This window comes from Rutidosis leptorrhynchoides, chromosome 8 (assembly GCF_046630445.1).
Source record: "Rutidosis leptorrhynchoides isolate AG116_Rl617_1_P2 chromosome 8, CSIRO_AGI_Rlap_v1, whole genome shotgun sequence".
Taxonomy (NCBI): domain Eukaryota; kingdom Viridiplantae; phylum Streptophyta; class Magnoliopsida; order Asterales; family Asteraceae; genus Rutidosis; species Rutidosis leptorrhynchoides.
Genome location: NC_092340.1, coordinates 57,467,057 through 57,539,145, shown reverse-complemented (window position 1 = coordinate 57,539,145; position 72,089 = coordinate 57,467,057). Strand labels below are relative to the sequence as shown.

Here is a 72,089-nt window from a genome sequence, read left to right as displayed (position 1 = left end):
AACGAGAAAATATTTTGATCAAAATTATAAACCGATTTGTTTTCTGAAAACCCTATTTTTAATGCGTTCATTACCATTGAACGTAAAATCCTAGGAATTCACCTGGAATTCATTAGGTCACCTGAACTAAATCGGGTGTCAACTGTAAGAACGGTGGTTGCATAGTGGTCAAAGACAGGACCTTGTGCTAGACCGAAAAATTATAAGGGTGAGCTTTACTATTGCTCCTACCAAGGATAGTAATTGCGTCCGACACGTTATAGACCATAATCAAAAGCATGTCACGGGACATTGCCTTAACAGTTGCTTGTTCAACGCTTTCCTTTACAACCGGACGGTAGTTTGCCGAAAGGTAATATACGGAACAAGTAAACTGGACGTGTTGCTTTCCTAATACAAGGTTAGCAAGTGGGTGACACAAAACCGCAAGTTTGAGCTAAAATTTTCAAATCTGAAACCCACCAAACCCACAAAAATATTTTGCAAACACCGGTAAAGGGTTATTCCGGAAAACTTATCTAGGGTAAAAACTAGATTTAATTTTCAAAAGATCAAATGTTTTCATAAAGATCCAATTTCCTTAATGGATCTAAATTTTTATAGTCATGTGGGACTGTAAACCATATCATTACTACCATTGTTTATACCACCGTATAGAAATCACTGATGTACAAAGTGTGAAGAATAAAGAAGTGATTCAAGTGTTTCAAGACTGTATTGCTTGAGGACAAGCAACGCTCAAGTGTGGGGATATTGATAAGGCTAAAAAGGAACATATATTTTATAGCATTATTCCCCAAGAAAGACAAGATTTTAGTTGGTATTGTTCGATTTACAAGCAATATTCGTTTAAATATTAATCATTGTAAGTTATGTTCAACCTTTTTACATTAATGTCTCGTAGCTAAGTTATTATTATGCTTATTTAAAACGAAGTAATCATGATGTTGGGCTAATTACTAAGTTATGATTACTTCGTTTTAAATAAGCATAATAATAACTTAGCTACGAGACATTAATGTAAAAAGGTTGAACATAACTTACAATGATTAATATTTAAACGAATATTGCTTGTAAATCGAACAATACCAACTAAAATCTTGTCTTTCTTGGGGAATAATGCTATAAAATATATGTTCCTTTTTAACCTTATCAATATCCCCACACTTGAGCGTTGCTTGTCCTCAAGCAATACAGTCTTGAAACACTTGAATCACTTCTTTATTCTTCACACTTTGTACATCAGTGATTTCTATACGGTGGTATAAACAATGGTAGTAACGATATGGTTTACAGTCCCACATGACTATAAAAATTTAGATCCATTAAGGAAATTGGATCTTTATGAAAACATTTGATCTTTTGAAAATTAAATCTAGTTTTTACCCTAGATAAGTTTTCCGGAATAACCCTTTACCGGTGTTTGCAAAATATTTTTGTGGGTTTGGTGGGTTTCAGATTTGAAAATTTTAGCTCAAACTTGCGGTTTTGTGTCACCCACTTGCTAACCTTGTATTAGGAAAGCAACACGTCCAGTTTACTTGTTCCGTATATTACCTTTCGGCAAACTACCGTCCGGTTGTAAAGGAAAGCGTTGAACAAGCAACTGTTAAGGCAATGTCCCGTGACATGCTTTTGATTATGGTCTATAACGTGTCGGACGCAATTACTATCCTTGGTAGGAGCAATAGTAAAGCTCACCCTTATAATTTTTCGGTCTGGCACAAGGTCCTGTCTTTGACCACTATGCAACCACCGTTCTTACAGTTGACACCCGATTTAGTTCAGGTGACCTAATGAATTCCAGGTGAATTCCTAGGATTTTACGTTCAATGGTAATGAACGCATTGAAAATAGGGTTTTCAGAAAACAAATCGGTTTATAATTTTGATCAAAATATTTTCTCGTTTAAGCTCGAGCTTAGATATCATCGAATTCCATGAGTTTGTAATTCTCAATCTTTAAGGTCAATCTCTAGGATTGAGTAATATCAGTCTTAAAAGCTGATTTTTAATCTTTAAGGAGATTATCCTTTCTGGGGATCTGATTCATTAGTCTTATCCAGCTAATTTGCATGGTGCCCCTCCATTGTACGAGATAAATCCTTCTCATGGTTAGGATAAATCTGACCACTTGGCGACCCTGTTTAATGCTGAGGTCCGTGGATTTCCTGCTGATTTTAGTGATGACTTTTCTAGATTTTTCGTCAACCTACAGCTGGTCTGGACGACAACTTCATGACCTAAATCAAGAAGCGCGTTTCTTTTTCGGAAGACTTTACTTCCTTTTAATGATGGAATTGATTCATCGTGTAGATCCATCTCTTCTTTTCTTTCATCGGGTAAAACAATTTAGTTTAGTCCAAAGCAAAAGTATTTTCAGTTATTTGTTACAAATATATGTGACATATGTTTAAGATAACTTGGTAAATTTTCCCACACTTGGCTTTTATTTTCCTTTTTATCGTCCTCTATTCCATTTTAAATGAATTTTAACATTTTAGTTTCTTTCTCAATTTATGTCCTTTCCGAGGTAACAATAATTTCGGTGTTAAAACCTAGTTTTATCGTTCATAAATATGTATAAACATGATTTGAATTCATTTAATTGAAAATTTTAAAAAATTTTACTAGAATTGGGTAGTTAGTATATAAGACTAGGGCTGTTCCTTGTTATCGGAGAGCACTAGATTCTAACACAACTACTGCGTTACTAGCATTTTTAATGGTAACCAAGTGTTTAAATCAAAATCTGAAAGAATTTAACCCCTTCCCACACTTAAGATCTTGCAATGCCCTCATTTGCAAGAAATCAGTAACAATTTAAATTATTGAGGGTGATTTGTGTGAAAATGATTAAATTTTTACCAAAGTTTCCAAATATATTGGCGTTTGTTTGAATGATAAATGGTGCACGTCATTTGTTCATTCCGTCTTGTTGTTATTTCACATATATTTTGCATCATTGTCGTCAAAATTACTTGCTTTTGCTGAACTTAATGCCAGTCTTTGAAAACGCGTTGTTTTACCCTGTTGTGTACATAAAATACATACAATACAAATATAATCATACATGTAATTTGAAATGGAACTTTGGCATCCCACTTTCAAATTGTAAGAAAAATATTAGTACACAATAATAATAGAAATATCAAACATTACATAAATGTAATTAAAATGTTAAGTGTTTAAAATAATAAAAATATAAATTACCAACTTATCTCTACTGATCAGGAGGTGGGTTAGGAGGAAAATTAGGATATGGATCCCAATTCATGTTCGCGTCCGGGTTCCATGGCTGATTATAGGTGAACTGGTATGCTGCGTCATAATCATATGAATCATAGGGTGGTCTCATTTCTGGCTGATGTGCGGGATAGTATGCGGGTCGGGTCGGATAATACATCTCGCCAGGCTGCAACTGGCTTATAATTTGGCGCTGATGATAATCCCATCGGCCATGCTCTCGTTGCCGGGAATGCTCGTAGTCATTCCGACGTTGCCATGCCTCGTACTGCATATGCCTATCATAGTTCGTCATGTATTCATCCTCCATACGAACGCCTAAATCAAGAGCAGTCTCCCGAACAACTCCTATAATGTTGTTCGCCTCTTCCATTTCGTCATCCGAACCTCTTTCTACCTGTCGCTGAGGTCCCTCGTATCGATATACCCGACCACGTCTCATCAATAATACCCTTGCACCGTGATAAAGGTTTGAACTTATAGTTTCACCTTCGTCCTCTATTTCGTTCATTGGACCCCCTTGGTGCTTATCTACACCTAAATACTCTCCAATGAGAGTAATGAAAATACCACCACCTATAATACTCCCCGATTTCATCCCCGAAACTACATTAGCGAGATAATAACCAACACAATAGGGAATGTTAACGAAACTCCTCGGGTCTCTAATACACTTGAGGTAGAACAAATCGTTTACGGTCAATTTCTCCTTATTCTTACCCCTTTGTGTAATTGTGTTTGCTAAGAATCTATGAATCACCCGGAGTTCAGCTCTATCTATATCTAAGTATGTATGATTTCCACTGGCGTGAAATTCATTAAAGTGGGACATACGCCTCCAGACGGCGTTAATATCAAATTCCCTATCTATCCTTTCTCCTTGGGCAATCAGGCTATTACAGTCGGGGCTCAAAAGTTCAGCAGGGGTGTAAATCTGTAAGGCCCTGGCTAAATCTATCATGGACATTCTGTACATGCGTCCACCTAACAGAAATCTAATAAAGCTTCTATCATCTATCCTCCTCACATCACTGTTTAACTTAATAGTACTAAGTAATTCTATACACCATTCCCTATATATGGTTCTACGAATTGAAAATAGGCGCATCCAATCGTTAAACTGAGAATTACCATACCTTTGCACCAATAATTCCCGAATCGGTTCGGCAAGGTCAACTGTTTCCAAAGGTACCCAGTCAATTGCCCTTGGCATTTCAACAACCTTAAAGTAGAGAATGTGCATGTTCTTTTGATAATCTGGATACTCTATCCAACATCGATCAAATCTCAGATTTGGGTGTAACTGATCTTCATTAATGTCTAAGCTCAGAATCATTTGATGTGGAGCGAATTGACGAAACTGATTCATGAATAATTGATCTTGATCGTGATATGGAATATGTTGATCCTCATGTTGTTCTTCTTCTTGTTGCATATGTTGTTCTTGTTCATAAAACATTTCTGGTTCGGGCTCTGGTTGTCTGGACGATGATGCACCGTCCGTATCTGTATTTCTCTGCAAAACACATTAAACACAAAATTTGTGCATCCAAATATGCATTAGTGTTAGCAAAATAATAACTTGAAACAATTATGATGACATGTTCAATTCATAACACATTTTATACACATTTTCTTAACAATAACAATTCTACACTTTTGCATACGAAAATGTGTACAATGTTTTATCACATTTAAACTCTTAAACATGTCAACAATAATCATTATAGCAATTAAACACTTGTTACATGGCATTCAAATCAAACTAGTGCTCATTTTCATATTTTTGTCAAGTCTACACTTTGTCAAATAAGCATATACGAAAAATGTACATCAATTTCATAAGCATTTATCTCAAATAACATGCCAAAATAATCACTACTAGCAATTAAACAAGTTTAAAATGGCCTTTACATTAAATTATCCAAGTTCATGAATTTTTTAGACTTAAAAAGTCTACTTTAATTCTCAAAAACATGTTTAGGCTTAAAGTTTGGATCATTTAACTACCTAAACATGTTACACTACTTAATTTAGCAACAATTTATGACAAAAATCGGCCATAACCTGTTTATATCAAAAAGCCCCAAATTGCTCAAGAACACAAACCCTAGATTCTTAAAAATTTGAAGTTTTTAGCTTCAATTCATGTTAAATAGCTTCTATCTAGGATATACATGCATAATATAACAACAATTTAGCTCTAATTACACCTAAATTTAACAAAATCAAAATATAAAATTTCTAGCTCAAGAACACAAAAATTCGAATTTAAAGAGATTAGGGGTGAAATCTTTACCTTTCTCCTGAAGGGGTTGAGACTACTGAATCTAGGCATGATTATTGTGAAATTTTTGCAAGAAATTTGGTGAAAATTGGTGAAAAATTGAGAGAGTTTGGGAGGTTTTCGTATGTGTTTGTGTGTGTATTGTGAGAGACAGAAGCAGATTCGCTGGATAAATAATCCTGGCCAGTTTTTATTAGCCATGCGAGTCGCATGGTATAAGCCTTTCCCCCATGCGAGTCGCATGGGGGTATTTTCCAGGTATTTTTTTTTTTTTTTTTATTATAAAAACCTTATACTTTTAAAACATAAAATTTAATAAAATTTTAAAAATTTTGTTTCTTTTTAAGACGAGGTCGTTTCGGGACGATGCCCTAGTCCGTCCCTCGACAAAATTTTAAAATTTGTCAATTTCAAGCAATTGTTTTAAAAGCTTAGATTTTTGGATTTTTTAATTTTTTTTTTTTTTTTTTTTGCATACTTTAAATCAATAAGATTAAAAATAATGATAATAAAAGTTCTCGTCCCTCCCTCGGGTAAAGCAATTTCGGTTCAAAGACCTAGTCTTCAACTTACGACGAATTTTAAAAATCATATTCTTAACTTAATGAGATAAAGTAAATTTTTGTTTTTAAATTCACACAACTTAAATATAAAATTCAAAATTAATATTAAAAATTCACACCAAACTTAAAATTTGAAATGCATAAAATTAAAAATTCATATTTTTAAAAATTAAAAATTCACACCAAACTTAATTTAAAAATTTATAAATTCATATCAAACTTATATTAATTTTTCAAATATTTATAATTTTAAAAATATTGTTTTTACAAAGTTTACAATATTAATTTAATATTTATATTAATTTTAAAAACATGGTAAAAATAAAATTAAAAATCTTTTTGTCTTTTTTATCCCACTTTAATCAATCAAATATTATCAAAAATATGCGCCCCTCTTTTCGGTAAAGTAATTTCGGTTCCAAGACCTAATTTAACTCATGACGAATTTTTGAAATATTTTGGGTTGATTGATTAAAGATATTTATACCTTAAGAATAAACGTTAAATTTCGCAGTGATGTAATAAATTTTTGAATGATATCAATAATTTCGGTCGCCAAACCTAATTTTATTCAATACCAATTTAATACTTTTTAGCGAACAAATTAGCGTTTATTATCAAAAGGTTAAAAATAAAAAAAATAAAAATAAAAACTGTACAGACATACCTGTGAAATAGATTTCTTAGTTATATGATCTATCCCATTCATAAGATAGTCGGTTTAATTGGTTTTCCATGGCTACATAAGCGTAACCTCGAGCATTCAGTGTCTTTTCTTCTAAACATATGAACGGTCCGTCTCTGCATAAAGTAACAAATTCGGTATTTGAATAGGTTTGATTATTTGAACATTTACCTCCATGTGACCATTTTCCGCATTTGTGACATCGTTCTAGGTGTCGTGCTCTTCTTTTCGCTGCGGATTTTGATTTTCCTTTACCAAATTGTAACTTATTATCTTCGCATCTGGATCCTTTTCTAACTCCGTCCATTCTTTCTCTGATTACTGATACTAATTCGCTCGGTAGTATGTCATTATTACGTTTAGTGATCAAAGCGTGTAGCATTAGACCATGGTTTAGTTCACAGGCAGTCTTCATTTTGTAAAAACCTAAAAAAAATAAAAATTCAGAATGGGGGGAGAAGACTAGTTCTTTAGGGTCTGCTAGGGAAAGACCATACGTGTTCCATTTTCGAGAACTACACGAAAACAGACAATCTAACTCTAACAGAAATACATATTATCCTTTAAAGACTTGATTCTCCCCACACTTAGTTAGCTGTGGTGTCGAAATTGTGATTAACTTCGTTGTCGACTTCCATCGGACCATGTATGTAATGTTTAACTCTGTGACCATTAACTTTAAATTCAATCCCATTTGAATTTATCAATTCTATCGTTCCGTATGGGAAAACTCTTTTGACTATGAATGGTCCAGACCATCTTGATTTCAATTTTCCAGGAAATAGCTTGAATCGTGAATTGAAAAGGAGAACTCTGTCGCCTTCTTTAAATTCTTTTGAACTTCTGATTCTTTTATCATGCCATTTCTTCGTTCTTTCTTTATAGATTAACGAATTTTCGTATGCTTCATGTCTTAATTCTTCTAATTCGTTTAGTTGACTTAATCGTAGACGTCCGACTTCATGTAAATCAAGATTACATGTCTTCAAAGCCCAAAATGCTTTGTGTTCGATTTCTACTGGAAGATGACATGCTTTTCCATAAACAAGTCTAAAAGGCGTGGTTCCAATTGGAGTTTTGTAGGCTGTTCTAAAAGCCCAGAGTGCATCCTCCAATTTAATGGACCATTCCTTCGAATTTGATCCTACGGTTTTCTCTAGAATACGTTTTAAAGCTCGGTTGGTATTTTCAACTTGTCCACTTGTTTGTGGATGATATGCGGTGGAGATTTTATGAGTTACTCCATATCTTTTAAGAACTTTCTCAAGTTGATTATTACAGAAATGAGTACCCCGATCACTTATTAAAGCTTTCGGTGTTCCAAACCTTGCAAAAAGACGTTTTAAAAAGTTGACTACAACTCGTGCATCGTTAGTTGGGAGAGCTTGTGCTTCCGCCCATTTAGATACATAATCAATGGCGACGAGTATATATAAATTATTATGAGATTTTGGAAATGGACCCATAAAGTCAATACCCCAAATGTCAAATACTTCACATACTTGGATGACATTTTGTGGCATTTCATCACGTTGACTTATTTTTCCGGCCCTTTGACATGCATCACAGGATTTGCAAAGAAGGTGTGCGTCTTTGTAAATTGTAGGCCAATAGAATCCAACTTCATAAACTTTTCTTGCTGTTAGTTGAGGCCCATAATGCCCTCCTGTTGGTCCTGTGTGACAATGGTTTAATATTTTACTAGCTTCATCTCCAAATACACATCGGCGTATTATTCCATCGGGACAACTTTTAAACAGATGTGGATCTTCCCAGAAATAGTGTTTTATATCACTGAAGAATTTCTTTCGTCTTTGGTACGATAATCCTTTTTCAAGGAATCCACAAACTAAGTAGTTTGCATAGTCTGCAAACCATGGGATTTCTTTATAATCTATCTTCAATAGATATTCATCAGGAAAGTTGTCTTGTATGGCCGATTCATTCAGAACTTCTAATTCGGGATTTTCAAGACGAGAAAGATGATCAGCGGCGAGATTTTCTGCTCCTCTTTTATCTCGGATTTCAATATCAAACTCTTGTAAGAGTAAGATCCAACGGATTAATCTTGGTTTAGCATCTTGTTTTGAAAATAGGTATCTAAGAGCAGAATGGTCGGTATAGACCACCGTTTTTGCTAGAACGAGATATGATCGAAATTTGTCAAAAGCAAAGACAATAGCAAGGAGTTCTTTTTCAGTAGTTGTATAGTTCGTTTGTGCTCCTTGTAACGTCTTACTAGCATAATATATAGGTTGAAATCGTTTTTCAATCCTTTGTCCTAAAACGGCTCCCATTGCAAAATCACTTGCATCGCACATTAGTTCAAATGGTAGATTCCAATTTGGTGTTATCATGATTGGTGCATTAGTGAGTTTTTCTTTAAGAATATTAAAATATTTGATACATTCATCTGAAAAGATGAATGGCGCATCCTTTTCTAGGAGTTTATTCATAGGAGTGGCAATTTTAGAAAAATCTTTTATAAAACGTCGGTAAAAACCGGCATGCCCTAGAAAACTCCTAACTCCTCTAACATTGGTGGGATGTGGAAGTTTAGCAATTACATCTACTTTAGCTCTATCCACTTCAATTCCTTCTTTTGAAATTTTATGTCCAAGAACGATGCCTTCTTTAACCATGAAATGGCATTTCTCCCAATTAAGTACTAGATTTGATTTTTCGCATCTAATTAGCATTCGTTCCAGATTAACTAGACATGATTTAAATGTATCACCGAAGACTGAAAAGTCATCCATGAATACTTCCATGCATTCTTCTATCATGTCGTGAAAAATCGCCATCATACACCTTTGAAAGGTTGCAGGGGCGTTGCAAAGTCCAAATGGCATTCTTTTGTAAGCAAAAGTACCATAAGGGCACGTGAATGTGGTTTTCTCTTGATCTTCGGGTGCTATTGGAATTTGAAAATATCCGGAAAATCCATCTAGAAAATAATAGTAACTATTTCCGGCTAATCTTTCCAACATTTGATCTATGAAAGGTAAGGGAAAGTGATCTTTTCTGGTGGCGTCATTTAATTTTCTATAATCAATACATACACGCCATCCTGTTACAGTCCTAGTAGGAATAAGCTCATTTTTCTCATTTGTAATGACAGTCATGCCACCCTTCTTAGGCACGCATTGAACTGGGCTTACCCATGGACTATCAGAGATTGGATATATCAAACCTGCATCTAGCAGTTTAATAATCTCTTTCTTAACTACATCTTGCATATTAGGATTTAGTCTTCGTTGGCGTTGCACATACGTTTTATGACCTTCTTCCATAAGGATTTTATGTGTGCAATACGAAGGACTTATTCCTTTAATATCATGAATCTTCCATGCAATGGCTGGTTTATGAGCTTTCAACACAGAAATGAGTTGTGATTTTTCATTTTCAGTAAGAGAAGACGATATTATTACAGGCAATTCAGATTCACCATGTAAATAAGCGTATTCCAAATGGTTTGGAAGTGGCTTTAACTCTAATTTTGGAGGTTCTTCTATCGATGATTTATATTGATATCTGTCTTCTTCTTTTAGCATTTGAATTTCTTCTGTTGTTGGTTCATATCCATTAGCTATAAGTGTAGCTAACATTTCAGCTTCATCAATTGGTTCATTACCTTCTCCTAAAGAACATTCTCCTGTTCCTTGTAATTCTGGAAATTCTTCTAATAATTCTGCATGTGTATCTATAGTTTGAATATAATAACATGTATCATCTGCAGATTGTGGTTGTTGCATTGCTCTATCAACTGAAAAGGTAACACTCTCATCCTCTATACTTAGGGTCAGTTTCTTACCGAACACGTCTATCATTGCTTTAGTCGTGTTTAAGAATGGTCTTCCTAATATGAGAGGAACTTGAGAATCTTCTTCCATGTCCAAAACAACAAAATCTACTGGAAATACTAAAGTACCAACTTTAACTAGCATGTTCTCCATTATCCCTCTAGGATATTTTATTGATCTATCGGCTAGTTGTATGCTTATTCTGGTTGGTTTCAATTCTCCAAGGTCTAGTTTAGCGTATAGTGAATACGGCATTAGATTTATACTAGCACCTAAGTCTGCCAATGCTTCTATTGAACTAAGACTACCCAGAAAACATGGAATTGTGAAACTTCCTGGATCAGATAGTTTTTCTGGTATCTTATTCAACAGTACTGCTGAACAATTAGCATTCATAGTAACAGCCGAGAGTTCTTCCATTTTCTTTCTATTTGAGATTAGATCTTTCAAGAATTTAGCATATCTAGGCATTCCTGAAATCACATCAATGAAAGGAAGATTTACATTTATCTGTTTAAACATATCCAAGAATTTGGATTGCTCGGCTTCAAGTTTCTCTTTCTTCATTTTACTCGGATAAGGAAGTGGTGGTTGGTATGGTTTAACATAAGGTTTATCCTTAACTGTGTTATCTTCATTAACCTTTTCAACTACCGGTTCTTTTTCCTTATTTTGATCAGGTTGTGGTTCTTGTGGAGTAGGAATGGTTTCATCAGAAGTTACAGGTATTTCAGGTGGTTTAAGTGTTGTACCACTTCTTGTGGTAATGGCCTTAGCTGTTTCATTCCGGGGGTTAGCATTTGTATCACTAGGTAGACTTCCCGGTTTTCTTTCACCTATTAACCTTGCTAGGTTACTTACTTCTTGTTCCAGATTTTGAATAGAAGCTTGTTGATTTCTAAATGCTTGAGCATTTTGTTCATTGGTTTGTTTTTGAGATGTGAAAAACTGCGTTTGAGTTTCAACTAGCTTCGTCATCATATCTTCTAAATTCGGCTTTTTATCATCGGTTTGTTGTGGTGGTTTGTTTTGAAAATTAGGTCTTTGCTGATTATAATTATTATTGGGTACTTGTTGATTGCTAGGACCTTGTTGGTTGTTGTATGGAATATTTCGGTTATAATTCTGGTTTTGATTGTAAATCGGTCTTGGCGGTTGATAATTATTCTGATAATTATTTCCAGGCCTTTGGTTTATGTATGAAATATTCTCTCTTTGTTCCATTGTTAATTCAATACTGAGACAATCTTTTGTCAAATGTGGTCCTCCACACTGCTCACAACTAATTCGTATAGCATGAATATCTTTAGTCATCTTTTCCATTCGTCTCTCGAAAGCATCTATCTTTGCGGAAATGGAATCTAAGTCATGGCTAGAATCGGCTCTAGCTGCTTTAGATGATCTAATGATATCTTTTTCTTGGTGCCACTCATGTGAGTGGGAAGCAGTATTATCAATAATTTTGTAAGCATCAGTTTCGGTTTTCTTCATAATAGAACCACCAGCTGCTATATCTATGTCTTTTCTTGTAGTGATGTCGCATCCTCGGTAGAATATTTGTACTATTTGACAGGTGTCTAAACCATGTTGCGGACATCCTCTTAATAACTTTCCATATCTTGTCCACGCCTCATATAGAGTTTCATTTGGCTTTTGTGTAAACGTAACAATTTCTGCTTGAAGTCTTACGGCTTTAGATGCAGGAAAGAATTGTTTAAGAAATTTGTCAACTAAAACGTCCCATGTATCGATCGCCCCTTCAGGTAACGATTCCAACCAATCTTTGGCTTCTCCCTTTAAAGTCCAGGGAAATAACATGAGATATATCTGTTCATCCTCCACTTCTCTTATTTTAAATAGTGTGCAGATTCTATTAAAGGTACGTAGATGTTCATTTGGATCTTCCTTCGGCGCACCACTAAATTGGCATTGATTAGTCACCATGTGTAGAATTTGTCCTTTGATTTCATAATCCGGCGCATTAATGTCTGGATGAGTAATTGCGTGACCTTGGCCAGTGCGTTTAGCTCTCATTCGGTCTTCCATACTTAAAGGTTCCAGATTCTCCATAATTGAATTTGTTGAATCGGTATCACTAGATGATTCTGATTTAATAGTTCGTTCCTCAACAATCTCTGTTTGAATGATTGGTGGTCCCGGAGGAAAGTTTAGTGGTTCAGGATCTACGAACCGTTCCTGAATATTCTCTGGATTCTCAATTGTGAGGTTGGGTTCAAAAAATGGATTATCGGAAATTTGAACTGAAGTACTTGGTTGACTGGATGACGATTCTAAAGAAAAATCAACGGCGGTTATATTTGTTAAACGATGTCTTGATCGAGTTACAGGTGGTGAACGTACAAAAGGTGATGAACGTCTTGCTCGGTGCATTCACTGAATATCCTATTAGTTTTTAAATGGAAAGAAAAATTATAATAAGTTATCTAATTAATAGACTTTTATGATTTTGCCCACGTTTCGAATAGCCAAAAGATGCAGCAGAGGGGCAGGATTCGTTTGGTCTCAATATAATTGAGGACTGTTTGGCTCCAATAACCCGGTCCACGTACAAATCCAACTATTACTACGAACCAGAAAATTTTGATGTCTATTAATTTAACCACTTAAAATAAATTTTCGTTATTTTAAGAAATTTAGATAAGAAGTAGAAAAAATTCTAAGTCCTAAAAACTAGAATGGCGAGAAATAAGAGAGAAAAAGAGTTCGTCGCAAAAGGTCGAAAAAGAAAAAAAAATGGTTGAAAAATAAAAGGTGACGGGAAAATAAAAGAAACTTGTAAAAACTTAAAAATACTTGACTAACCTAACCTTATTACTACAACTAACTTAAAATTATAATCGCAAATTGAGATTACTAATTGGAATGATAATTAATACATAGTAAAAGGTCTAAAAATATTAAAACTTACAAGGAAAAACTAAATCCCAAATGGAAATAACTTAAAAAGAAACTAAAACTCAAAAAGGCGTCGCAAAATTCTAAAGTACCTAAATCTTAGTCTAAAGAAAAAGCACTTAAGGAATTCTACGGCAAAGCCTAAAAATCTAGGAGTAAAAATAACTATAGCAAAAACTAAGTTTAAAATTAAATATGAGCTAAAAAATACAAATATTACGCTACAACGATTAAAAAGGGACAAAATATTAAAAGAAATAAAAAGTGATAAAAAAAATACAATTTTTATTAAAATATTATTTTTATATTAATTATATTAAAGTATTAAGTTTTAAATATAATAAAACTAATTAAAAGTAGTTAAAAATAATTAAACTAAAAACTTAATTAATAATAATAAAATCAAACTAGGTTTTATAATAATAATATATTATACTCCGCATTAAATGCAGAATTAGGGCAAATTGGTGGCCTGGTCAAACTCCTTATGCGAGTCGCATGAAATAAGCCGGTGGGTCATGCGAGTCGCATGACTGAACTGGACTGGTTCAATTGACAGGTTCAATTTGACAGGTCACGTGATTTTTAAAATTTATTTTATATTTTCAGTTTTATAATATAAGATATAAATATATAATTTAACTAAAAACTTAATAAAATACTAAAATAAAATACAAATACTTTAATATTTTGTAAATAATAAAGAAAAACTTAAAATACACTTTAAAATATATATTTTTTTTTTCGATTTTAAAAGTTTTTTTTTTATATTTTTAATTTTTAAACAAAAATATAAATTTTATAAAAACTAATTATAACTTAAAAATTAAAAATATGGCGTTTCGCTTCGGCGAGATCCCCGGCAGCGGCGCCAAAAATACTTGATGTGCAGCGGGGTAGTATACAAAATAGTTTATATTTTACTAGGAAAAACTATTAAATACGATACAATTTTACACAAGATATTTATTTATTTATAGAATGGATATACTTAAACCTTGCTACAACACTTATAGGCAGTGTACCTAATCGTACAGTAGTGTAGTTTTTAGTAAGTCCGGTTCGTTCCACAGGGAAATCTTTAAACAAAGCTCAACGCTATATTAGTTTACTTTTATAAAAATACAAACATATATATAAGTAATATTATTATTATAAAGGGGGGTTTTTACCGTTTAATGACCGGTTTGTCGATTTTAAAACTTTAGTCGCAGTTAAAACCTAATGTAAAATATAAAATAAATAAAAGACGTAATTTAAAGCGTAAAGTAAATAACGATAATGAAATTGCGAATAATAAAAGTGCGATAAAATAAACTTGCGATAATTAAAAAGTACGATAATTAAAAGTGCGATAATTAGAAGTGCAATTAAATATAAAATAAAGGAAATTAAATATGAAATAAAAGAATTATGCTTATTTAAACTTCCGTAATCATGATGTTTGACGTGTTGATTTTAGTTTTATGCCCATGGGTTAATTGTCCTTTGTCCTGGATTATTCAATATGTCCGTCTGGTTTTTGTCCATAACAGTCCATCAGTCATAAATATAAAGTGCGAGTGTCCTCGTCAAATTATTATTATACCCGAAGTTAAATATTCCAACTAATTGGGGATTCGAATTGTAACAAGGTTTTAATACTTTGTTTAATGAATACACCAGGTTATCGACTGCGTGTAAACCAAGGTTTTACTACTTTGTTAACAATTACACCAATTACCCTTGAATGTAATTTCACTCCTGTTTTAATTATTCTAGTGGCTATTAATCCATTCCCGTGTCCGGTTAAATGAACGATTATTCGTACATATAAATACCCCGCCCATCGTGTCCGATCGAGTTTATATGGTAATTTATAGGGACGCCCAATTGTAAATCTTTATATTAACATTAACAAACTTTCATTTAGTTAAACAAATATAAAGCCCATTAATAGCCCATAGTCTAATTTCCACAAGTGTCGTTCTTTTGTCCAAACCCCAATTATGGTACAAAGCCCAATTACCCAATTTTAGTAATTAGCCCAACATCATGATTACTTCGTTTTAAATAAGCATAATAATAACTTAGCTACGAGACATTAATGTAAAAAGGTTGAACATAACTTACAATGATTAAAAATAGCGTAGCGTTACACGGACAGAATTTCGACTTACACCCTTACAACATTCGCTAACATACCCTTATTATTAGGATTTAAAATTAAAATTAAAATTAAAATATAAATTATATATATATATATATTACGTATATATTGAGAGAGAGATAGATATTATGTGTTTAAAACTCGGCAGAAAACTGGCTTTATATAGGACCTGACCAGCATTTTCACTCCATGCGACTCGCATGGATTTTGTGCCTCTGGCCATGCGAGTCACATGGCCACCCTGGATCCAGCCAAATTGCTTTGTTTTCTTCTTGCCGACGTAATATAATAATAATATATAATATATAATTATATATAATTATATATATATTATATTATATTCTTGTGCATAGTAGACTAGATATTTTTGGTCCGTTGCGTCGGGCGTTTCTTCTAGGCTCAGGTCCCGGTTCCGGATTTTCGGACGTCTTCGCGTATTATTTTATATCGTGTACTTTGCGTCTTGTAACTTGTACTCTTGTCATTTTGAGACGTTCCTCATCAATATTTTGAACCTTTTTAGTTGTATCTTGTACTTTTTAGCTCTTTGGACCTTTTTGTCTTCAATTTGTCGAATCTGCCTTTTGTCTTCACTTTTTAATATTTAAACGAATATTGCTTGTAAATCGAACAATACCAACTAAAATCTTGTCTTTCTTGGGGAATAATGCTATAAAATATATGTTCCTTTTTAGCCTTATCATATATATATATATACATATATATTTATATATATATATATATATTTATAAGTTATGATTAATCTTTTGATAAATATAATAATAATATCTTTTATATTTTATCTAATAGTAATACAAGTATAATGATAATAGTATTACTAATAATAATAGTAATAATTATTATGAAATATAGAACTATAATGTCATTAAAAAAATGATACTAATTTTATTAACAATAGTAACAATAAATAGCAATGATACTAATAAGATACTAATAATCACATTAATGTTAATTAATAAGTTTAATAATAAGAATGATAACAATAATAATCATAATATTTATAACTCTTAATAATATTTACATTAACAATAATTATAATACTAATATTTAATAACAACAATTATAATAACTGATAATACATAAATTACAATTATAATATTTCAATAAACTCTAGTAATTTATAATGTAAGTTATTCTATTCACTATATTCTTAACTTGTATTTACATTTAATATATACAACTTATTTACGTTATATCTTATTGTACTTATTTAATTTTAATGTTTAAATTATATTCTATAATTCCTATTTATTATATATATATACTCACATTTATATATATACATCTTTATTTACAAACAATTGTTCGTGAATCGTCGGGATTAGCCAAAGGTCAAATGTATACCTGAACACAGTTCAAAGTTTTTGTAATTCAGTTTAACAGACTTTGCTTATTGTGTCGAAATCACATGAAGGTTAAAGTTTAAATTTGGTCGGAAATTCCCGGGTCGTCACAAGCTTTACTATTGCTCCTACCAAGGATAGTAATTGCATCCGACACGTTATAGACCATAATTAAAAGCATGTCAGGGGACATTGCCTTAAAAGTTGCTTGTTCAACGCTTTCCTTTACAACCGGACGGTAGTTTACCGAAAGGTAATATACGGAGCAAGTATACTGGACGTGTTGCTTTCTCAATACAAGGATAGCAAGTGGGTGACACAAAACCACAAGTTTTGAGCTAAAATTTTCAAATCTGAAACCCACCAAACCCACAAAAACAATTTGCAAACACCGGTGAAGGGTTATTCCGGAAAACTTATCTAGGGTAAAAGCTAGATTTAATTTTCAAAAGATCAAATATTTTCATAAAGATCCAATTTCCTTAATGGATCTAAATTTTCAGAGTCATGTATGACTGTAAACCACATCATTACTACCATTGTTTATACCGCCGTATAGAAATCACTGATGTACAAAGTGTGAAGAATAAAGAAGTGATTCTAGTATTTTTATTTCAAGACTATATTGCTTGACGACAAGCAACGCTCAAGTGTGGGAATATTTGATAATGCTAAAAACGAACATATATTTCATAGCATTATCCCTCAAGAAAGACAAGCTTTTAGTTGCAACTGTTCTATTTACAAGTGATATTCGTTTAAATAATAAAAGGTGAAGACAAAAGACAGATTCGACGAATTGAAGACGCAAACGACCAAAAAGCTCAAAAGTACAAAGTACAATCAAAGAGGTTCCAATTATTGATAAGAAACGTCTCAAAATTACAAGAGTACAAGACGCGAAACACAAAATACAAGATATTAAATTGTACGCAAGGACGTTCGAAAAACCGGAACCGGGACCAAAGTCAACTCTCAACGCTCGACGCAACGGACTAAAAATTATGAGTCAACTATGCACAAGAATATAATATAATATTTAAATAATTATATAAATTATTTATATATTATATTATATATTATAAACGTCGACAAACAAGAAAACAAAGAATTTTGAGCTGATACCTACCACCATGCGATCGCATGGCCTGGAGGCACAAAAGCCATGCGATCGCATGGCCCTGAAATCCAGCCCACAGGCCTATAAATTCGCAGCTTTGGTTCATTATATATCAATCCATCTCTCTATCTACAAACGTAAATATATATATATATATATATATATATATATATATATATATATATATTTATATTATAATTTTAATTTTAATTTTAAATTCTAATAATAAGGGTACGTTAGCGAATGTTGTAAGGGTGTAAGTCAAAATTCTGTCCGTGTAACGCTACGCTATTTTTAATCACTGTAATTTATGGTTAATGTTATTTTTAATTTAATGTCTCGTAGCTAAATTATTATTATGCTTATTTAAGACGAAGTAATCATGATGTTGGGCTAAATTATTAAGATTGGGTAATTGGGCTTTGTACCATAAATGGGGTTTGGACAAAAGAACGACACTTGTAGAAATTAGACTATGGGCTATTAATGAGCTTTTTATTTTTTTAACTAAATGATAGTTAATTTAATATAAAGATTTACAATTAGATGTACCTATAAATAACCATATACACTCGATCGGACACGATGGGCGGGATATTTATATGTACGAATAATCGTTCATTTAACCGGACACGGGAATGGATTAATAGTTAATAGATTTATTAAAACAGGGGTGAAATTATGTACAAGGACACTTGGCGTAATTGTTAACAAAGTATTAAAACCTTGGGTTATACGTAGTAGATATCCTGGTGTAATTATTAAACAAAGTATTAAGACCTTGTTACAGTTTAAGTCCCCAATTAGTTGGAATATTTGACTTTGGATATAAGGATAATTTGACGAGGACACTCGCACTTTATATTTATGAATGATGGACTGTTATGGACAAAAACCAGACGGACATATTAAATAATCCAGGACAAAGGACAATTAACCCGTGGGAATAAACTAAAAATCAACACGTCAAACATCATGATTACGGAAGTTTAAATAAGCATAATTCTTTTATTTCATATTTAATTGCACTTTTAATTTATCCCACTTTTATTTATTGTCATTATATTTAATTGCACTTTTAATTATCGTACTCTTTAATTATCGCAATTTTATTTTATCGCACTTTTATCGCAATTTCATTATCGTTATTTACTTTACGCTTAAAATTAAGTTATATTTATATATTTTACATTAGATTTTAACTGCGACTAAAGTTTTAAAATCGACAAACCGGTCATTAAACGGTAAAAACCTCCTTTTATAATAATAATATTACTTATATATATTTGTATTTTTATAAATTTAAAACTAATATAGCGTTAAGCTTGTTTAATTTTCCCTGTGGAACGAACCGGACTTACTAAAAACTACACTGCTGTATGATTAGGTACACTGCCTATAAGTGTTGTAGCAAGATTTAGGTATATCCATTCTATAAATAAATAAATATCTTGTGTAAAATTGTATCGTATTTAATAGTATTTCATTGTAAAAATAATACTATTTCCTAGTACACCTCGCACACATCACATGTCTAATAAGCTAGGTCGGGTTATAGTGTATCACCATCCTAATGCTCAAGATCGACATGCAAAAGTTAACAAAAGTCATCTCAAAAGTCAACCTGACCCAATATGATCTTTAATTCTATACATGTTTATTAACATAATATAAGTCTTGATAATTGAACGAATTTATAGTTTATCAAACTCAAAATATTATTTATTTCAGGAGCTATATTATATTTGAATTATCATGGCAATCGAACATATTTTATTATTTCACATAGTTTTCCAATACTTGTAAAATCAGATTATAGTGTTTATAAAGCTTTAAAACATGATAAGACAGTCAACTTTGACAATTGATCCACAAAACAAAACGTGCCTTATATAGAAATTCATTTACTCTATTAGTAATATCTAAAAATCAAATTTATCAATCTCATAGACAAGTTGTTTAAATATTAATTTACAGTTTCAAACACAATTTCAATTAACGTTAACCATAATTCAGTTGACCATATCTTTTAATCCGTTCATCGAAATCATGCGATTTCTAAATGAAAAGTTATTAATTTTTCGATAGCTTTCCAACGACATGCATATCATATACTTTATATCAGTAGCATATGTATCAAATTCGTGATTCATCATAAACTATCTAACGACAAAATTAAAGCATACAAGCATGCATAAACATATATACTGGAGCACTAGACATGGATACACTATTAATATATAAAAGATAAGATACGAATGCTCACGTATCAATATTGTGATTCAATATTGCAGAAAAGTACGTAGACGCAACGGAGATGATAAACATTAATTTGATCTCACGAGCAATACCCCCGAACTATACCCATCACCTCCTTAGCTATAACCCATAATTTACTTAGCTTTGACTCACTCGAAAACCATTTTTGAAATCGTTTGAACATGACCTTGTCGTAGTATTTTATGTATAATACTAATTAAAATAATATTAATACTACTGATAATAATAATAATAAGATTAATAGTATTATTAATCTTAATAATAATAAGATTAATAATAATTATATATATATATATATATATATATATATATATATATATATATATATATATATATATATATATAATATAGAGCAGAAGAAGAAATGAGAAGAGAAGTGAATGAATTCGGAGCAAAAACTGCGAGCTTTATAGATGTGGCCTGGAACTGAACCCCATGCGATCGCATGGGTTCCATGCCCATTTGCCATGCGATCGCATGGCCAGCTGGTACGCACCCACTTCGTTTTGTTTTCTTGTTTGTCGACATATTTTTATAATATATATATAATATATATAATTTATATTAATTAATTATATATTATAATATATTCTCGTGCCTAGTTAACTTATAATTTTGGTTACGATGTCTTGTACGTTTACGTTCAACTTATGTCCCGGTTCTGGTTTTTCGAACGTCATTTCGTACACTTAGAAAACCTGTACTTTACGTTTCGCGACGTGTACATTTATCAATAATTAGACTTAATCAATGATAAACTATATTACCCGAAGTATAACTTAATCATTTGAGTGTTTTGATCATTTGCGTTTATAAATTAACGTCTTAATATATAATAATATTATTTTAAATCAAAACGTTTTATATCTAAGTTAATATTATATTTTATAACATTTATAAAATTGAAACAACCCCAATCCGATAAACCAAAAACGGAGTACATTTTTTTTTTTAAGTTAAGTCCCAATAGCATCTAAGTACACAACCATTTCAAAATAGTTTCCGTATACAATTTATCATAATAACACGTTAACGTTTTATCTCGACTCTTGGTTTACAATTGACATCATACATCCTTACGAGAATGTATTTCACATACAAGGTTTGACTCGACATAACCAAAAAATACGACCTCGAAACATTTATTCAACACCACGGTTAAGACACAATAGCCCAACCCGATACCAAGAGCATAATCCCGAGGATCTACCAAATCCCCAATCCACATCCATATCTGAAAGCTACCCCATCGAGCCCAAGCGCTCCTACGCATCTAGTCTAACGACTAACTAGCTTCACAATTACAATACATGTAAAAAGGTAAACAACGAGAGGGGTAAGCTTGAAGCTTAGTGAATGCAATAATTATACACGTACATATGTAATCTACTTACTTGCAAACACTTACACAAATACCCATACATGCTAGCAATTCAAATATCATACCATCGCAAAGTATAACACTAAATCTCCATTACCACAAGATAGTGCAAACAATAGCATATATAACTGAACAATATATTATGCTACACTACAACACATAACCATGGTTAACCAATCGTACAAGGGATAGTACTCAAATTTCCCATCGGTGTTCATAACAACCATTAGAGTACTTAACACGTCGTACACTAATCCCACGGGTGGCATCTTAACACGTCGATGCTTCACCCCAGGTGGTGTCTTAACACGTCAACACTTCACCCCGAGTGGTGTCTTAACACGTCGACACTTCACTCATTACATCTCTTGGAGTGGCATCTTAACACGTCGATGCTTCACTCCTGAGTGGTGTCTTAACACATCGACACTTCACTCGCCACGTGAGAAGTGGTGTCTTAACACGTCGACACTTCACAACCCATGCCCCACAAATAAATACATTATATATGTACACATATAATTATTCCACTCACCTCGTGAACTCGAGCATTACAAACCATGCGCGAAATCTCCACCACACGCAACCGAACAAACCTTTACCTATAATACACATATAGGTATACACATAATCAACATACATTCTCTACAAGAGAATTCGATGCCAACACCCTTAACTAAGGGTTTATACCTACCTCCACAATCCGCCCATTTAGACACCTAAAGTGGACTTCACCAATTACCACTATGGGTGGTAATTCCGACCAACACAACAAAGTACAATTTAATCCAAATTATACTTTACACCAATTAGATCAAACTTAGATCCTAACACTAAATTACTACTTAGGTAGTAATCATTTCAAACGCCAATTACACCAAAAACCCCAATACGTGCAATATTGACCCATATTGCTTTTGACCACGTTTGACTTTTGTTAAAATGTCATTTTAACCCAAAAACACTTCCCGCGATTACTTTCATTCAAAAATGCCATTTAACACTTAACAAAAGTGTTTAACATCCCTTTGACCAAAACTAGTGTCATCATCAAGTTTGACCCAATTCAATTTACCATTTTGACCAAAGTCATAAAAATGCCCAAACTAACCATTAATCACTAACACAAGTGAAAATGACCATAATACACCAATTAAACCAAATCACAAGTGTTAAACCCTTAACTTACCCAATTTAACACATAAACCCTAATTTTAACCCAATTCAAAATTAGTCAACCCAAATACACCCAAAAGGGAGCCAACACTTCCAAAATTACTAAACTAAGTGATTACACCCAAAACCAAAGCCTAATTGTGGCCAAAACGTCAATCAACCCAAAACCAGCCATGTATCAAAAATAACTAGTTTCCATAAACCCACTTCATCATCTAAATGGGTTTTACAACTAAAAAGCTCAAAACCCTAACTTGAATATCAAATCATAAAGATGAAATTCAGAGTTAGAACTTACCATCACTACCACAACGTAGCCGTGAACAAGGAGAACAACTTTAACTCTTGTGACCCGACCCAAAACACTCTTCTTCTTCCCCGATTCGAGCTTTCTCTCTCTAAACCCTTTACTCTCTCTCTAGGGTTTGGTGTGTGAGTGGGAGGGAAAGAGAATGAAGAAAATGAGGTTTGGATAAGATTAAGATCAGTTTTATGGCCAAAAACCCGTCCACATGTGAAATACCAACTTTGCCCTTCATTTAACTCATTAAAAGGCTGAACAGCACCAGATCGTGCCTATTGTCGCGCCGCGGAGTAAACCCTCCGCGCCGTGGCCCAAAGGGTGATTTTAGATCACATTTTCAAGCTTTCTGACCCTTAAAATAGGCATTTGTCGCGCCGTGGCCATTCTGGTCGCGCCGTGACAATGGCCTATTTCATCCGAACTTCAACAACTTGTTTTGGCCCTAACTTTTTGACCGTAACTCCGTTTTCGATGAATCAAATATCGTTGGAAAAGTAATAAGATTTCCTTTCTAATGGCAGGGTTTTGAAATATCAACTCAAACTTCATTTGGGGTCAAAAAGGTACGTACACACCTTGTAACTCAAACAACGTCCAGTTTTCTTCGACATTCAAACAAGCAACACGTACATGCTTGGTACCCTTCATACACGCATCATAAAATCATCTTTATACAATTATACAACCAAGTATAAACATTATAAAGATCAATTGCCTTCCTCGAACATGTATGATGAAAAACGGGATGTTACAAAAATATACATACATTTTCATTTTGAAATAGTGTTTTACTGTAGCAAAATGATTTTTACTGTAGCAAATAGTGGTTTTCGAAAACACTGTAGCTTTTCGGGTACTGTAGCAATTTAGTGTTTTACTTGTTTATCTTAAACGTTTTAGTTAACTTATCTAAATATCAATCGAATCAACAAACGAATGTTACTATCGTTTACTAGATAACTTGAAATTATATATATGTATATATCTTTATTTAATATACATAAATTAGTTTTTAAATACACATTGCAAGTTATTATAATAAATTTTAATAATTAATATTCCAACTTATTATATATATATATATATATATATATATATATATATATATATATATATATATATATATATATATATATATATATATATATATATATATATATATATATATATATATATATATATATATATATATATATATATATAGATGTTCGTGAAACGTCGGTTAATATTCAAAGGTTAACTGAATATATAACATTAGTTCAAAAATTTTGAGAATCGGTATTACAGACTTTGCTTATCGTGTCGGAAACATATAAAGATTAAGTTTAAATTTGGTCGGAAATTTCCGGGTTGTCACACTTTTGGATTTATTTCTTGAAAGCGACTTGACACCAACTAAATGAGTAAGACTTTTATACTTGGCATTCCATCATGTTAACCAAAAGAGTTATGTGCATATTTTGTCTTAATATAAGTCAAGGCAGCGGCTATTTAACAAAACACAAATGGCTTTGAAGTTTTCAACAAAATACCAAAGAGGGAGATATCTGTTCATGGTTTTCTATTGTCATAAGCTTACTCACTCGAAGTGGTAACTGGATGTCATTATTCTTTGACAAATAGCAACCTTCCAAAATTCTTTTTGTAAGACTTACATACATGTGTCAACATTTAATCTTAGAAGCATGCATGTGATTATTTGACTCAAGAAAATATGTTTAATTAAGCTTAAATAATCCAAGTATCAATATTAGCATGTCATGCCTTTGAGATCAAATATGATGCATTAGTTAACCATTGAAGTATAATGTCATCAATAGATAAATAAGCATATGTGAACATTTATTTCATCTCAAGAAAACAATCATTCATCATATTAAAGTTTCCAAATCATGCTAGATAATTAATGACCTTTTATAGATATTATAAAGCACACTTTGTCACACAAGTCATTTAAATAAACTGAGCATAACGTACACTCAATATTCTGACATATGTATTAGGGAGGAGCATCTCCTAATGGGACTTGGTGACCATCCTAAATATGTCTAAATATATTTTAAGAACACATGTTTTCATGTCACACTTATGTGTTATCCTTAATCAAGGTTAAATTATCATTAAGGTGTCATTAGGTGTGATTAACCAAGAATAGCGTTCTAGTGACCAAAGCTCCTTTGGATATGAATGAGGAAACTATTCTAAGCATGTTTAAACGAATTTCATAAATTATAGATGCCCCGAAGTGGTTAAACTAAATTTTTAGAAAATTCAGTCAGAACCTTCTGCGATCGACCCACGGTTGACCGTGGAGTCGACCGTGCACTCCTGATTTCACAAACCAGTGTGCAGGCACGTTCTGACCCGCGGTCGACTGTAGACCGAACTGTGAAGCTTATGCTCTCATTTTAAGTTTTGTTTGGTATTGGTCTTTTGCTAGAGTAAGTGTGAATTAGTGAACTTGTATATTTATGTCAAGATGTCTACCTTCACCTCTAGTTATGTGCATGTGTCATCATCAAAACACTTATCGTTATGGGTTAAGATTAATATAATCGTTGAGCATAAACCCACATTCTCCCCCAACAAGACGCATACCTAGGGAAGACAACTAGGTGTGATGGATCGTTTAAGACTAGTGGATCATTTAAGCTTAGTGGGCCTAATGGGCTTACTAATATCCTTAAGGATAATAATTCATTGAGTCCAAAAATAACTGCTACTAATAAATATGGGTCAAATTTGAGTGAACTGAAAACTAGGCCAGATAAAAGGAATGGAAACAGGCCAAATCTATCTAGTGGAACTAGAAAAAAATATGACCCCGTAACACTACCAAAAATTAAAAAGCCAGAACCTATTATTTCTTGCCATAACAGCTATTCCATATTAAATGATGAAGTGTCTCAATCTGAAGCAAAAATAGTCTTGGAAAATTTTAAAACTAAGTCATGGATACTTGATTGTGGGGCAACGGGTACTATGACTTTTGATAAAAACGATATTATTTTTAAAACTAAACCTAAAAGGGACAAAATCCAAACTGCTAATGGTGAAATTATTCAAGTCAAAAGTGGTGGAACTATTGAGATTTCACCAATGATTAAATTACCTAACTATCTATATATACCAGCTTTGTCTCATTAGCTATTATCGGTAAGCCATGTAACAAAAGAATTAAATTGTAAAGTCCTAATGTATCCAGCATTCTGCATCTTGCAGGATATCCGAGCAGGACTGGTGATTGGACGTGGCACTGAAAAAAGGGGACTATATTATATTGACGAGGTTTCCAACGGGGTACCGTGTTTCTTGCTCATGGAACACGTACGAGGGAAGCCTGATTATGGCATCAGAGATTGGGACACCCTTCGGTCAGCTATCTATGACTTTTATTTCCTACTTTATTTCCTTCTACTATTACGTTGTGTTGTGAAACTTGTATTTTGGCAAAAAGCCACATGAGTACTTTTAAACCTTCTAATATTCGGAAGAATGTACCTTTTGCTTTAATTCATTCTGATGTTTAGGGACCAGCTCCGATTAATGGGGGGGGGGGGGACTTCACATATTTCGTTATTTTCATTGATGATTGTACTCAGATGACCTGGATCTATTTCTTAACAAACAAATCAAAAGTATTTGAAAAATTTTGCCACTTTTATAAAATGGTTCAAACCCAATATAACAAAAATATACAAATTTTAGGATCAGATAATGAGGGGAAATTTGTTAACACATCCATGAAACTTTTTTTTTCGAAGAAAAATGGATTATTCATCAAACAACATGTGCTCATACCCCGAAACAAAATGATGTAGCCGAACGAAAAAATTAAATACTCCTAGAAATGACTAGAGCCTTAATAATTGAATCCAAAGTTCCAAAAAGTTTCTGGCCCGAAGCACTTGCTACTGCAACCTACCTTATGAACCGGTTACCCACTAAGATTCTTGGCACAAGAACCCCTCGGGACGTCTTATCTCAATCTTTTACTCTCATATCCTCACTTAATCTTGAACCTCAAGTTTTTAGGTGCTCAGTATTTGTTCACATTCTAAAACATGAGCGTACAAAAGTTGATCCATGTGCCGAAAAGTGTGTTATGGTAGGGTATGGTGTCAATCAAAAAGGATATCGATGTTATAATCCCAAAAGACGAAACATCATTACTACAATGAACTGTGATTTTATTTAAACTGAATATTTTTACAATAACACCCAACTCACGAGTGAGGAGGAGAATGCAAGTAATGACACTCTAAGTTGGATGACATGTGTACCATCTCAAACACAAGACCCGAACCAATACAAAAATCAACAAACTCAACACCAAACCCCGAGCCAATACAAAACCCTGAACCTATACAAACCTCGACACCAAACCATGAGCCAACACAAAACCATGAACCTATAGAAACTATCCCACCAAACCATGAGACCACTGATACCTCCTCGAATAATGAGCATCGAACTCAAGAGGAACAAAGTGACTCAAATTCTGATGAAACCACCCAACAATTTGTCCTACCTCAAAGAGCCAATAGAGGTGTCCCACCAAAACGATACTCTCCTGAAAAAGAAGCGCAAAGATCTAAATATCATATGGCTAATATAGCACAAGGAAATCTGTCAAAAAAAGCTCAACAATTTAATTCCGCAATTTACTCTGAAAATATTTCAACTTCTGTTAAACAAGCTTTAAAATCAAAAAAATGGAAAAAAGAAATGGAAGTTGAAATGAAAGCTTTGAATGATAATGACACTTGGGAAAAATGTGTCATGCCTCAAGGAAAGAAACATGTGGGATGTCGATGGGTATTTACGATAAAGCACAAACCAGAAGGTAATATTGAAAGATATAAAGCTCGACTGGTTGCGAAAGGGTACACTCAGACATACGGAATTGATTACTTCGAAACTTTCTCACCAGTTGCAGAAATTGATACCATCAGAGTTCTTCTCGATCGCGTCTAACAAGGAATGGCCACTGCATCAGTTCGATGTAAAGAATACATTCGTACATGGCGAACTGAAAGAAGAAGTCTATATGGAAGCACCATCAGAATTCTCCGACAACTTCAAAAGCAGAGAAGTTTGTCGACTTAAAAAAGCTTTATATGGGTTAAAACAATCTCCGCGGGCTTGGTTTGGGAGATTCACGTTAGCTATGAAAAATTATTGTTTTAAACAAAGTAATTCAGACCATACCCTATTTCTTAAACAAAGAAATAATCTTATCACATGTTTGATTATTTATGTTGATGATATGATAATTACCGAAAATTATAAAGAAGAAATTTCAAAACTAAAAACAAATTTATTTAACGATTTTGAAATGAAAGATTTGGGCAGACTTAAATATTTTTTAGGGATTGAAGTATTACGATCCCAACAGAGAATATTTATCTGTCAAAAGAAGTATATTCTTGATTTTCTTGCAGAAACATGGATGATCGATTGTAAACCAGCTGCTACTCCTATGATCCCAAACCAAACGTTATACATGGAAGACGAAGCTGATATTGCTGATAAGGGGCGATATCAAAGACTTGTAGGAAAACTCATCTACATTGCTCACACTCGACCAGATACATCACATGCAGTTGGGGTTGTGAGTCAATTCATGCATCAACCAAAAGTTCACCATATGAAAGGCGTAATCAGAATCATCAGATATCTAAAGAAAACAGCGGATCATGGAGTTGTTTTTGAGAAGAATGGACACCTAGAAACCAAAATTTATATAAATGCTAGTTGGACCGGAGAAAAAGGAGATACAAAATCTACACCAGGGTTTTTCACACTCGTGGGAGGAAATCTAGTTGCATGGAGAAGTAAGAAAAAAAAGTTGTATCACTCTCAAGTGCCGAATCAGAATTCAGAGAGATAACGAAAGGAGTGGCTGAAGCCTTATGGATTAAAAAGTTACTAACAGAAATTGGGTTCCCACCGACAGAAACTATTCATATTATGTGCGACAATAGCTATCTCAGAAAATCCAGTTCAACCTGACCAAACAATACATGTTGAAGTGGATAGACACTTTATTAGAGAAAAACCGGATGCTGAAATCATTTCTCTACTACACGTCATATCAGAAGACCAATTGGCCGACATCCTAACAAAGTCAGTGAATGGAAGACTCTTTAGCGAAGTTCTTGTCAACTTGAATGTCGGGAACCCTACTATTCAACTTGAGTTGGAGTGTTAAAGAACATTAAAATAATGAGCACATACATGAATTTCCTTTTATGGTAATTTGACTTTGAATTAGAGAAAGTTCTTTCTCATCATATCAAGTATAGATGGTCACAAGGAAACAAAGGCAACAACATAGTCAACATCACAACATCAAAGTCAGCAATGTCAACGGCTCCTTAACTAGCAGATTTTCCTTTTATGTAAAAGTGGTTCCAAAATGATAATTGGATTCATACTTAAATTAGAAAGAGTTGTTAGGCCATTTTATGTATAAAAGCATATTCATATGCATTTGTATAATCACTTCAGTTTTAACTGATACATAATCAATAAACAACTTTCAAATTGTTATTTTCATTTGAAAACACTTCCCTCCACTTTGCAATTTTCAAAAAATACATTACTTGCTCTAAAATTATTTGCAATTTTCAAGAAATAAAAGTAGAAGTGTGTAAAAGCATTTTCCTTTAACAATCATATGACCTCTTTTCCTTATTTTCACATAATCTTCAACTTTTATCAAATTAAATAAATATATATATAAAATAAAACTGACCCTACCGTCTCACATAGTTAACATGGAAGAGAAAAATCGTGTAACTTATGGTTAAAGAGATATTAGACTGAAATTGAACCGGCTATAACAACTAGGCTAAGATTGTGGAAGGTAATTCAAAGATTTTAATCTCACTATAGATTAGTATTTTATTATTGTCCAATGCCTAGGAAACCTAAATAACTTACAAGCATATAAGTACCAACATAAGTAAAGCTGAGATGGTGATAAAAGAAGGTACTAGTATTTGATGATTAGCTGCACATCTAAAGCAGAGTTTGAGATGGACCGATGCAATTCAAACACTTGCAAATAAAAAAGTTGAAAACTTTATACTTTGGGACTAAGTGGGGTCCCTTTCTTCTTGCTATGAGAAGTGCCTTTGAATGCATGTCACTGATTCAAAAATCAAAAATTTCTTACATGTGATATTAAATTGGATTCATTACCTGCTTTGTGTAAAAGATGCCTTTTATAATTTTCTGCACTTAAAGTTTACTTATACAGAAAAAGGGCAGAAATCGAATTATGTGAATTTGATGCTCTGTTTGTTTTATGAATTCCCTTTTCTTTTTGCTACTTTGTGGTGGGCAGAGACCATTGAAATAAAAAGAAAGCAGTTGAGTCAAGGTAATCAAACCAACATGTAGTTTTAAGTAAATTGACCAAAATGTAAGTTGATAAACTTACTAAAATCGGCAATGTTGTAACTTTCTTGGTATATTTGAAAATGCATATTTTCTCATTAATTTTCATGGGTGGTAACGAGTAAGTAGAAAGGTTTTCCTTTCAAATGCAAAAAAAAAAAAAAAAAAAAAAAAAAAAAAAAAAAAATGCAAATTTAGCTTTCATTTTTCATGAGTCCATTTTGTACATAATTTTAATTGTTATCAATTATGACAACGAGTAACTCATTTGACATTATAAAAAGTATAACTTGACATTTTCATAATGAAGTTATATTCTAGAAGTAGTACACTCTTGAAAACACATCAAATAATAAGTAATAAATTGTGAAATGAGCCCAACTTAAATCCTTGTGACTATCTAATGATAATGTGTTAATTATGAGAATACATGAGATGAAAAATTTAATGGATACATATGTTTTATCCATCAATTATAAGAAACTTACAAAATTTTGCTCTTTGAAAGGTTGATAGTATTGTATTTGACCAAATAAATAATATTTGTTTTTTTTTTTTTTTTTGTTTATTGTTTATCGTAGGATATACCATAAATTTTAACATGAGATGAAAAATTTAATGGATACATATGTTTTATCCATCAATTATAAGAAACTTACAAAATTTTGCTCTTTGAAAGGTTGATAGTATTGTATTTGACCAAATGAATAATATTTGTTTTTTTTTTTTTTTTTTTTTTTTTGTTTATTGTTTGTTGTAGGCAGTGTTGTAAATCTCCCGAGATCTCGTTTTTAGAAGGCAACCGAGACGAGATATTCATCTCCCGAGATTTCTCGGTCAATTGGGTCAAACTTAGTCAAAGTCACGATTTCTCGAATTTTCTTGCTAATTTGTAAGATTTTCTTGTAAAATTTGTAATTTCTAAGATTTTTCTCGCTTATTTCTTGGATATATTTGTAAAATTACGTAAAAACGTATATAAATATACATATATTTATGTTTTTATGTATATTTTTATTAAAAAAACAATAAAGTCAATGTAAGTCAACGTCCGAGATCTCTCCGAGATTATTCCGAGATACAGAGATCTCTCTAAAAAAGTCCAAACGAGGACATTGGTTGTAGGATATACCATAAATTGATATACCATATAATAATATATTTGTATATTTGTATGTATATATTAGAAGTGAAAAAAAGGTTATCATGGTGGGGAACTTTTAACCCCATGCACCCTTTGGATGCCAATTGTACGCGGGTCAGCACAGCCCCGGGCAAGTGTGGTCGTAACCATATTTGTATGTATATATACAAAACAAAGAAAATAAAATAAAAAAATAAAAAATGAAACTAGAGAAAAAGAATGGCCTAACATTGATCATTACAAGGTACATTTTGGAAAGAACATTTGGTTTCTTGAATTAAAAACCTGGTGGGATTTTTTACAATGATCAATAGCTGCTTCAATTGAGCTTTCAACCTCTGAATCAGCACTGCTATTCCTCTTTAGATCGTAAATCCCATTATTATTTGAATAATTAAAAGATGATGATGAAGATGATGATCCAGAAGCTGAAGTAGATGAACAAGATGTTGATGATGATGATGTCATTGTTAATGAAGATGTACACTTTCTCTTAATTGACCCTGAAAAAGACTTCCTGTGGCTGCAATTACTATAAAAAACATCTTCATTCCCTTGTTCTTCAATACCCTTTAGTACATTTGATAAAGTTGGGTACTTTCCTGTTTGAAGTTGCCCAAAACTAGTTTTTTTAGTTACTTTTAAGTACTTTTTCAAAAAGTTGTTGTCACAATCTTGTTCAACTTCTTGTTTAACACATGGGTTCCCATCTGAACCACAACCAGTTTTGTTGAACAAAGATTTGATATACATTCTTGAAGCTTTAAGCTTTTGAGTTAATGAAGAATTCTTGATTAGCCTAAGTTTCTTGGACCATGGACCATAGTACTTTTTCGGGTGATCACCGATAAATCCTGTTAATTCAGTTGACCATTCAAAGAAATATTCATCTGGGGTGAGCTCAGTACTGACCCTGCATGATTCAGAAGGTGAAATATTGCATGATTGAACCATTGGTGTGGAGAATGTAATGAATTCTTGTTCTTGTTGTTCTTCATTTTGTTTGAATTTTGAATTTAGTAAAAGTGATTTCACCATTTGTGCTCTTGGAGGGAGGTGAAGTGGAAGAAGTTTTCCTTTGTAAAATAGCTCATCTGCAGGTGAATTTGAATGTACATTTGAAGATGCCATTTGAAATTCAAATTCTCTGCTTTTTGATGGTGAATTTGCATGTGGTGATGAACTTACTTCCATATCTATAAACTCTTCATCTTCATAGTTGCATGATAAAAGATTTGCAGCCATTTGATTTTTGTATGTGTGTGTGTGTGATTTAGGTGTTTTTTAGTCTATATGAAGTTGTGTACAATGGTTATGGGATGGGGTTTAAGGTAAGGAGGTGTTCAAGACTCAAAAAGCATCATTTAAAGTAGAGAAGGTTAAATGAAAGATATCAAATTTTTTGTTATTTTCCAGTAAAGTTTTCATGAATGCTTCCAAATAAGAAAGTATGGTAATAAACAATTATGGCCCCTCTTACTAGATTGACTAAGCAACGAAAAGGTTGTACCTTTTGTTACTTATGTTGTACACTAACTACACAAAAGTGGGCTAGAGATGTAAAGAGTCACTCTTTTAATCATGTGAGTGCTTATTGGTGTCATATTATGATGATTCATTACCTTCACAAACAAGAATGAAAACGAATTATTTAATCACAAGAAAAAGAGACATATGTAAGGATTTGATATTATAACATCACTACTTGTTTGGACAAAGACTCCATGTACAAGTTTCTTATACACAAGTACACCACTTCTTTTGCTTACCCTGAGAATCCTTCACAAAACGTGTAGATTGACAGAGATACGCTAACCATATGTTGCCTTTGCCAATCCAACGACCCACCCAAATGGTTGATGTCAGACTATTACCTCAACCGGAAACTCAACTAAGTGACAGACCCGGTATTTAAAGCTGTGACCGTCTTCACAAAGTTTTCACATGGCGACCCTCAAGTATCAAAGACGCGAATACCACTGAACTACGAACTCATTGGTCTCAAGTTAAGAATCCTCATCAATCTATTTCTAGGTGAACAAGGCTACATGCAACCCATAAAAAAAATTCCAACAAAAATAGCTAAAAATCATATAAAAACGAGACCAATATTTAGTAATCAAGGTGTTCCATAAAACAATTTCATACATACAAATACTTACAAACTCAACGTAGTAACTTGCAAATCGATGCATATAACACTTTTACTTGATTTAATTAGTAGTGTAACAAGTATTTTTGGGAAATTGAATAAAAATTGAAAATTTGAAAGCACATGTTCATTTTCCCATACACCTTGGTTTTTTTGCATTTTTTATATATATTTATATTTATTATTTATATACACGGTCTAGAGTGATGTATAAACACTTCATGGATCTCCACAAATTGACTTGGTCAATATATGGGCGTTAGTATCTCTTACTTTCTTTACTTCACTCATTTTCACAAAATTTGAAACATTTATCATTTTTTACTTTGAAATGTTTATCATGAATTCATGATCTTGTATTGTAGTACTAACTTTTATTTAACTGCACCAGATAAAGACACATTTTAAAAAACTTTTGCAATTTGTACTCCTTGTTGGGTTTCATATGTTTCCTATATTTTGTTTATTGCTAGGTACGTTTTACGTAATTGACTAATTATAGTATTATATTAACAATTATTTTCATTTTATTTATTTAGTAAACCATGGGAACGACTTCTGTTTTAAATTGGTCAACATAATTTTTATTTATTGGATTAGCTAGATAAGATTACTTTCAGCTAGGCGCCCAAATTATTAAAGAGACTTGTCATTAAGAAGACATTAATGGCTATTACAATTAATAAACAAAAGGCTTATATAGAGGTGTTTAACCATAAATGAATACCGTAGAACTTTTAGTACGTGGCAACATAGTTTTTGAACAATGATATTTCTAAGTCTTCAACTAATAAAAAGCTACAATGAATTAAGGAATCTAATCAACAAAAAATCGATCTGTGTTTTATTCAAATCAACAAAAAATAGCAAGTCATGGCCTCTCGGATAGCGTTTAATATTCCAACCTCGCCTTTTACTCCGGCCACTGTTGGCCGCCGCCGTCGTCTTCATCCACTACCTGCGCAATCATCTCGCCAATATAACCATCAGAATAATCACAATCCCCCATCGACTTTTCCTAATCCCTCGGCTGATGAGGTGTGGGTGTTGGTTGAAAGAAGGCGAAAAGCCAACAAAAAACTCTCTACTAATCACTCGTTTGCAAGAAACCTGATCCACCGTTTTGGTAATCCAAACACACATCATCCGGTATACAAACAGAAATGGGTGCCATCTTCATCGGCTAACCCTAACCCTAACCATACAGAGAATACTACAAACCCTAATACCACAAACCCAAAACAAGCAACCAAACCTACAAACCCTAAAAGTGCAGCCACTTTTCCTAACAACATTGCACTGAACCAACAATCTAGCTCTCGTGTTCACGAACCTTTCTCCCCAAAACATGTCCCGGCATCAGCGCCTATCACATCGGTTATGGTTTTCGGATTCCCAGATTCATGGAGCAAGATTGATCTCCGTTGCTTCATTAGCAGGTATGGGAATGTACACGACATCTTCATACCCTTCACGAAAAGATTAAGAAACGGTAATAAATTCGCTTTTGTTAAATTCATTGACGTTACCGACCTTAACTTCTTGCTTAAACGACTAAACTCCATAAATCTTGGTAATGGGTGGCTAAAGGCTTATATGGCCCTTGATCGAAAAGCTTCTGCCTCGAATGATAAACCTATACAACCCCCTTCTACAAAACCCGTTTCATCGTCTCTACCTAATCATCATACCATTCCGAATAAGGGGTTCACTGATGGGCGTCCGTTTAACAAGGTGGTTGGGAATATGGACGGATACACTAGTGATATCACGAAAGAACTAACTAGCATCGGGTGGTTCAATCGTTGGGACTGCAATGGTAAATTTAGAGAAATCTCCGTTGTGGATAAACATAATGACACTGAAATCCTGAATAAAGCTATTATCGGTACCATCCTCAAACTTGAATATCTTGAACATATCTTATTTTTGTGCGAAATGGAGAATCTGGATAATGTTCAGGTAAAGTATCTTGGTGGGATGGAAGTTATGTTCATCTTTGAGTCCGAGGAGCAAGCTTCATCTATTCTTAATGCGAAACACCATTGTATCCACAAATGGATGACCAACATTCGTAAATGGGATGAAAACCACTCATACCAAGGTCGAATTACATGGTTAAAAATCACGGGTATTCATGTCCAGTTTTGGAACGAAAAAACATTTACTGCCATCGCAAAATGGTGGGGCGAACCTATTGACTTCTCGAATTGTTCTTTAAAAGGTAACCAAAATCTCGTTGTAGCAAAAGTATTAGTTAAGTTACGAGATGCACACTTGGTACATGACATTGTGCGTGTCACATCCGATAGTTCCATCTTTTTTGCTTATGTAATGGAAGAAACCAATGGGATTTTCGAAGTTAATGTTAACCCAGATCACGTGGAAAGTGATGGAAATGATGGGATATCTGAGTCTGAGTTACCGGGTAATGTCGAATATGCAAATTTTGATGATGAATCAAAATCAGACTTCTCTGATGACTTCTTTAATCATAAACCGAATTTAAAGACTAATGAGGTTGAACCAGGTGACAATAATTCAAAATGTTGGGTGGCTGAAAGCTCATTTGTTGGTCCTATTAAAGAACATGTGAATGGTACATCCTCTGTTAACAATATCGATAATCATTCTGTTAATGAACATTCAAATGAGGTGGACCAAAAAATGAATGATATGGGATTAGCCCAAATGTCTGCTGAAGGGCTGGCCCAGAGGGCTTGCGGTGATATTACAGGTTCGGGAAATGTTACTGTCAACGATAATTTTGTGTTGGAACAAATAATATTCGATAATGTTCCAAAAGGTGGCGAGAACATCGCAACTGTCCAGCCCAACAATTCTCACGGGCCTGAATTTCAAGACGGGACTCCTCCCATTCCTAAGTTCACACCCGACTCACCATATGTGTCGTACGTTGAAAAAAAGGACAATTCTATCCCCAATCCTACAGGTGATAACGATAACATTCAAGGTAATGCTGTGGGACATGTGGATGTTGACTGCCCTCCAGGTTTTCAACCGACCCCACGATATACGCACGAATTACATAAATGAGATAAAGAAAGTGACAACGAGATCAATGACACCATGAATAATAAAGATGTCAACTCCAATACTCCAACTGATACTAATTGTGTTCCAGCCCAGGCTGAGCCGAATGTTTCTGTCATGGGTCCTGTTGATCAAAATCTAGCAAACAACTGTAATGGGGGTTCCAATAGGACCGGTTCAATTAATTCTGAGAAGGAATGTAAGGTTTCAAGGATTAGAGCTCCAAACAATCCTGCTTCTAGTAACGAACAATCGCTATCGAATTGTAGCTTGGGCTTAAAAGATTTTGGACACGACATTGGGCTTGAGTGGATCGGGGCTCCGTCAGGGAAGTAACTTTACCCTTCTTTCGTTTTCTCTTTATTTATGTGTTTAAAATGAATATAATATCGTTAAACGTACGTGGGCTCGGGAAACTTGAAAAAGAAAAATTTAATTGGATTAAAAAATTAATTCGTTTTCATAATCCGGACATTTTTGCAATTCAAGAATCCAAAAGAAAAAGTGTTACTGATTTTATGATTGAGTTGTTATGGGGTAACAAAAATTTTGAATATATCTTTAAACCATCGGTGGGGTTATCGGGCGGGTCAATTTTAATTTGGAACCCTACTAGATTTTGTGTGTCCGGGGTGGTTGAAAGAGAATTTTTCTTGGGTATACGAGGTCGATGGGTGGGCAAAATGGCGTACTCCATTATATTAAACGTTTATGGGCCACATAATGATCAATTGAAACAAAAATTTTGGGATAGTCTTGACAATATTATGCAGGTGGATATTGATGATTGGGTTTTCTGTGGCGATTTTAATGAAGTAAGGCGCAGAGCGGAAAGGAAAAATTGCGAATTTATCGAAAGTAGAGCAAAGATGTTCAACGATTTCATTGACAAAGCTAATCTCATTGAAATTCCATTGGGGGGAATGAAGTTTACTAGGATTAGTGACGACGGTTTGAAATATAGTAAACTTGACAGGTTCTTAGTCTCAGAAGAGTGTTATGCATCATGGGATGGAATTTCTGCATGTACTCTCGATAGGGATTACTCCGACCATTGCCCAATCGTTTTGAAGGATATAAACAATGACTTCGGGCCGAAACCTATTAGGATTTTCAACAACTGGTTCGAAGATGATAAATGTGATGATTTGATAAAAGATGCATGGAAAGTTACCATTTGTAATCCAAGGGCTGATTGTGTATTTCGTGATAAACTTAAGAACGTAAAAGGGGTGTTGAAGGAAAAATGTAATCCTAAATATAATAGTCTAAATGCCGAAATTGACTCACTTCATAAAGAAATCTCTTAGTGGGAAAACATCATCGGTACTCGTGACCTTTCGGAAGTTGAAATTGCATCTTGGTTAGATTCGAAAAAAAAGTGGCTTAAAAAAGATAAGGAGAAAGTCGATATATTGAAACAAAAGGAAAGGATTAAATGGGTTACGGAAGGGGATGAAAATAGCAAATTTTTTCATTCGTGTATTAAAAGGAGGCAAAACAAAAACAACATAAGGGGTATAAATTCAAATGGCTTATGGATCGAGAACCCAGAGGACATCAAAATGGCGGCATTCACATACTTCAAAAATCGTTTTAGTGAACATAATTCTCGTACCTTCAAAATTCGTGGCCCCCTGAGCAAACGACTTAATGATGAGGAGGCGTCAAACCTTGAATCTCCTTTTACACTCTCTGAAATTCATGTTGCTATATTAGAATGTGGGGGTGAAAAGGCCCCCGGACCCGATGGTTTTAACATGAAATTTTTCTCAAAATATTGGGACGTTGTCAAAGAAGACCTTCTCGCGGTATTCACTCGTTTTTGGGAGGTTGGTGAGATCTCTAAAGGTTGTAATTCCTCTTTTGTTGCATTACTCCCGAAAAAAATGACCCACAGGGATTTGGTGATTATCGTCCTATCAGTTTAATCGGGAGCCTTTATAAAGTTCTATCTAAGGTTTTGACCAAAAGACTACAAAGGGTTATTTCTTCGGTTATCGGTTTCGAACAAAGTGCTTATATTAAAAATCGTTATATTCTTGATGGCGTGTTAATTGCGAATGAAGTCCTTCATGATATCAAAGTAACCAAAAGAAAAGGCTTCTTTTTTAAAGTTGACTTTGAGAAGGCTTTTGATAGCATTAGTTGGGACTTTCTAATGGAAATCATGGAGTTAATGGGATTCGGTCTTCGATGGAGATAATGGATCTTCGCAAGTCTTTCTTCCGCTTCCATTTCGATTTTGGTCAACGGTTCCCCAACTAAAGAATTTTCTCTTCAGAAAGGCGTGAGGCAAGGGGATCCCCTCTCCCCTTATCTTTTTATCATGGTAGCCGAAGGTTTGAACCATCTAATTAAATCTGCTGCACTTCATAGCCGATTTTCTAGGATCCCAATTGGGCGGAGGGAATTACAGGTCACGCATTTGCAATACGCGGACGACACTATATTTTTTGGTGAATGGGATAGGCGTAATGTGCAAAATCTTACTAAAATTCTTAAGTGCTTTGAATTGACATCGGGACTAAAAATCAATTTTCATAAGAGCTGTGTTTATGGACTCGGGGTCTCAAAAGTTGAAACGGAAAATATGGCGGCCTGGCTTGGGTGTGCAGCAGGTACACTCCCTATTACCTACCTTGGGCTTCCACTTGGATCGTCGATGAAACTCTCGAAGTCATGGGATCCGGTATTTGACAAGTTTGGTAAGAGGCTGGCGGATTGGAAAGCTAGATCCCTCTCGTATGGTGGTAGACTTACATTAATTAAATCGGTATTATCTAGTCTACCTCTTTATTTCTTTTCGCTTTACATATCCCCGTCTTGTGTTATTGATAAACTTGAGGGGTTGAGACGTCGGTTTTTTTGGGGCGGATCTTCTGAGGTCTCAAAAATGGCATGGGTTAAATGGGATACTTGTCTTAAGCCTCGTGAATTTGGTGGGCTAGATATTGCCCCTCTTGCGTTTAAAAATCGTGCCTTACTTGCAAAATGGTGGTGGCGGTTTAAACATGAGAATGACTCACTTTGGGTGTCTATTATTAAAAATATTTACGGGGAGGACGGGGGCCTTAACACTTCTTTTTATCCCCCTTCCTCACGAGCTTCTTCTACTTGGGCGGGTATCCTTAAGGTGGGTAAAAATATCTTTAATGCAAACTCCGCTTTCGCTAATTCTTTCAAAAAAAGAGTCGTAGATGGGTCTAGTACATGTTTTTGGGATGAATTATGGCTTGGGGAAATGGTTCTTAAAGACAAATTTAATAGGCTTTATAGACTAGACACAAATAAATTTGCCACAATTCTTGACCGGGCGAGATGGGAGGGCGGGAACTTTCATGCCACGTGGTGTTGGTCCCGCGATATCTCGGGGAGATTGGTCGGGGACCTCACCACTCTTACTAATCTTTTATCTAGTTTTGTCCCGTGTAGCTCAGGTAAAGAAGAATGGTCATGGTCTTGGAGTAAGGATGGCTCGTTTTCGGTTCACAAGCTTACGGATATTCTGGTCCGGAGCAGCCCTGACATCGCAACCGTGAGCATAAAGTCGCTCCGCAACAAACTGGTCCCCCTCAAAGTTGAGTTGTTTATTTGGCGTACTCGACACAAAAGGTTACCTACAAGAGTTGAACTTGACAAGAGAGGTATGGACTTGGGTACGGTACGTTGTCCGGTTTGTGACAATGGTTTGGAATCAGTAGAGCACTCCATCATCTTATGCACTTTCGCTTTTGACATTTGGAATCGTGTCTATGATTGGTGGAAGCTCGGCCCTTTTACAAACTTGGGTATAAATGAATCTTTTCTTGGAAATGGATATAACTTCACCTCCGACTTGGGAAAACTGTTGTGGCAAGCTACGGAATGGGTTACGGGATACATGATTTGGAAAAGTAGGAACGCTTTCACTTTCACTAAGATAAAACCGACATGCGCAATGGTATTCAAAGACATCCAACTTAAATGCTTCGAATGGATCTCTAATAGGATCAAAGGCACCAATATTGAATGGGATGTCTGGCTTGCAAATCCACGAGGTTATGATTCGCTAGCTTTATCGTCTAGGAGATCCGGGATAGGTTAATTAATTGTTCTCCACGCAGGTTTTTTGCCCCACTCCTGGAGTAGTCGTTTTGGTAGAGAGAATTTGAGGTGGATCAGGGGGCTTTGTCGTTGAATTGCCAACACTGTGCTCTGTCCCCACTCCAGCTTGTTTAGTTAATTCTTCTCAAGTCCAATCTCGACCTTAATGATAATGAACGGACTACGGCGTTTTCCTGCACACTTGTGGAGTCTTACTATCTCGGTTATATATTTGTCGTTTTGTTTTCCTAGATGTAGTTCCGTTTTTGTAAGCGTGACATTATTGTAATTATTTCGTGTTGATATATATAATACATACTTCCTTTGCCGTTAAAAAAAAAAAAAAAAAAAAAAAAAAAAAGTCTTCAACTAATAATACGGTTCATTAAAACCATATATTATGTTAGACACTATTATTTTTAAAGCTTTTAATTTCACAATGCTAGGATGCAAATTATTTTTTGGCCCCGACCTCCCTACTCTACATTTCCAAAATTGAATCTATTTAATAACACTAATAGATTTGAAATCTAGAGTCAATAGAGACCATATATAATAAGAGTATTTAAAAAAAAAAAACATAACACCATATATGCATAAAAGTCTAGTACCGCAATTTTTTATTTGATAAACGTCCAAAATTGTGCATAATTTCTGCAATATCTTTTGTTTCTCTGTCTACGTGTTTCTCTTACTTAATTTTATCAATTTTTAGCATCTAGGGCCCTGTTAAAATAAGTAGCATAAAGAGAATAATGACAACACAAAATTTACTTTTACTATCTTTTTTATTTAGAAATGTATTGTAAAGAAATAAATACTAGCAAGGGTTAGTATTGATAAGGGTTATTGGGCCAGATCTTGAGCCCATACTATGATGTTCACTGAGTGGAAACCCGTTGCTGCAAATACTGCCCATTTTTCTAGTTTTAGGCAATCGCACATGCTCATTTATCTGACAAGCTTCAAACAAATTTAATTAAAAAGAAACAGTAGGCATCTAATGCCAAAAACATTTACTAATTCTGGATTGTATATATAGGACATAGGGATTTTATAATTTATATAAGATTAATAAAGTCTGTTTCAGTAGTTGTTGATGTTAAATATACTACTCATGTCTTCAACTTCATTTCCCACTACTAGTGTATGTAATTCTTGATTGCAACAACTTTGTAATCTGAAGAAACAAAAACAACGCTCTTTCGCCTCAAAGAAACCGCAAAAAGAACAAACTCATGTGTCAAGTAACTTTTATTTAACTAATGCACATTTGGGTAAATAAGTATTTTTCAAAGTTTCTCAAGGGAACAGGCTTACAGTTAGCAAAAGATATCCTAAAGTGAAAACTGTTACAGTTACACTGGACTAACTAGCATGATGCACAATATTCACATGAGGGATTTAATAAAAGCACAATAATACATTACCTTGTTTAATTGAAGCAAAGTTAATCTTTTCACTATAACAACATGATGAAATTGTACAATTATACATGTAAAATCGTCTACTAAATGTATAAAATATACCATCTATGCGGTTCGCAAGACTTGAGTTCTCTATACAGTGTCAAAGGCACCACCATTACCTGTAGATAAACTTCACATCTTTAAAGAAAAACAAATAAGAAATTATTTCAATTCTTATATACTACTCTCTCAATTGACTTTTAAAAGTCAATTTTCTCAACTCCGACTTAATATATTTTTGTTTGTTTTATATAATATTTGATAGAATAGAATAGAATTTACATGAATGGATTGAGTTTTAAACATTTTTTCATTAGTACAATTTTCTTAAAATACAACACAAACAAAGATATTTAGAGGCAAAGTTAAAATAAAAGACTTTGAAAGTCAAAATGGGACAGTTATTTTGAAATAGGAGGGACTAGTTGATAAAAAACAGAATGCTTGTATATCATAAATCTTTAACTTACCATGGCAAATGGGCACATATATCCTATTGTTTCGGGTAAACCATTCGTCATCTATAAACCGTTCATCAAATTCTAAACCTGTTTCTTTGATGCATCATCAGTATCTGACGGCTTATCACTCTCACTTGTGGCACTCGTCGACAACTTTTCGTCATTACTAGTAGACGTTTCAGGGTTCACGTCTTCTTTTTCCGACAGCTTCTTCTCGTCACCCGTAGAACATTGAGACATACTAATTTCTTGTCTTGCCGCCGTGTCCATTTTCCCGCCATGTTCTAGTATCAACTGTTCCTTATTTTCTTTCTCAATATTCATAGTCGTATCATCAACCATATGAACTTTTGAAGGAGAGTTTTCTGTACTACCACCTAATGGTATATACGGTCTATTATTCGGAGACCGTGTTACAAGTTTCTGCGTAAGAATGGATTTTAAATCGACAGACAACACAAGTTTGGAAGATGGAGATGCACCCTTTTTTGGGCTTTCCTTTGATGACGTCTTTTCTCCCTCGGTTGACTTATCGTTCCTCAAAAATGGTTTTGGTAAAGATTCAAAGTTGACTCTAACTTTTTCGATCGCATCACATAACTCATTAATCGGTTCAATACCTTTCCTGGCATTATTAGCATTGAATTCATGAGAACAAACGGTTTCTGGAATTAGAAATTTTATTTATTATAATCAATATAAGAAGGCATGAAATGAGGTTTAAATGAGTTCATGTCACCTAGAAACATTATCAATTGCAAGGTAAAATTGCTCTTTAACATTCTCTGCTGCATCAAAAATTGCAAACACCTGCATAGTAAGATTATTACTAATTACTGATATGATAATAAGATTAGGGCCTGTTTACTTTCCATTTAATGATCTGTTTCTGTACAGCTCTGTAAAATTGTTGTTTCTTTGTCACTTGATCTATCACTTAATCTGAAAATTGGTTTGTTTCTAGGAGACATAGAATCAGACACCCCTTCCCCATTAAGAGGCAAATGAAAAAAAAAAAAACTTAATAAAGAAAGAAAGTAAACAGCCCCTACTTTCCACTTAATGATCTATTTCTGTACAACTCTTAATTCAGTAAGTAAACTTGTTTTTTTTGTCACTTAATCTGAAAATTGGTCTGTTTCTAGGAGACATAGAATCAGACACCCCTTCCCATTAAGAGGCAAATGAAAACAAGACTTAATACATAAGAAAGTAAACAACTGTTATTACTAATATGTAGGTCTAACAACAGATTATACCTTGGTTTCAGCAGCCAAATATTCCTGCTCAAGAGCGTGTCTTCGTTCAATATCTTGTAAAAACTCTTCATCTGGGTCAATCGCCTTCTCATATCTACCACATGCATGAAAGTAATAACAACTTGTTATTTTTGAAAAACATTTCGATATTTCATCTTGTTTCATATCAAACTATAGGATAAAATAAACCTTTTCAAGTTCATCATATGTTTCTTTACATTGTTAATGGCAGGTTCCAATGCATCCTTATAATAAGATCCAAATATGCAAAACCAGTAAGATACAGAAACATTATGAATTTGTCATTAGGTAAAAGCAGGATAAATTAATACCTTGTAAGCACATAATAGACTCCTAGTCACATTTATGAAGTATTCTTCAACAATCTCCAACTCATCACTTTCGATAGTCAAATCAAATTTAAGCAAAATATAGTCATAAGATGTATACATTTCAAGGAGAATATTAATATCATCATGCACGTACAAAAAACCAATAAATTAAGTTCTTACAAAGTACATACTTGACCTTCTTATCATTTTGTTCCATAAATGAGGACTGCAAAGCCCAAGTAGCTTCTAGAAAATCGACAAATGTACTACACGTATCTGCTTCTGCTCTATACGATGTAATTGCTTTTACAAGTTCATCCTCCTATATATGATATATAGAATTTAGATCAGAGTTCATAACATTAAGATGATAAAGTGTCACTCGATTATTATCATTGGTGTATAATTGTATTAGACCGGATAAATTGTAACCTTTGATTTGAAGTGTACGAGAAGTTCGTTATTAGCATCATCAAACTGTTCCCTTTCTTCCCTAGCATCTTCAAGACGAGCATTTGCAACAGCCAATGAGCTTATAACCTAAAAATGCAGTTCCCATCAGAAAAATAAAGCAAATTTAAGTCCAAATATACCAATATTGAAGCTTACACACAATTCACATATGGATTCTATATCGAGAAACTAGCATTGCTATTGAGTCATTCCTAATATATAAAAGGACACAGCTTTAATTTTCTTAAGCGAATATCGATATTAAAAGCAACATAATTACACCTTAAATTGATAATTGATCTTAGATTTAAGTCAACATGAGGGTTAATTAGCTTTTGACAGCATTATAACACATTTAAGAAAGATTAGTAACCATTCACCTTCTGCAACTCAGCTTCAAGTTCGTCTCTCTGCTTTTCAAGCACACTAATTTCAGCTGCTATATCCTGAAAAATGTATCAACATTTCAGCCTTTTTGAAGTGCCTCATAATAGACAGATATGCAAGCATACCTTCTCAATTTGACTGACTTCACCAGTTTTGGCTACACGAAAATGAAGGGCTTCTTCTTTCTGTTGCCTGATATAACAGCAAACATACATGTATTTGATGGCGTACAGAAAGTCTTCATCATCAAAAACAAACAGACAGCTAAAAAAGAGATAATTACCTATGATCAGATATGCGCTTTTCAGTTTTAGATGCTGAGCTGAGAAGCGACTCAGATAACACTTTCAGTTTATCAACCTGCATAAATTTTAGTTTCTTAGAATGTCAAGCACAATGCTGTTCTTGACAGTTAATTATAAATGCAATTAAGTATAAAGAGAATATGTCAAATGCTAACTTTATGAGCATGAGTCTTTGGTGTATCCCCATTGTTCAACAATCTTTTTTTAAGTAAAAGTGACTCCAGCCTACAACATAGTCGAACGGGGGAAACCGATTCTTTTATAACCTGCAGTAACAAAAGTCAATGTTATATCAACAGAATGAATAATCACTATATTTCAAAAAAAAAAAAAAAATTACTTCTTTTTCACCAATAATGCAGTAAAGTTGCAATTTATAAAGAGTCTATATTATAGGACACTCTTACTAATTTAAGAATAATGTTACGCCTAGACAAGACACAAACTTTATGTATTTACAGTAAAGGGAATACCTCCAATGTTGCATCACTTGTTGCATCTGATGAACTTCCATCACTCTCAATTACAAGTCCTTGTTGTTCTAGTCTTCTCAAGCTTTGATATATCTCTAAGACTTCAGAATCTATTCTGGGGACGGATCATGAAATACATAAAACGGAAATATACAGTCAGCAGTTGCACAATAGTAGTTGTAACAAATTTTACAAAGTTGTACAACAGATGTGACACAAAAACTTTGTTGTTGATGGTAGTTTTTACATAAATAAATTTCAATCTCAACACATCCTTACCAACCTCAAAATGTCAGCATTTACTTTCAGCCCAGTAATTGCAGTTTGAGCGAATTGAAGTAATTCTTTTCTTTTTGCCTGAGAAATGAAAGTTTTGGGGTAAGCATATCGTTGACCACATCTTTAGATATTTTATTGAAAAGAATTAAAAATCAAATTTACCAGCACTTCATCATCGTAAACTGAGAAAGCTTTTGACAATTCTAGAATCCTTTTTACAATTACATCGTGGACATCCTTCCCTCCTGTGAGACATAGCCTACATCCAGACAAACGGGAAAATATAACAAGAAATTTTATTTGATATCTGCTTCACGTTATGGTTCAGAGAAACTTGTGTATATATAAAATTTTGTATCAATTAGTCATACAATAAATTGGATCAGAGAAGTAAGAATTATCACCCGTATAGCTCGTGTAGTAGCGGAATTTCTTCCATGCGTGGTGCTCCAAGAATCTGATTCAGACAAAAGAGTGAACCTGCGGTTAAGCTCCATATATCAGCAAAATAAAATTATCTTATATGTTCTTAAAAGGCCTCCTTAAAGTCTAACAATGAACATTATCACGTCAGAATTCTAAATTTTCATTTACACAGATTTCAAAATTTCCATTTACAAAGATTTCCAAATTTCCTATGTATGCATATTTACATTTGTTCTTATTAAAATTTAACCTCACTACTATTTGTAACAAGGAGCCATACAATTAATTTTGTATAAGGAGAGTGTTGGCATGATATGAGTTAAGCAACTAATTAGTTAGGTGAGCGAAAGCAAGAAATAGACCGTGTTAGATGGTTTGTGAAGATTCTAATATTAGTAATGTGTAGACAACTGACCCATAAGAACTGTTAATTATTGAGTAACAAATACTCAGCCTAGAGATGCCTTTTTTCAGATATACTTACCATAGACATTGTTAGGCCTTCAAGAGCCTGGCTGTGAAGAAAAACATCACGAAAGTTCACTGGTGATACACCAAGATCTTGATCATAATATAGGACCTGTCAATCGAGAAATATATGATGAATAAATAAACAATAAAAGGTAGAAGGTTTTCCCTGTTCGGGCTACCCGGGAGGGCGAGTAATCCGACCCCATACTCTGATGTACGCAGCCCAGCAGGATCACTCCCTGGCTGTTTCCAACCCATCCTTGGCCATCACTAAACAATCATTTTACATAATGCAGTTGTGAAACACTAAATAACAGCAAAATTTTAGTGAAAACAAAAAACAATTCACAGAATGCATAGCACTTAAAACACATCACTCCAGTTAACAGAACACAAAATAGGGGCAGAATTTGGCACTTACAACATCCGAATTTACCGGAGTATCATATTTAGCATTTGAGGTATGAGATTCATCAGAATACTTCTCATCATTCTCTGAATTCTGTCTTTCAGTTTCTCTTAAGGAAAATAACCATCTTCTTAGCAACTGAACTCTTTCTTCCCCTTGACAAGAAACAGAAACTTCTTCTAGCCTTCTAACTGCCTCTTTATAGCTTTTCATGTTTCGCGCTGCCTGCATAGTTTCAGCATGATACAGATCACACTATCAAATTAGAACAAGATAACAGGATAATGGACACAAATTTCCATACATACCGTTCAAGTCATTGAAATAACATATATACATCCATATCCAGATACATAAATATAATAATTCAATATGTCTAGGGGACTTAACCACCCACGCGTTCATCTCCCTGCAGTTGCATAACCCGCCCCCAACTGTTGTCGAGGAGGAAACCCGGCCCAATTCGAGGGCATGGGCGGTAAAACCCCCCTCCCCCTGCACCCACAACGCGATGTGCGAAAGACACCCTTGGGTGGAATTCAAGGGTAAAGGGTAAACATTGTGTGCAATGGTGCACCCCACCACGGGAGTCGAACTCTGACCTCTCGCTAAGAGAAGCAGACCACTACCACATGAGCTACAACATAATGTTTAAATTTTCAAATCCTAACATTTTACATTTACGCAGCAACAAATTCATGAATAATTCAGACATTTTAATTCAATATCATCAATTATTTAAGAATCGTGACATTAATTTTAGATATTTTAGGTACTAGATATATAATTAAAAGGGAAAAAAAAAGGAATTAGGTAGGTTAGGGTTACATATCGGTCGTGCAATTTTTTGACATTAACGGAGCGGATGACATTATAACCGGTATGAGATCGAACGGCTTCTCCGAAACTCGACCTGTTGCGTGCTTCCGAAGCTATGTTCATCGCCGATCTTAGCCACGCCATTGTTATTGTTATTTACAGGCAATTTGAATAATTTATTTCTCCCGCGAAATGAGAAATGCCGAGAGAGGAAAATGGATTTGTGAATTTTGTTAGAATGAAAGTTTTGGTTTTGTATGAGCCGTTTGCCTTTTATCTCTCGCTTTCAGTTTAAGTCAATTACTGATTTGCCACAGAATACGTTCCAATTCTTTAATTCTTTATTTATTTTTTATTTTTTTATTTTATGGTCAAAAAGTTGAATCTTATTTTTCTTTATCTTTTATGTTAAAAAAATAAAGAATTAAAATTCCTTCAATTATCATTAACAAATGCAAGTTTAAGGAATAATATGTGTAAAAAAAAAAAAAAACGAAAATACCCATAATTTTGGGAATAAACAAATGGTGTGAACAGTAAAATAGTAGTCTCTAATGATATATAGTTAATTAATACATTTTGATAAGATAAAATGACCCAAATCACGTGAAAGTTAATCAATATAGTGTATGATATTTAGTTTATAAACGTTTAATCTGAATATCAAAGCAAATTCAAATCAGTTAAAATCAAATTAAAATTTAAAAGGTTTTGTATTGACTAAAATCGAAGCTGAATTTAATATTCGATTTTCGATTTGAATATCGTTTGAATATTTCGAGTTCGATAAAATCAAATACCAAATTCATAATTTAATTCAATTTAATAAAAATAAATTTATTAATATAATGTGTGATTTCTTAAACTCGGTTAAAGATTGAATATTTTAGTGTTTTGAAAACTAACAAAGTATGGCTATCACATTATTGTGAAACAAAGAAGTTTTTTTTGGACCTTGAATCTTTTTTTTTTTTTTTTTTTTTTTTTTGTGAAAGGCAAGCTTGCATCAGTCCGGACCGAAGCCTAGTCATCATTTGCACACACACACGCGCTTTCGGGCAGGAAACCCGAACCACACTCTGAGGATCCGACCCTTTAACCATCCCGAGGGGCAGGCGGGCCGGATCTTAGTCCCGGAGCGGGTCGGTAAAACCTTCCCTTTGGGCCACCTTCAAGGAATATATTTCAATTCCTAGAGCGGGTGACGAGGCTCGAACCCGAGACCTCTAGCCCTGCGAGTACACAAATGTAACCGCGGTACCATTGAAGCAATGCTTCGTTGGTAGGACCTTGAATCTTACGTACATTGATGATTGAAATGTTTTGTGAATTCGAATTTGATTATAAAATAAAACATATTAATGATTATATATTATATATTATGTAATTTATATCATACAATCATTTATATTTTGTAACTTTGTATGTTGAAGTTATTATTAATAAAATTTGAATATTTATTTATTTTTCAGTTTTAATCGAAAATTAACCTAAAACTAAATTTAATTTTGTTCAACTTTTGTGTGTATTCGGCATATGAATTCGATCTTCAACTTGATTTCAGTTCTTAGGTTTAAAAACTGAACAAACCGAACAATTAAATTGAATATACCATATGGCAAACCAATGAGTACTCATAAATCAACTCGTGGACTATAAATTTTACTTATTTTTAGATGCATTTTACAACAGAGAATATTTAGTGCCCATATATTTTCTAGTTTTCTGATCTAATTTTGTGGATTTAAAATCCATGTAAAATGCAGTTGGCTATAAAAAATAGAGACTGAAAAATAGGCGATAAACAGAGGGCTGTTTGGGGGAACCACAGTTTTCTCAATAAACTAAAATTCCCGCGTTCCAAAAACTCGCCAACGATCACCGCCGTCCACCACCACCGGCGTTCGCCGGAAAATTTAAAAATGACGATATCAATTAAATTCTCTCTAATTCTCCTCTTGATCTTCTATTTCTTCACACCACATGTCACGGCAGAGATCAAATCATTAAAAATCAAAGAAGACAACCGTCCAATGATCCTTTTCGAACAATTCGGATTCACGCACAAAGGATTCGCTTCCGTTGCAATCTCATCCGTATCGGTGACCGCAAGCATTTCGAAACCCGATGCTTCACGTCTCGGTTTCTTCCTTTTATCTCAAGGTTCAATTAATCAAGTTCTAATGGAACTGGAACAAAATCCTGAAACATGTATTGTCAATTCAAAATTCATTTCTCTATTATTCACATTTAAAGATCTATCTCCACCGCCTAATTCTTCGCATAATAAATCGTATCCGATTGGATATCCTGGTGAATATTCCCTATTTTTTGCTAATTGTAACCCTGGATCGCTTGTTTCTATGGATGTTCATACGGAGCTGTATAATAGTGAAGATGGAAAACATAGGGATTACTTATCAGCAGGACAATCGCAGCTTCCGTCATTTTATTTCATTTTCTCCATCTTTTATTTAATTTTCTTAGGGTTTTGGATCGTTGAATGCGGTAAAAATAAATTCTCCGTTCACCGGATTCATTTACTTATGGCTGTGTTACTTTTGGTTAAAGCATTAAACTTGATTTGTGCAGCAGAAGATAAACATTACACTAAGGTTACAGGTAAGATGACCAATGGATATTATATCTTTATTTCTGTTGTATCCGTTGTAAACGAGCTTAATCAAGCCTTAGCTCGGCTCATTTGACACAAGTTATATAAAATATAATATAAATATAAATATAAATAGATATTATTTAGAAAAGAAATAATTGTGCTGTTAGTCACTCCATTTTACTTCAAAAAACTAACAGCGTCCCTCAAGTTGTTTTTTGGCTTTCAGCGTCCCTCTATTATCACATTTTTTGATTACGCGTCCCTCCGTCAACTTTCTGTTAAAAAAGTCCGTTAAATCATGCCATGTGCCTTGCATGTGAGGGTAAATTCGACTTTTTACTCTTTTCTTCACTAAAATCGAGGACCACCGGCCCAAAAAAATGAAAAATCTTATAATTTATATATATTTTTTTATCTATATATTTATTTATTTTTAGTAAATTATCTTTTCTATCAACGGAGTATCATTTACTTTACTTTTTTATTTTCAAAATACCCACCTACTCTCTTTCTTCCCCCATAATAATCTCTTTCACATTCATCCATTGTTAAATTAACAGAGCTTTTGAAAATAAGTCGTTAGAATCGTATGATTAGAGGGTGCTTGTATGCTAACGAATTTTTATCAGTTCATTGAGAGTATGATTTATATGCAATTTCACAGTTATATTTTGAATTATCTTCATCTTCATTAGTAGCTTTGAGTGATACATATTACTTCTTAATTTCTCCTGACACAAGGTTAGGATGAATTGTAAGGATTGTTGTATTAAATTGGTTAATGATCCAAAAGTGTTAAAAAAAAATTGAAGCCGAATGGGTGATATTACAATAAAGTCATATATTTACTGGATTCATCCCATGTTAGGTAAATTAATAAATTCAGATACTTTATCATGATAACACTTTAATTCAGGAAAAATGTTATCGTAAAATCTAACATGGGGTGATGGACAGGGGCGGATCTATTAAGGTGCAAACGGGGTCACCCGCCTCCAATGAACTTGAAACTTTTAGTGTATATGTTTTAGTGAATTTAGTGTGATTAAATGTAAATTCGTTATTTGACCCCAGTACTTTTGTTGTTAAACTCATTAATCAAGCTTTTATAAAATAAAAAGGAGAAAAAATGAAGTGCAGATCGTATTTCATGGAAGTAAATTTGGAAATAAAAGGGTTTTGGTAAAGTTAATTGAGTTGCAGGAAAATTTTGGGGGAGACGACATCATGCCCCACTTCCTTTATAATATTTGATATTTTTTTTAAAGTCCTTTCTTTTGTCTAAAATTTTAATTTATAAATTAAAAATATATAAATTATAAGAATTTTTGCACCGGTGGACCCTCATATACAAGGCACATGGCATGACTTAACGGACTTTTTTAACAGAAAGTTAACGGAGGGACGTGTAATAAAAAAATGTGATAATAGAGGGACGCTGAAAGCCAAAAAAAAATTTGAGGGACGCTGTTAACTTTTTGGGGTAAAATGGAGGGACCAACGGCACAATTATTTCTTTAGAAAATTATATAACTTTGTATTATATAAAATATAAAATATAAATAGATATTAATTAAAGATTCATTTAGACTCGTGAGATTGTTCGAGCTCGATTAATCGGTCTTTTCTCCCCATTCATATCATGTATCCATCCCGAACATTTTCTGCACAAAATTTGCATCTACTAATCTTTGTTTTTAATCTATGACTGGATATAGGTACATCTCATGGATGGGATGTGTTGTTCTACACTTTTCAGTTTTTAAGGGCGGTACTATTGTTCACCGTGATCATTTTGATCGGGACCGGATGGTCGTTTTTGAAACCATTCTTACAAGAAAAGGAGAAGAAAGTGTTAATGATTGTGATCCCTCTTCAAGTTTTAGCAAACATAGCTTCAATAGTGATAGGAGAAAATGGGCCGTTTATAAAGAGTTGGATAACATGGAACCAAGTGTTCTTATTAGTCGATGTTATATGTTGTTGCGCGATTCTTTTCCCTATTTTGTGGTCAATTCGATCACTGCGCGAGACATCGAAAACAGATGGCAAGGCTGCTAGGAATTTGGCTAAGTTGACACTATTTAGGCAATTCTATGTTGTGGTAATTGGATACTTGTATTTCACAAGAATCATTGTTTTCTGTTTGAAAACAATCGCGTCGTATAAATTTCAGTGGGTGTCTAATGGTGCAGAAGAAGTAGCGAGTCTCGTGTTTTATATGGTGATGTTTTATATGTTCAGGCCGGTTGATAATAACGAGTATTTTCTTGTTGATGATTATCAAGAAATGCAAGCTGAAAGGTACTTACAGGAAGAGGAATTGGAGCTTTGAATTGTTGCACACATTTTACAACTATAAGAGTTCCTTTTGTTTTGTTTCATGATAACTTAATATATACTGTATATCTTTGTTTCATAATAACTTATTACTGTTTTTACTAATCAACATATTACTATATCTTTGTCGTTAAAAGTTGTTGCAATTGGCTGTTTATATTGGGTTAAAGTCAAATATAGGCTACAAACTTACACAAATGTACCGATGTCGCCCACAAACCCATTTCCGTCCTACTGTCGCCTACAAATTTAAAAAAAATGTGCTGATGTTAACATTTCGTCACCGGTTACCTGCTGAACCGGTAAAGTTAATTATTTAACTTTTTTTATTCATTTTATATGTCCCGATATCGTCCATATACTTTAAGTAGTGTTTCCATGTCGCCCATATACTTTCAGTTTCTGTTTCGATGTATCACCGACGTGTCATGACTACTTAGAAGCCACGTCATCAACTATATTGGTTGACGGTTAAAAAAGTATTTTGTTTATATTAGCACATTTTTTATAAGTTTGTAGGCGACAGTAGGACGGAAATGGATTTGTGGACATCTGTATATTTGTGTAAGTTTGTAGCCTATTTTTGGGTTTAACCCTTTATACTTTATACATCTGTAGATGACTTGTATATTGGAAATATGTTCTCGGGTTGGCTACGGTTCGACCGTGGTTTGACCGTGGTACATATATTCCGAAGATATGCCCATGACATTAAATAATAAAAGTCCATTTAACCTATTCGGTCACACACAAAGGCCAATCGTAAATTGTTTGATATACCTTCTAATCGGAAATTAATTTATTAATCATTAGTTAATGGTTTAATAAATTAAGTAAGTTTTTTTATGTGTATGCATATACTTACAAATCTAAATATGTAGAGATTTGATTAGATTTTGCAAATCATTATATAAGATATAAGATTTGATTTGATTTTGTAAATCTTATTTTATATAAAGATTTGATTTTGCAAATCTTTCCAAATCTTTATTTATTATATTTGTACTAGATGTATTATTGTATCAATTATGTAATATATAATACCAAGTCTTGTGTCACACCCCCCAAATAGGTTCTGGGGTATTTGTGACTAATTATATCAAATCACAATTGTATAAACGAGAACGACTCTATATGAGACGTTTTATTGAGTTTTGCAGCGGAAGATAAATAGATTACATTGTTAAGAACGCATTAAATGTCTTTAATTGATATGATATGTAATGAAAACTCCAAGCATAGCAAGCAATCATCACCAAATTAACAAATATAAGTCCTTCAAATTATCCATGAATGACTCGTTGAAATGTTGCTTTCAATTAGCAAATATACAGCGGTAGCATTATGTAAGACCTGAGAATAAACATGCTAAATAGTGTCAACCAAAAGGTTGATGAGTTCATAGGTTTATCATAAATATGATTTCAATAATAGTGTCAGACCACAAGATTTAATAAAGTTGATATAGAAATATCAATATAAAGTGTTGATTGATATAGAAATACCAATCTAAAAGTAATGCTGAGTTTGTAATATCGCGACTAAACAAAAGTTACCCCGTGACACTTGTTATTCGTGTCGTTGAATCATTATTATGTAGTCAAAGACCGACGGTCAACTGACTAGAGACGTCACTCTCAGTAGCGCTACTCACAATAACTAAGCTTGCATCTTATACCTAAGCAATTAACGATATTACGGCAGGGATTTAGCATGACAAAGCATGTATATAGCATAAAAGTTTGAGTACTTGTGTCTAAATGTAAAACAGTTATAAAAGTTGCGCATGTATTCTCAGCCCAAAAATATATATATAAAGGGAGCTATGAAAACTCACAATACGATATTTCGTAATAAATATGTGTATGATGGCATTGAACAAGTGCAGAGTTGTCCTCGGATTCACGAACCTATATCAAGTATATATATTAACACATATACTCGTAATCGAATAAGTTTATATATATTATTTCAATCGTTATATATTTCTGTATATATATATATATATATACATATACACGTAATCGAATAAGTTTATATATATTATTTCAATCGTTATATATATATATATATATATATATATATATATATATATATATATATATATATATTCTGTATATAAGTATTTGTTTGATAAAATAATATTAAAAATGATAATGATTAATGAGTTGTATTATTTTGTAATAACAATAATAATACTAGTAGTAAAATGATAATAATCATAATAAGGTGTAAAATTAATAATAATAATTATAATAATTGTAAAAGTGAAAGTTCTTATAATAATTAAAATGTTATATGTTTACATTAGTAATAATATTAATAATTTTTGTAATATCTTAAATAATGAGTTTAGTAGTAAAAATAATAATAATAATGATAGTAGTTTTTAATGGAAATGATAATAACAATAGTTCTTAATAATAATAAAAATACTCATTTTAATAATAAAATGATAATGAAAACAATAACTTTTGATAATAATACTTGATACCAGTAATAATAATAATAATAACTATAATAATAATAACAATACTTAATGATAATACTAGTAATAATAATAATGATAATACTATTAATTATAATGGTAATACTAATATTTATAATGATACTTTTAATAATAATAATAATACTAGTAACAATAATTAACAATGATTATAATTAGTAATAACAATAATAAAGATAATAATAATAATTTTGATAAAGGAAAACTACCTCAAAAAAAAAAATTGCCCAAGACGGGGCTCGAACCCGTGACGTAACGTTTAACACACGTACTCCCAAACCATGCTTCCAAGTCTGTTTTTCTATTTTATTTTACCACGATTTATTTCTTATATCTATTTGTCTTTATATTCTTCTTCTTCTCTCAATTTCAAAAGTCGACTGAAAGTAATCCATAAATCAAAATTTGAATACATAAATGGTTTTAGGATTTTAAATCGATACATATATGATTAGGGATCAATTAAATTAATTAAAAAAAATCGTATAGCAGCAACTGCTGTAGTCGTTGTTTAAAAGAAAAATAAAATTATTGATTTTGATTTTGAAATCATTTTAGACAATACTTATAACACAAATTGTGTTTAAAATCACTCCTAAAATGTTTCTCAATCATCAATTGATCCATAAACAATTACACGAACTCGAATTTCACGAAGAACACATAGTTGACTTTTAAAAACCAAAACTTTGACTTCAAAATTTGAATTCGTTATAACGAATTGAAGGTTCAAACTTTTCAGATAGATTAACTAGACAATTCCTAACACAATTGCAATATTATATTTTGAAAGTGATTTGAAATCGGGTAGTTGAATATTTTGGTCAAGAACAGAGTGTTCAAGCCTTTTTTTTCTTGGTTTTTCTGTTTTGATTTGAGATGCAGTAGCGAATATATAATATCAAATTGAATGATTAATTGATTTTTTATATATAATGGTTTATGGCTTCAATCAAAAGACAAAATTAAAACCAGTAGCAATAATATAATCAGAGATAAATAAAAAAAAGGGATCACGATGGGATTAAAAAAAAATAGATTAAATGCTCGATCATGATCTGTTGTAAAGAAGAAAAAGAATATATAAAAAAATATAAAGCTGGTTCACGTTTTAATAGAAAATTAAAAGCTGATCACAACATATAAAAAAATAAACAGATTTATATATTCAGTACATTTTATTTGACTTTTTTTATTTTTTTAATTGATATTAATAATTAATATTAATAATAATAATACTATTAATAATAATTATATTAATAATAATAATAATACTTTTAATAAAAATAATAAAATAAAAATATAATAGATTTAATAAATATTAGTCATAATAATTATAATGATAATAATAATAATTAATATCAAGTTTAATAATGATATTAATAATAAATGATAATACTACTTATTTTAATAATAATAATCATAACAATAACTAAAATCAAAATTTTACTACTAATTATAGTATTGATATTAATAATGATAATAATAATAATAATACTAGTATTAATGATAATAATAATATTAATATTAATACTAACAATAATGATAATAATATTAATCATCTTAGTGGTGATAATAATTATATCTTTAATATTAGTAATGATATCTATAATTTAACTTTTAATTACATATTATTAATTTATGTAATATATAACATAGATTATATAATAATATATTGAATATTTAATAATTATATATATTAAAACAATTACGTTTAATGTAAAGTATTATATGTTTAATACTTTGTTAACGTTTTCAAGTCATAATGCACATATTTATATATAAGCGTTCGTGAATCGTCGGATTTTTGTCGAGGTTAAATGAAATTATGAACATAGTTCAAAATTTTTGGGATTCAGTTTAACTGACTTTGATTATCGTGTTAGAATTACATAAGGATTAAGTTTAAATTTAGTCGAAAATTTACGGGTTGTCATAGTACGTACCCGTTAAAAGAAATTTCGTTCCGAAATTTAGTTGTTGCCATCAATCGGCATTGTTCGTACATAAACGAGGATATTTATGTTTTATTTGGTCTTCACGTTCCCAGGTATACTCGGGGCCTTTCGTGAATTCCAACAGATAGAATATTGTTTTGTTTCAAGCGTTTAAATCATACGAACCATAAATTCTACAGGTTCTTCAATGAAGTGCATTTTATCATTAATGCGGTAGTTATCTAAAGATTTACAAGAGTGTTATTTGACTAGGTTATCCTCAAAAGGAATGATGGTGCTATACAAGCATTTTAGTAAACTAAACACATGAAATGTGTTATGAATAGTATTGAGCTCATTTAAAATCTTGAGCGTTTATACCACAATATTAGGGCGGACAAAACAGAGAGTAGTTTATGAAAATTATAGTTATGAAATTTGATAGATATCATCATTGTTTACAACAAGAATATTGTAATGATGAATATAAGTTGAAAAATAAAGTTTTATCACTATTGAATAATATGGATAAAACGATTCGATTATAGGAATCATATAAACGAAGCTATGGTAAAAGAGTGAATGAGAAAATTAAATGTTCGCCTTAACTTTTGACGTAGTCACGATTGATTTCTGGAATTCAAGGGATTAAAGGAAATCTTCGTAATCTATAAGATTTGATTCTCCGGTATTTACGAAATTTTGAGATTTCTTTGATTAAATGCGGTGAATTGCCTCGATTGATGTGTTTGAAAATTTTGCTATAAATTAGCTTCTTCCGTTTCATTATCTTCACCACTTCTATACTTTCTTCCTAAATTCATACTTCCAAAAGATTTGTTAATATGCTCATTCCCGTGTTGATACTTGTTATTATATTGACTATATATGCAGTCATTCTTCTTTTTCATTTACCACCAGAGGAATCTGTTTACTTCTACTATGCTCTTGGTTTTATAGTGTTTTTAGTTCTCCCGTGTCTTTATATTGCTATACGCATTGATATACACGGTTTGTAAATTTCGGGGTTGTTATCGGGCTTTGTATTTTCCCTTATATGTCGGAGCTCTTTGCCTTTTTATTCTCCTCTCGACTCTAAGTAAAGCGAGTAATGGTTCAGAATTTGTAGGTATGAAGTTTCGAATGAATCTAATGTTCTAAGTAGAAAGGAACGTAATATCATGATTTGATTTGTTAAATTACCAGAATTACTGAGAATAGAACTATCAAGAATATATTTTCTTGATATGTTCAGAGATTAAGTAGAATGAATGTAAGAGTCGTGTACCATGGCGAATGATGATTATAAAGTCTATGAATCATCATCTTCCATTAAAAATTTAGCATAACTTAATGTAATATAATCACGTTGGCCTGACGTCATTATATTATACTAACTCGTGCTTCAATTCTCAACACTTCTTCAGAACATTTATAATTTAAACTTGAATTTTTACAGAATATAGAAACTAAAACAGTTTCCTTTATGATGTGATAAAGATATCGCAAAGAGATAATTAATTGCGGACAAGAATCGTTATGAAGATATCTTCAGAAATATAGAGGATATTTATAACGAAAGATACGATGATATCTTAGAATTTCTAAGATCGAATGATAATGAGGAAAATTCTTCCGTAAAGATTTAGAATGCGTAAAAAGATCTTCTGTGATTTTCATCAGAAATCGAATCATCTAGATTCTTTGATTACAGGTTTAGTCCTTGTGATTTGTCCACAGCTTCCTTCATTGTTTGCTCAATCTGTTTTCCAGTTCCAAATCTGAGCTTTTTCAATGCGTCATTCTTTATCATCAAACTTTTGGCCATTAAAACCATCTATAGCTTTTGCTGATTCGTCAGCATTCTCAAGGTTAACGAATCTGAATCATTGATTATCAATCCGAGATGGTTTCAAGAAATTTTATTTTTAGGTGATTAAACGCTGATTGTAATAGTCAATGGATCTAGTGGTTAACGAATAGGCGTTGTTGATTTCAAAAGTAATGAATGATAATTTCGGTGGTTTGATGTGATAATTCATCATAGAATACGAATGAATATAATTCATGAATGTAGTGATCTTTAGGAAGATAACACTTGCTAAAGCTTTACTTAAATTCTGATATGTCAAAATCAGAATATGTAATTGAAAATGGTTGTTCTTTAGTGAATGGTTATATATGTGGATGTAAGTAGTATAGTTACTGATTATTGAATCAGAATTGAAGAATGTACAATGTAACATATTAATGTGAGATATAAATATTTCTCGGGTTTTACCTACCCGTTAAAATATTTTCACAATTAACAGTTTGTACAAAAGAGAAGATATACGTTCATATATGTATTCTTCATATATAATATAGATTAATGAGTTAATATAATATTAAACTCATTTGATTTGCGGTTGAAATGAGAATAAATAATCTCCAAAACTTTAGAGATTTCATAATTGTCGCGAAATATTTTGCTAATGAAGTTATGAATCAATACTTCATCGTTCATTGTTATTGATATACCTCGGTATATTATGTTGATGCTCGTGAAATTCTTGTGAAATTCACAAGGCATGAATAATGTTTTCTAGAAAGTTTCGAGTACATCGAAAATAGAAGTGTAAAATTAAACATATATTTGAATAATACACTTAGTTTATTATGAAATTTTATTGTGCTGAAGCAGTGATTAACGATTGTTAAATCATTAACGAAGGATGTACATCATAGCATATTAGTGATATGAATTAACAAAGTAGTACATACTTGTTAAGATTCACACGTAATAGCTTAGTACGAAAAGATTTATTATTGTTCCAATCCATATATATAAAGTATACATATATAATTCTTCAGGAAGAATGAGTCAATACATCTTAACTCATTATTACTAATATTCCTTGGTATTTATGGGGCGTATGATGTTGATGTTTGAGGTACTGAGTGTGATGTTGAGGCGTGGAATGCAGATGTTGTTGTTGATGAAGCTGATGCTGTTGGTGGTGATGCTGATGGTACTGGTGGTGCTGGTGATGCTGCTGGTGCTGCTGATGCTTGTAGAATTCACACCATATTCTCTAGAGCCACCACTCAAGCGCGAAGCTCGTTGACTTCTTCTATTATTCCGGGATGATTGGCGGTTCGGACAAGTGGATGAATAAGATCTAGAATTTTGGATATTATATATTCGTGACTGGATATCCTGGAAATGAGGGTGAAAATAGTGTTCCGAACGGGTTCGCCGGTAAGTGCTTCAAGTTCTTCACCAAGAGGTGAATTCGGTTGGTGGAAGGGATCACATTCTTCTTGTCTCCATTGATTAAGTTTACTACGAACCCATCCCCAATTCATCTAAAATAGATGATGGCTGATTAGTTCGTTTGTTCCGGTTACGCTGTCTGTGGAGCTCGATGAATCAAGTGAGAAATCCATGTTATGTGTTTGGAATTAGGGTTTTTGATACGAGTTAGTGTTGAATACTGAATGATATATTCGTCTCCTTGAATAGTATATATGGCAAAAGGATTTCCGTAATTTACGGAGGAAATTTAGGAAAAGTGTTAGACAAAGTTTATTGAGATAGATATGGTAAGATATAATAAGATATGATGTGTCTATACTCCAATAATGGCAGTATGACGTGTCTAGATGATAAGTATGTCATTGGATAATCTTTTAATTAAAGATTTTCAATTCGCAATGGCCTATTCAGGTCTAGGGGCTTGAGCTATAGGATCCTTTAAATCGGTAATCCAAACCCTTCCATTCTAGAGTTTCGTAGACGCCATCCGTCAAAAAAGTTCAATGATCAAAAATAATGAGAAATCAAAGATTTAAAAGTAATGAATATGAGTAGTGATTATAATGTCTTTGAGATTCTCAATAACTCAATGACATTTTCTGGTTCGCAAACTGATGCATATAGGCATAAGGCATATAGGTACGTGATATAACATGGAGTTATATACGGTTGAGTATAAATAGTAACAAATATAGGAGTTTCAAAATTCATGGATAATATTTCATGTAATACATATGTAATACAAAAACCATGATAGATGACTTAGGAATGTCAAGAATTTCATAAATCATAGTGTCGCATTTAGATGCGGTGGCATAATTGGATAATACTTAGGGGAATTAGCAGAGTTCTTAGATTGGCTCGACATTCTAAGATAAGTAAAGTTCTTAAAGTATAGTGCAGCATTTAACAATTAAAGGCAACAATCAAAGGCACTATAGTCAAAGAAAGTTGTAGTCCTACATTGCTAAGGTACTTAATTGTATAAGGCACACTTAATATGCAATCCTGGTTCTCTACAACAGCCTGCTCTGATACCAATCTGTCACACCCCAAAATAGGGTCTGGGGTATTTGTGACTAATTATATCAAATCACAATTGTATAAACGAGAACAACTCTATATGAGACATTTTATTGAGTTTTGCAGCGGAAGATAAATAGATTACATTGGGAACAACGCATTAAATGTCTTTAATTGATATGATATGTAATGAAGACTCCAAGTATAGCAAGCAATCATCACCAAATTAACAAATGTAAGTCCTTCAAATTATCCATGAATGACTCGTTGAAATGTTGCTTTCAATTAGCAAATATACAGCGGTAGCATTATGTAAGACCTGAGAATAAACATGTTAAATAGTGTCAACCAAAAGGTTAGTGAGTTCATAGGTTTATCATAAATATGATTTCAATAATAGTGTCAGACCACAAGATTTAATAAAGTTGATATAGAAATATCAATATAAAGTGTTGATTGATATAGAAATACCAATCTTAAATTAATGTTGAGTTTGTAATATCGCGACTAAACAAAAGTTACCCCGTGACACTTGTTATTCGTGTCATTGAATCATTATTATGTAGTCAAAGACCAACGGTCAACTGACTAGAGACGTCACTCTCAGTAGCGCTACTCACAATAACTAAGCTTGCATCTTATACCTCAGCAATTAACGATATTACGGCAGGGATTTAGCATGACAAAGCATGTATATAGCATAAAAGTTTGAGTACTTGTGTCTAAATGTAAAAAAGTTATAAAAGTTGCGCATGTATTCTCAGCCCAAAAATATATATAAAAAGGGAGCTATGAAAACTCACAATACGATATTTCCTAATAAATATGTGTATGATGGCATTGAACAAGTGCAGAGTTGTCCTCGGATTCACGAACCTATATCAAGTATATATATTAACACATATACTCGTAATCGAATAAGTTTATATATATTATTTCAATCGTTATATATTTCTGTATATATATATATATATATATATATATATATATATATATATATATATATTCTATATATAAGTATTTGTTTGATAAAATAATATTAAAAATGATAATGATTAATGAGTTGTATTATTTTGTAATAACAATAATAATACTAGTAGTAAAATGATAATAATCATAATAAGGTGTAAAATTAATAATAATAATTATAATAATTGTAAAAGTGAAAGTTCTTATAATAATTAAAATGGTATATGTTTACATTAGTAATAATATTAATAATTTTTGTAATATCTTAAATAATGGGTATAGTAGTAAAAATAATAATAATAATGATAGTAGTTTTTAATGGAAATGATAATAACAATAGTTCTTAATAATAATAAAAATACTCATTTTAATAATAAAATGATAATGAAAATAATAACTTTTGATAATAATACTTGATACTAGTAATAATAATAATAATAACTATAATAATAATAACAATACTTAATGATAATACTAGTAATAATAATAATGATAATACTAATAATTATAATGATACTTTTAATAATAATAATACTAGTAACAATAATTAAAAATGATTATAACTAGTAATAACAATAATAAAGATAATAATAATAATAATAATTTTGATAAAGGAAAACTACCTAAAAAAAAAAAATTGCCCAAGACGGGGCTCGAACCCGTGATGTCTCGTTTAACACACGTACTCCCAAACCATGCTTCCAAGTCTATTTTTCTATTTTATTTTACCACGATTTATTTCTTATATCTATCTGTCTTTATATTCTTCTTCTTCTCTCAATTTCAAAAGTCGATTGGAAGTAATCCATAAATCAAAATTCGAATACATAAATGGTTTTAGGATTTTAAATCGATACAGATATGATTAGGGATCAATTAAATTAATTAAAACAAAAAAAATAAAATAAAAAATCGTATAGCAGCAACTGCTGCAGTCGTTGTTTAAAAGAAAAATAAAATTATTGATTTTGATTTTGAAATCGTTTTAGACAATACTTATAACACAAATTGTGTTTAAAATCACTCCTAAAATGTTTCTCAATCATCAATTGATCCATAAACAATTACACGAACTCGAATTTCACGAATAACACATAGTTGACTTTTAAAAACCAAAACTTTGACTTCGAAATTTGAATTTGTTATAATGAATTGAAGGTTTAAACTTTTCAGATAGATTAACTAGAAAATTCCTAACACAATTGCAATATTAGATTTTGAAAGTGATTTGAAATCGGGTAGTTGAATATTTTAGTCAAGAACAGAGTGTTCAAGCCTTTTTTTTCTTGGTTTTTTTGATTTAATTTGAGATGCAGTAGCGAATATATAATATCAAATTGAATGATTAATTGATTATTTATATATAATGGTTTATGGCTTCAATCAGAAGACAAAATTAAAACCAGTAGCAATAATATAATCAGAGATAAATAAAAAAAAGGGATCACGATGGGATTAAAAAAATAGATTAAATGCTCGATCATGATCTGTTGTAAAGAAGAAAAAGAATATATAAAAAATTATAAAGCTGGTTCACGTTTTAATAGAAAATTAAAAGCTGATCACAACATATAAAAAATAAACAGATTTATATATTCAGTACATTTTATTTGACTTTTTTTTTAAATTTTTTTAATTGATATTAATAATTAATATTAATAATAATAATACTATTAATAATAATTATATTATTTATAATAATAATACTTTTAATAAAAATACTAATAATAATATAATAGATTTAATAAATATTAGTCATAATAATTATAATGACAATAATAATAATTAATATCAAGTTTAATAATGATATTAATAATAAATGATAATACTACTTATTTTAATAATAATAATCATAATAATAACTAAAATCAAAATTTTACTACTAATTATAGTATTGATATTAATAATGATAATAATACTAGTATTAATGATAATAATAATGTTAATACTAATACTAACAATAATGATAATAGTATTAATCATCTTAGTGGTGATAATAATTATATCTTTAATATTAGTAATGATAACTATAATTTAACTTTTAATTACATATTATTAATTTATGTAATATATAACATAGATTATATAATAATATATTGAATATTTAATATTTACATATATTAAAACAATTACGTTTAATGTAAAGTATTATATGTTTAATACTTTGTTAACGTTTTCAAGTCATAATGCACATATTTATATATAAGCGTTCGTGAATCGTTGGATTTTTGTCGAGGTTAAATGAAATTATGAACACAGTTCAAAATTTTTGGGATTCAGTTTAACTGACTTTGATTATCGTGTTAGAATTACATAAGGATTAAGTTTAAATTTAGTCAAAAATTTACGGGTTGTCATATCTTGGTATTGAAAAAATAATGTTACAAAAGATACAAAACACACATACAAAAATGCTATTTCTCTTTCTCATTTTCAAGTAACCGAAATACTTGAAATATATAATTGGGTTCGTTTTTAGTGGAAATAAGGAAGAAAAAAAGATCCATTAAGTAGAAGGTATAGATCGAAATAAGGTTGGAACTTTGGGTGTCTACCGTTTAGAGAAACTCTTCTTTGGGTTTTCAAATTCGATCTCCAAAAGGCTACAAAGGTTGTATTCTAATCTTTTCTTGTTCGGTTTCATTAATTTGTTTTGTTTACTAAAGTTTTGTACCATGATCCGTGGAAGAGTATGATTTTGTAATATTTTAAAAATGCTTCTGCTCGCTCTGTTGTTTGGTATCATACTCCAACAGTGGTATCCGAGCCATCTTGTACAAGTTTTAGCAAACTTTTCTTATGATATTTAGTTTTGATGGATGCGTTGTGCATGATTCTTGGAGGTGATCATGCATAACAAACATGCAAATCAAGTATCATGATTTATGTTTTATGTTTCCTAAATACTAATTTGAATCTTGGATTTTGGCAAAATGTAAAATGGGTTAAACTCATTTGTTTTCATTTAAGAATTTTTTTTCCAGCTTGGACAGTCCGTCTTTGATGGACTGTTTCGGGGCTTTAAACTCAATATTATTGTATGAGACCAATTGCATTTGAAAGCTAACTGAAATAACTTAAATTTGAAAAAAAATTCATCAAAAACGGATTAGAAATGAGTAAAATAAGACCATTTAAAGTTGCATATATGATTCTGCCAAAATCCGAAAAATTTTATTAGTAGCTAGCATGTTGACTATTAAAGATTCAATGTTTAGGAAAATAAAGTACATAAATTATATTCATGTTTTACATGAAATGAGAAAATTAAAATTGTTAATTTTAGACTTTATGCTTTGTTAAAGTGTATAAATCTCCAACATGTTTTAATTCACTTAATATGTTTGTTTGGATGGTTTTGGCTTGAAAACCATACTTGTGACGACCCGGAAATTTCCGACCATTTAAACTTGATCGTTATATGGTTTCGACACTATAAGCAAAGTCTGTAATGTTGAGTCTCAAAAAAATTTCGAACTTTTTTCTATATGCATTTGACCTTTGACTATTCCCGACGATTCACGAACAATTATTTGTAAATAAATATGTATATATAAATGTAAGTATAAATAATATATTGAAATTTAAAAATTTAATCTTTAGAATTGAATATGTAAAATAAGATACAAAGTAATTAAGTGTAATTTAAAATGAATCTATATATATAAATATATAAGATTTTTATATTTCTATATTGTAATAATATATATAAATATAATAATGATTTAATAAAATTTATCACCTAATGTATTATATGACTAATAGATATTACATACATAATATATATATATATATATATATATATATATATATATATATATATATATATATATATATAATAAAAAGTTAAAATATATATGTTATATATATATATATATATATATATATATATATATATATATAATAAAAGTTAAAATATATATGTTATAATATTATTACTTTCATTCTTAAAATAAATATTAATATCATGATTAATAATATTAGGATACAAATATAATATTTATTGTTATATTATTAATTTTTTATTATTATTATTATAATTATAATTAATATAATTAGTATTAACATAACTAGTAGTATTATTATAATTATCATTAATTTCATTAAGATTAATATGAATTATTATTAATATTACTCTTATTATTATTACCAATATTATTATTATTATTATTATTATTATTATTATTATTATTATTATTATTATTTATAATTAGATTATTATTAATATGATTATAAATATTAATAATAATTATATAATTTATACATACGAAATATAGATCCAATTCAGTTTCAAATCATTTTCAACTGTATTTGATTGTGTTAAGTTGTCTTCAATCACGTTACCATATCAATTAAATCACAGATAAAGCCATAATCAGTTGCAAATCAAGATCAATTTATTTATTTATTTTATTCTATTGTCCTTCTTGTCTGCTAAATCCAACTGGATGATTCTTTTATCATTATCAAACAAAATGGAGAGATACATAAATCAGATAATCAAATTCTGTTTTCAATCACGATCAAACTTTTCAAATTATTGTTTCTTGTTTATGAGAATCAAAGGACAACAATTAATAACAACGAAAATTTACGAGTACAATTTGTTACACATCTCTGTCAATCTTTATTCTTTCAGTACTATAAACAATTGATTATTGGCATGGTGACAAATTCGGTTAGCCATCGAATTCATCCTTTTATTTTTCTTGTCTTCTCCTTCTAGCATCGAATATTTCTGTCGACCACCATCAATCCTACAAAACAAAATGTGATCAATTATTGGTACGATAACACTCACTATATATACAAATAATTACATACACAAAGCATATAGAGGGAGGGAGAGTTATAGATTACATTCATTATCATCTTTGATCATCATCTTCATTAATCACCATTACACAATCTTCATCATCTCGCTAATCATCGATCACCTATGTCGAACACCACAAAAACGACAACCACTTAATCACATGAACCAGACCACAACCGCTATCACTTTAACACCTTGTGATCACCCACAGTCTTCCACACTCACCACCATCACTGGAGTCACCACCACCTAAACCCGTAACCTATTATCACCTTGATGACCACCATGTATTATTTCTGTTTTCTATCTTGAACGAGCCACGAACATAACCATCTTGATCACCATCCTTACAAACCCGCATGTGCAACAACCATAACACCACCTGTAATGATCCGGAAATTTCCGACCTAATTTAAACCTTAATCTTTATATGTTTACGACACGATAAACAAAATCTGTAATGTTGAGTCTAGAAAGTTTGAAATCTATATTCGGATAATCAGTTACCCTTTGACCAAGCCTGACGATTCACGAACACTTATTTGTAAATAAATATGTACATATAAATGTGATATGTTTAAGCTGTATTATTAATATTGCTATTAATGTTATTATCATTAATATAACTACTAATATTATTAATAGTATTATTCTTATTAAAAGAGTTTTATTATCATTATATGTATCATTTGATATTATACTACTAGTAATTCCATTATTATTAGTATTGTTAGTTTCATTATTATTATTATTAAATATTAATGTTTATTACTATATTCTCTATATACAGATATTTATATACATGCTAGATACATGGTTATACAAATACGAGTATAATATACAGATGCATATATAAACTTTAGATTATATATACATAAGTAAATATATATATTCAGTTAAGTAATACATAAATATTTATATCAGTTCATATAAATACGTATCATTGTTTACAGAATCAAAATCAGATTTAAATCACTATCATCTCTATTCAGTTTGTCTGCTTAATTGGTATCCAAGTTCACTGAATTACAAAATTTATTACAGCACACATTTTGTTTTTATTTTTCCTTTCTCTGAAAGAATATCCTGCTGTCGATCTCCTTTGCTAAATACAAAACGAACAGATTATATAATAGGTATTGCCTCACTTACTTGAATCACCACACGCCACTCTTGCTATCTCTCTCTTTTTCTTCCTTCCTGTTTTTCTTCTCGGTGAAACACATCACCACCATAGTAATTGTTTTGTTTCGATCACAACCCACAAACACAACCCATATAACACCTTCATCCACCGCAAATCGCCACCATAAACCAATCATCGTCCTCCACCATCTGAATCGTTTAAAGAACCACCACAAACCCAAACCCAAAACCATCACGTTCATCACCCCTCTTCTGTTCGAAGATGTTACTACTCTATACCATTGCCACGACCCATCAACAACCCAACAATCATCGAACCAAAATGAAACCCTTTTCATTGGCTTACCACCCAAGAACACCAATAACCATGACTATCTGCTATTTCTATTTTTTTTACAGTTGAAACACCACAACCGAACCACCTCTTATTTTCAAACCCATTACCATCATGAAACCATCTATAAACCGTGTACCATTCACCCACCATGAACAGTCCACAACCGGTCACCACTACAACCACCATATTTCTTTTCTTTCTTTTCTTCCTTTCTCGCGATGGGGACTGCAGAAGCTATTGCGTGTTTTGATTTCTGTTTAGATTACCGTCATCAAACACTGCATCCTCTTTTGTTCTTAGTCAATGATGATGATATAGGAAAGAGAATGATGATGATAATCATGTTGGAGAGTTATATGATGAAACCGTTAACGGAGATAGATTATGATTTTATGATGAAAATGGCGATAATGATGATGGTATGCAGAAGACGTTGTGATGATGAAAGGGATAGTGGAGTCAATGATGTTAAAATATGATATTATCTATACAGCTCGATCACACTCTATAAATTCAATCAACAACTGAATTTTTTATTGATTAGTGGGTGATTAGGTATTGTAGGGTACAAGGGGGTCGGCTATGATTGAATGGTAGTTGATACTAATTTTTTTTTGTAAACTGACGTATATTTTGGTTTTGGGCCAAAGTTTTTGAAGTTGGACTTTGAATCGAGATTTGGTCCAGATCATTACCCATCGGATTTACTATATATGTTAAAAAGGTTAAAGCTGCGAAGTCTTACAAGAAGTAACAAGCAGAGCATTGGTTAGAGTGGGTGTTGAGTGAGCTTGAGGTCCCAGGATCGAACCTAGTATGCTGCATTTTTTTTTCTAATCATAAATAGAATCTGTTGGGATAACCTAGTAGTTGGGCTAGGTACTTGGGTTGAGTTGTTTATGATGTTTAGTGGACCGTGACCCAACTTAGATTTTCTATTAGGCTATGAATCCAGTTCCTGTTTCCTTTTCCTTTGGGATGAACGAATGGCCAATAAATGATAAAGGTATTGTTGAAAACAATAAGATCGATTAATGAGTAATACGGGTTAAATGGATTAGGCTGTAATCTAGATCAGAAAAGAATAGACAGATTGATGGTAAAGGGTGTTAGCGGGTATCCAAGAGGTCGTGAGTTCGGGCCTAGGCAGAGAAAAATCCTTTTAGGAAAGCTTTTAAGGTAGTTTTAATTATTATCATTATTATTATTATTATTCTTATTAGTAATATTATTTTTATTATCATATCTATTTATAGTATCATTTTTACTAAGATTCTAAAAATTATTAAAACTACCATTTAATTATATTATAACAAATAAAGATTTATACATAAAATATATTTATATTACCTATAACTATATATTAAATATATTAACAAATTTATATATATATATATATATATATATACAAAATAAACATATATATAGTATATAATTTAAAATATAATATATAGACAAAATACAAATTCTATATAAACTACAACACTAAGTACATAATTAATATATTTAATTATTTGATTACCATTATATGTGTTAATATATATAGTATTGATATAGGTTCGTGAATCCGAGGCCAACCTTATACGTGTTCAATGATGTTATATGTATTTTTATTACAAAATACAGTATGGTGAGTATATAGTCCCTTTTAAACTCTAAATATTTTGGGATGAGAATACATGCATTTTATGAATTACGTTATGGACACAAGTGATCAAAAATAAACTTTGTTGAGTTGTACCATGGCATATCTCTTTATACTTGGTAACTACTATTTACGTGAGGAGCGTAAACGCGAATCATGTTGATAGATCTATCGGGCCTGACAACCCCAACCGGGCTGGACGACCAGCATTCAACGGTTGCACAGTACTTCGTTCTCGTATACTACACTTGGTACGGTGTAGTGGTTATTTAAGAATATGCTGCGATTGCTTTTAGTTAAGTATGGTTACCAAGTGCTCAACTGCTTTTCCATACACGAGGAGTGTATTATGTATAAACATGAAATCTTGTGATTCATAGTTATAACGCTGCTAGCTTCAAACCTATATATCTCACCAACTTTATGTTAACGTTTTAAAGCATGTTATTCTCAGGAATTAAAGAAACCTTCCGCTGTGCATTAGCTCATACTAAGGACACTACTTGAGGCCATTAAGGACATATATCAAAAGACGTTGCATTCGAGTCATTGAAGTATATAGAGATTATTACTAATTAAACGGCAGATTAGGTCATTTGGATATTATGAAATGTTAGGCGAACATGTCAATTTTTGATGTAATGATAGATTGCCTTTTAAGAATAAATGCAACGTCTGTAAAATATATTATATAGAGGTCAAGTACCTCGCGATGTTATCAACTATTGTAATTCGTTTGTAATCAATATGGACTTTGTCCGGATGGATTAGTTCGGGTTGTTAAAGTTGGTATCAG

At 32.1% G+C, this 72,089-nt stretch overlaps 5 protein-coding genes across 5 annotated transcripts; 2 read left to right on the top strand and 3 right to left on the bottom strand.

The window, feature by feature from the left end:
* Positions 1–28,256: 28,256 nt before the first annotated feature.
* LOC139863433 (secreted RxLR effector protein 161-like) lies at positions 28,257–29,166 on the top strand. Its single transcript, XM_071852070.1, has 2 exons — positions 28,257–28,368; positions 28,718–29,166. Exons 1-2 carry the CDS (start codon positions 28,257–28,259, stop codon positions 29,164–29,166), a joined length of 561 nt encoding a protein of 186 aa, XP_071708171.1.
* A 1,443-nt stretch (positions 29,167–30,609) lies between these two features.
* LOC139863432 (probable membrane-associated kinase regulator 4) lies at positions 30,610–33,069 on the bottom strand. The gene is made up of 2 exons (XM_071852069.1): positions 32,110–33,069; positions 30,610–30,819 (listed from the first exon to the last, which is right to left on the bottom strand). Exons 1-2 carry the CDS (start codon positions 33,067–33,069, stop codon positions 30,610–30,612), a joined length of 1,170 nt encoding a protein of 389 aa, XP_071708170.1.
* A 9,977-nt stretch (positions 33,070–43,046) lies between these two features.
* On the bottom strand, positions 43,047–44,757 carry LOC139863431 (uncharacterized). The gene is made up of 5 exons (XM_071852067.1): positions 44,638–44,757; positions 44,495–44,550; positions 44,306–44,399; positions 43,786–43,856; positions 43,047–43,671 (listed from the first exon to the last, which is right to left on the bottom strand). The coding sequence occupies exons 1-5, from the start codon at positions 44,755–44,757 to the stop codon at positions 43,128–43,130; spliced, it is 885 nt and encodes a 294-aa protein (XP_071708168.1). The 3' UTR covers positions 43,047–43,127.
* Positions 44,758–44,779: 22 nt separating this feature from the next.
* On the bottom strand, positions 44,780–48,803 carry LOC139863429 (uncharacterized). Its single transcript, XM_071852066.1, has 13 exons — positions 48,669–48,803; positions 47,853–48,095; positions 47,445–47,540; positions 46,939–46,991; positions 46,697–46,793; positions 46,539–46,612; positions 46,256–46,370; positions 45,938–46,048; positions 45,761–45,837; positions 45,603–45,669; positions 45,471–45,536; positions 45,070–45,177; positions 44,780–44,959 (listed from the first exon to the last, which is right to left on the bottom strand). The coding sequence occupies exons 1-13, from the start codon at positions 48,801–48,803 to the stop codon at positions 44,780–44,782; spliced, it is 1,422 nt and encodes a 473-aa protein (XP_071708167.1).
* A 1,660-nt stretch (positions 48,804–50,463) lies between these two features.
* On the top strand, positions 50,464–53,622 carry LOC139862655 (protein CANDIDATE G-PROTEIN COUPLED RECEPTOR 7-like). Its single transcript, XM_071851275.1, has 2 exons — positions 50,464–51,281; positions 52,995–53,622. Exons 1-2 carry the CDS (start codon positions 50,582–50,584, stop codon positions 53,609–53,611), a joined length of 1,317 nt encoding a protein of 438 aa, XP_071707376.1. The 5' UTR covers positions 50,464–50,581; the 3' UTR covers positions 53,612–53,622.
* The last annotated feature ends 18,467 nt before the right edge of the window (positions 53,623–72,089 follow it).

Excerpts from the sequence above, each read along its gene's own strand:
- LOC139863429 (XM_071852066.1), bottom strand. The coding sequence starts at position 48,803 with ATGGCGTGGCTAAGATCGGCGATGAACATAGCTTCGGAAGCACGCAAC. Across the intron at positions 48,096-48,668 it reads AAAAATTGCACGACCGATAT|TGTGATCTGTATCATGCTGA; the intron begins GTAACCCTAACC and ends CTAATTTGATAG. Across the intron at positions 46,794-46,938 it reads CTACTACACGAGCTATACGG|GCTATGTCTCACAGGAGGGA; the intron begins GTGATAATTCTT and ends GTCTGGATGTAG.
- LOC139863431 (XM_071852067.1), bottom strand. The coding sequence starts at position 44,757 with ATGTATACATCTTATGACTATATTTTGCTTAAATTTGATTTGACTATC. Across the intron at positions 44,400-44,494 it reads CATATGATGAACTTGAAAAG|ATATGAGAAGGCGATTGACC; the intron begins GTTTATTTTATC and ends TGCATGTGGTAG. Across the intron at positions 43,672-43,785 it reads GCAATTGATAATGTTTCTAG|GAAAGGTATTGAACCGATTA; the intron begins GTGACATGAACT and ends TAATAATGCCAG.
- LOC139863432 (XM_071852069.1), bottom strand. The coding sequence starts at position 33,069 with ATGGCTGCAAATCTTTTATCATGCAACTATGAAGATGAAGAGTTTATA. Across the intron at positions 30,820-32,109 it reads ATTGTAAAAAATCCCACCAG|GAAAACCTTTCTACTTACTC; the intron begins GTTTTTAATTCA and ends TGCATTTGAAAG.
- LOC139863433 (XM_071852070.1), top strand. The coding sequence starts at position 28,257 with ATGGCCACTGCATCAGTTCGATGTAAAGAATACATTCGTACATGGCGA. Across the intron at positions 28,369-28,717 it reads ACAACTTCAAAAGCAGAGAA|AAACATGGATGATCGATTGT; the intron begins GTTTGTCGACTT and ends ATTTTCTTGCAG.
- LOC139862655 (XM_071851275.1), top strand. The coding sequence starts at position 50,582 with ATGACGATATCAATTAAATTCTCTCTAATTCTCCTCTTGATCTTCTAT. Across the intron at positions 51,282-52,994 it reads ACATTACACTAAGGTTACAG|GTACATCTCATGGATGGGAT; the intron begins GTAAGATGACCA and ends GACTGGATATAG.